This window comes from Crassostrea angulata, chromosome 7, assembly GCF_025612915.1.
Source record: "Crassostrea angulata isolate pt1a10 chromosome 7, ASM2561291v2, whole genome shotgun sequence".
Classification (NCBI taxonomy): domain Eukaryota; kingdom Metazoa; phylum Mollusca; class Bivalvia; order Ostreida; family Ostreidae; genus Magallana; species Magallana angulata.
The window spans coordinates 24,692,341-24,753,288 of NC_069117.1; the positions used below are offsets into that span (position 1 = coordinate 24,692,341).

At 34.5% G+C, this 60,948-nt stretch overlaps 4 protein-coding genes across 4 annotated transcripts in view; 2 read left to right on the plus strand and 2 right to left on the minus strand.

The window, feature by feature from the left end:
• LOC128191254 (uncharacterized) overlaps positions 1 to 8,183 on the plus strand; it is a 61,942-nt gene extending 53,759 nt beyond the window's left edge. Inside the window, exons 105-113 of the mRNA XM_052863343.1 lie at positions 83 to 295; positions 390 to 614; positions 4,127 to 4,153; positions 4,527 to 4,735; positions 5,002 to 5,163; positions 6,698 to 6,845; positions 7,179 to 7,451; positions 7,587 to 7,631; positions 7,848 to 8,183. Coding sequence (XP_052719303.1) covers positions 83 to 295; positions 390 to 614; positions 4,127 to 4,153; positions 4,527 to 4,735; positions 5,002 to 5,163; positions 6,698 to 6,845; positions 7,179 to 7,451; positions 7,587 to 7,631; positions 7,848 to 8,032 — 1,487 coding nt within the window. The 3' untranslated portion in view covers positions 8,033 to 8,183. The remainder of the gene's footprint in view (positions 1 to 82; positions 296 to 389; positions 615 to 4,126; positions 4,154 to 4,526; positions 4,736 to 5,001; positions 5,164 to 6,697; positions 6,846 to 7,178; positions 7,452 to 7,586; positions 7,632 to 7,847) is intronic.
• A 1,746-nt stretch (positions 8,184 to 9,929) lies between these two features.
• On the minus strand, positions 9,930 to 15,803 carry LOC128157214 (uncharacterized). Its single transcript, XM_052819665.1, has 5 exons — positions 15,683 to 15,803; positions 12,362 to 12,431; positions 11,984 to 12,182; positions 11,737 to 11,852; positions 9,930 to 11,217 (listed from the first exon to the last, which is right to left on the minus strand). Exons 1-5 carry the CDS (start codon positions 15,707 to 15,709, stop codon positions 11,078 to 11,080), a joined length of 552 nt encoding a protein of 183 aa, XP_052675625.1. The 5' UTR covers positions 15,710 to 15,803; the 3' UTR covers positions 9,930 to 11,077.
• A 13,177-nt stretch (positions 15,804 to 28,980) lies between these two features.
• Positions 28,981 to 45,611, plus strand: LOC128192051 (abnormal spindle-like microcephaly-associated protein homolog). Its single transcript, XM_052864461.1, has 24 exons — positions 28,981 to 29,615; positions 30,265 to 32,530; positions 32,706 to 32,789; positions 32,901 to 33,047; positions 33,186 to 33,419; positions 34,275 to 34,342; positions 34,580 to 34,721; positions 34,823 to 34,953; positions 35,442 to 35,617; positions 35,734 to 35,876; positions 35,971 to 36,056; positions 36,290 to 36,395; positions 36,659 to 36,771; positions 36,915 to 37,089; positions 37,477 to 37,550; positions 37,694 to 37,894; positions 38,065 to 38,247; positions 38,581 to 42,912; positions 43,023 to 43,172; positions 43,368 to 43,505; positions 43,613 to 43,805; positions 44,024 to 44,178; positions 44,274 to 44,420; positions 44,691 to 45,611. The coding sequence occupies exons 1-24, from the start codon at positions 29,049 to 29,051 to the stop codon at positions 44,964 to 44,966; spliced, it is 10,287 nt and encodes a 3,428-aa protein (XP_052720421.1). The 5' UTR covers positions 28,981 to 29,048; the 3' UTR covers positions 44,967 to 45,611.
• Positions 45,612 to 46,329: 718 nt separating this feature from the next.
• On the minus strand, positions 46,330 to 60,473 carry LOC128192052 (nonsense-mediated mRNA decay factor SMG7-like). The gene is made up of 25 exons (XM_052864462.1): positions 60,333 to 60,473; positions 59,113 to 59,144; positions 58,708 to 58,825; positions 58,367 to 58,427; positions 58,182 to 58,253; positions 54,761 to 54,839; positions 54,451 to 54,543; positions 53,719 to 53,790; positions 53,215 to 53,368; positions 53,020 to 53,102; positions 52,683 to 52,919; positions 52,419 to 52,566; positions 52,245 to 52,321; positions 52,057 to 52,123; positions 51,665 to 51,778; positions 51,491 to 51,564; positions 51,330 to 51,400; positions 51,132 to 51,209; positions 50,465 to 51,000; positions 49,608 to 50,373; positions 48,929 to 49,000; positions 48,600 to 48,640; positions 48,317 to 48,447; positions 47,970 to 48,184; positions 46,330 to 47,710 (listed from the first exon to the last, which is right to left on the minus strand). The coding sequence occupies exons 1-25, from the start codon at positions 60,356 to 60,358 to the stop codon at positions 47,627 to 47,629; spliced, it is 3,501 nt and encodes a 1,166-aa protein (XP_052720422.1). The 5' UTR covers positions 60,359 to 60,473; the 3' UTR covers positions 46,330 to 47,626.
• Between the last annotated feature and the right edge of the window lie 475 nt (positions 60,474 to 60,948).

Here is a 60,948-nt window from a genome sequence, read left to right on the forward strand (position 1 = left end):
ATTTGTTTAGCCAATCAAATGAAATTTAAAACTAAAAAACTTCTTACTAGTACCTATCAGCTGCCATTGTATACAATTGCAGGCTCTATAAATGACTACTGTGAGCGGAATCCCGGACTGGTTTTCCCAAGCTTTGCAAGCTGTGCACAGTTTTACGAGTGTGGCCGATACAATGACATAACGGGGACCTATCTGCACGAATGTGCTTATCCATTGCTGTATGACACCGCCTCAAAAACGTGTCAACACTTCACCAAAGTAAAATGTGACAACAGGAATGTCCCTTATGCACCATGTCAGTATACACAAAGTGTCTGATAAGAAATTTAAAATTTTCCATCAATGTTGACACTTAAAGATATTTAATTACACATTTTTCTTTTAATTAGGTGACTATATGCAAAATAGATGTCATGAAAGAAATACAACATGCAAACCTTGTGAGGAACGGTTCATTTCCTGTGTAAACAAACCCGATGGTAGAAATGAAGTGCCAGGAGACATATACTCGTATGTTTATTGTCTCCAGAATAGGACAATCAACAGAGTCATGTGTTCAAAGGGTGCATTCTTTCATCCGTTAGTCAAAGAATGCATACCACTCAGATTTTTTGGTAGGTTTGTTTCAAGGATTATATAAAAAGTAAAATTGGTTTGAATGAACCATCAATGATTTCTTTTAACCTTTATCAAATACAAATGACAGCTATTCCTTTATGAATAACAAGCTGAACAATACTCCTTTTATGTCATTTTTCTCAAGAACCATATTTGATGTTTTTTGTAATTCAAATAAATTATTACAATGTCTGCGATGATATGAATCGAACAGTATGGTCAAGAGGATTTTCGTTGTATTTCTTATAAACGTTTACCCAAATGAAGTCATGAAAGTTTTGATATCCAAACATATAAAATACAACGAATACAACATATATAAAGATATATTAAGAAGTAAGGGTAAAAATAAAATCAAATGTGATCGAAAATGAATTAAATTTCACTTCAATTAATTTTTTCAACCTAATTGAAATATGAAAATTTATTGTTCAGCGTCAATCGTTGCACTCTTTAATGGTTATCTCTGTCGTGCATTGTACAATTTCTCGGAAACTCCTTGACCAGTTTCGTGGAAATATGTAATGTCAAGATATCGATGAAACTTTTTGTATTCGCTTTATTACCGCTGAAATACAGATTTGTCACGACATAGTCAATATTTTTCATTCATTACGTATTTATACTTCAATACATGTATATGGTTTGATATTCAATGGGAAAAAACGTGGCGGAAGGTTAACCAAACATGAAAAAAGCTTTCAAATCATTATTTCCGCATAATTTGCAATGTGAAAAAAGGAATGCGGTCTAAAAGTGAACCAAAGTTTGAGTTTATTTTATTTTTAAACATTTGGGTTCTTTACCAAAGAATGTGGTTTATGCATAATTGCTTAACCATAACAATCTAGGTAGACCACCAAAACATGATATAATGTGTCGTGTTTTGTAAAAGACGTGTCGAATCACAAACACTTGACTTGGGAGCTATAAAAAGTTTACTTTAATGTAACTTTTTTCTCTAGCAAATAAAACCATCACATGGTCACACCATCAAAAAGACAATATGTGATAGTTGTATTCTAATGTTTTGTTTAAGCTATCTCAATAATCATATTTAAAGTCCATAGCACATATGATCATTACTTTATAACTAGATACAGATAAGATGGTATTGATTTATTTGCACTGAAAAATTAGTATTTTTTCATTATTGCAAAGCACTCATAATTATAGATTCTATCTAAAGTTAATGAACAAAATTGTTGGGTTTTTTTTTGGGGGGGGGGGGGGGGGGGGGTTTGGGTTTTTTTTACGGGGGTTGCAGTTTTTTCTTCTTTTTTTGTGCTGAAGGTTTCCAGAGGAAATCAATATAAATCATGCATCTTTTTTTACAATAATGTCAATACAATATACATTGTCTTTGATTATTTTATTCATGTACACTTTTAGCTTGCTTTATGTTTTTTTAACATATATTAATCGAAAGAAGAGAGTTTGATAGGATTCCACGTGAAATCAAGCAAATATATATATTGATATACAGAAAAGGTCTGATACTAGTATTCTTGCCATTCATAAATGTGCTATTTCCAAAAATCAAAAAGTAACGAAAAAGTTATGCAATTTTCACATATATTTTTTATTCTTTTCTGTATTCAAACTGATCATTGTGAGTAATTTAAAACGGATTTAGGTAACTATTCCGCTTACTGAAAAACACTTGCGAGAAATTTCAATTTCGCTAAAACTTGCCAGTTAAAATGTCATCATAATTCAGCGGGATGGACACTGACCCCTTTTTAAAGTACACTTTGTGTACAGATTTAAGTTATATGTTTCCCAAAAAATTCAGTAGAAGTGAGATACCTTAAAACAGGAGTTTTCATTTTCTTGGGGGTTATTTTTTTGTAAAATATGTTTTTAGACTTGCAGATTGAATGAAAAATGGAGAAAAAAAATTGGTTATAAATTCTCTGCTTAAATTTATCTTTGATTGCAAACTTTAGAGTTAATTAAGCTACAAAAACCAAATATTGCCCTTTTCTAATGTTGTTTTGGTACTACAAATAAAAAACACTTGCATTTTCTGGAAAGGTTGATTTTAAAAGACTTTTATGATAGGATGAAAACCGGGTAAATTAAGTCATAAAAAAGGAAATGGGTAGCGGCTAATGTTTACAAACACAATTAGTGATCCTTTTGAAAGTGGAGACATTATTTTGGTAGGTTTTTGTTGGTGTATTTCGGGCTAAAAAGATATAGATAGCATATAAGTTGTAGGCTATGTCAATACTGATGTCTCGAAGCCAGTGAGAATCCAAAGATGTTTCCATTAGACTCGTGAAGACTGAAAACTTTGGAATTTGTACTCGGTCGTTCTGTTGACAAATTGATATAAACTGCTTGAAATAACTTCTTAACTTCCCATATCATTAATAGTCCATTACTGGGTCCGATAGTGTGGGAAATGCATGCAATAGAATAACGGTAATGAGATTAAGTGAATTCATGTTTTAGTTTTTGTAGAATGTCAGAATTTGCAGAAATAGATATTCGACCAAATACTATCTAAAGTGTATTTATTCGACGAATACATTTTATTGAAGTGGATTGTTTATTCAGATGCAAAGTCGAGAAATGTATATAGTGGTTCCATTCCATTGCCTAGTGAAAAAGGGATTAATGTAGGAGCAAGATAAATGTTTGGAATGCTATGATTGGGTGGAAATTTTGTAGATGTGAATTTGACACCCATGTTGCTATGGGCTGGACGCAGTTGTCTTATCGACTGTAAAATTCTCATCTTTGAGTCACTTCACAGTTTGACTTAAGCCATTGCATAATGAAAGATTGATGTGTCCCTGCATCCTTTACTGACAGGATATCCACAAGTTTTTGTAGTGCAAATTATTTTAATTGCTATAGAAGACAACATCTACTTTATCCGTGGAAATGATATGTTTAACTTTGACTTTTGTCAGATAAGACAGGATAACAGACAGATTAAACAAGCCCCAGTCTGAGGCAAACATAACCACCCAAATCTTTATCAACCTCATCAAGAGTAAACACTTGATCGAGGAGATCTAAAAATGGTGCTAATCAAAAAGATATTTGTCCTTGACACTTTCCATGAAGAGGGAGTCATCTTTACATCGAAGTATGACAAAGCTACATTTGATATTTTTTCACCGGATGCAACGGGATTAGGTTTAGATACCCGTATATATAGCTGAATCTTCGTCGAGTGTCTTTACATAAACTTAACGTACTTTAGAAGTAGAAAATCTGATTATAATTCAAAATGGAATTTTTTCTGTATACTTTCGGCTTGATTCTTTTGTGTAAGTTTGATTTTTTGAAATCTTTTTTAAGTATCTGAAGTAGAGGATTTTTATTTTTCAAACTTGTGTTTTTCCTTCATCGATGGAGAAGTTATTTTTATTAATTATATTTTAAAGAAGATATTGATACATGCAAATCGAACTCTATTTCATATAGAAAATACGAATGAAATACGTTTTCAAAATGTGATTTGTGTAAATCAACTGTTTTGATTTTTCAGGGCACATACCACTTGCTATCGGAGATGGTAATCAAGATTTTATTAATTTCTTATAAAAATATCAATTTGGTGATTTTTCATTTGTTTTAAGGTTAGGACTGTTAAAAGTGTTAACTTTTATATCAAAGAATGGTTTTGTATTTAGTTGATATATTTGAATAGTCTTAAATATTTCATATTGATAAATATCGTTCCAAAAAAAACCTCTCGATTCTGTGTTTCCTTATTACGCGTTTGAAGCATTAAAACATCTGTAGTAAATTATCTAAATTTGTCAAAACTAGAAAATGGATTAATTGATAAATAGTAACTTTCAAAACCGATTTATCCTTTAAAATATTTTAATTTAAATAAGCCATTGCGACAATCATGAATAAGTCTGTCCCTTTCCGTTTGTTAGATATCTGTAATCAGCAGCTAGTGTCGGGAGTTAAGCCAGTCCCCGATTCAGCATTCTCCGCTTCCTCCTCCTACCACAAGGGCAGCAACGCCAAGGACTACACAGTAGCCCGGGCCCGCATCAACACCACAGAGACCAAGGACTCCAAGGGGGTTCTACATCTCGGGGCATGGTCAGCCCAGAATCTCAATGTGGACCAGTGGATTCAGGTGAGACCTTTTGGTGTGTCTACTCCCAAAAAGCTTTTTATGTATCAAAATGAACAATTCTATCTAGTTTACTTTTAATATTGTATTAATTAACATGAAGGATAAAAAGATTTTTTTCCTTGATATATTTGACATCGGTGATTTTCCAATAACTGCTGTTAGTGGCATTTTATTAATATTTTTTTATTTTCATATTATTATTGTCTTGAAAACAACAAATGTTGATAACGTTTATAATTTTTATTTTCCATTCAATGTAAATTTAGGTGAATCTATCTGAGCCAAGTCTTATTCGAGGCATAATGACCCAAGGACGAAATGGTTGCTGCCATCAGTGGGTGAAGAAGTACCGAGTTCAGTACAGTATGGACTGCAGCAACAATTCCAACAGCTGGCATCCTATAGGAGACCACACAGTCAATGATACAGTCAGTATATTACCAGATTAACGTCAGTGTTGAGCTTGGTTCTACGCTTTATATTGTGTTAACCATTTGGCTGTACACTGTTTATTTGTAACTTTACCGAATGAAAATGCGCCAACTAGGTGAAAAGTGATTCTGTGAATATTGAAAATGAGATATCGGTTATTTAAGCTATTTTTTATCCGAATTTATTTCCCCCTAATTGTTTTTAATATAAGATTAAAATGAATACCTCGGATAGTGGATAACCAACACATTTTTGAGTAACATTGGGAAAGTTAAGGTCTTTAAAAAAGCTAAGAAATTTTTTAAGCCGTTAAAAACTTAAAATATTGGTAAAGTAATTGTATGTTATATATCCGCGGAATTTTACTTTCAAAAATCTTCAAATTACAGGGAACAATTCATCAAATTCAAAATTTAATTAGCATTCAAGTAACAGCATTGCATGAAGCTATGGTTTTGTCATTCTGTAAGCAAAGAAGGTTTCATAAAATAAAACATGTCTTTCCTTCAGTAGGTGTAGTAACTTATATTCAATGTGTTGACTCTTTTTGGAAAATTGAAAGAAGAAAGTCGTCCATTATATTTAGTAAATTGAATCAATAAATCATAGCGAATTGAATCAAATTTGAGGGAAAATATGAACTCGTTCTATTATTGTAAATACAAGCAATTTTAAACAATATGCAATTTCATTTTTGTCATATTAACGTTTCACCCACCTGATCGTGCAGCAGTAAACTTTTAGCATTTCGGTAATTCTTCCGACTTGTGACCATTTTTAGACTTTATAAATCTCCACAAGAGGAAGAATTTTGTTTATGGATATAAGGAAACATTTTAATTTTAAACTTAAAACTAATAGAATTTTTCTTTATTAAATATTATAGTTTATAGCTAACGAATCATCTTTACAAATATAAGGTGGAGCTGTTGGTTAATATGCTGACCTCCCTGTCTCATTCAGTTTGATTTTTATTTAAAATTAAAAAACAAAATTCAAAAAACTCAGAAAAATATCGTCTTATTTTATCAATAATTCATCTTGTTACATGATACACAGAAATAAATATGATTGTTAATCGTGTTCACAAAAATGAGCAATCCTTTTCGGTTTCAAAACCCTAAATGATAATGTATATTACATGTATCTATGAAATGTGTAGGGAAAGTATTGTAATGTAACGTTATCGTGAATAAAAATGAAATAAAAAATATTCTAGGTTTATCTTAGATTTGAAAGCAATGCACCTTTTTATGTTCCAAAGGATTTTGTTGTTGGTAATTTCATCGTTTAATTCTAGGAGATAAATTTCATTTCTAATGGCATTTCGGATATTGAGAAAAAAATATTTTTTAAAAGTAAATTTTCTGTTTTAAATGAAAATGTTAAAATATTTTATGTACATCTACAATTTCTTTTACTTTTCGATTATATCATGTTCTTGTATCCCTTAATTTTAAAAGTGGCAATCACGTTAACGTTTAATGATTACCATTATCCAATACAATTTGAAGCATGTTTTCTTTTTAGATTTTTGTTGGAAATACAGATGAAAACTCCATAGTAACTAACAATTTTGACTGCCCAGTCATCGCCAAATGTATCCGAGTCAACCCCTTGGACTGGAATAACCACATCTCCATGAGGTTCGACCTTTTGGGCTGCGCTCTGGACACAGGTATGGGGGCGAGAGGGCAATTAACACAGTTACATTCACTTTATGCAAGATAAATGAACGGAATTTGTCTCTTTAACGAGTACGCTTTGTTTACCATTCTTGGTTACATAAAAGTAATTACCGGTAGATTGGGCCTATTTTGATAAAGGTTACGTCCAATATTATCACTAAATAAACGTTGCGCTTTAGGGGCCAAGATGAAATACTTTATTCATTTGAACTGTCTGGCTAACCTTATGTAGGACAAGGAATCTCCGTCTCTTTTTCTGATTAGCAGTACTTTTGAAAGTTTGTATTACTTAAATTTTTGTATACTTATTCGATTACAATCAGGAAACTCTACGAGCGCCCCACCAACAACTGCTGCCAGCAACACTACAGCACCAGCAAACGGAACGACAGCTTCCAGCAACAGTACTAGTGCAAACAGTAATGCAAGCTCGGTCGCAACAACAACACCTAGCTCCAATACAACCAGCAACAACAATGTTACAACCACAGCCAGTTCTAACACAACATCACCCGGTAACACAACATCATCGGGTAATACCACTCCATCTAGTAACATGACTTCTGCTGCCATGACAACTCAGTCTGCAACAAGTGGTAAAATTTTATACGATTTACATGAAACATTCAAAAACTAACATAGCAATTAATTATTAGTATTTTTAGTGTAAGAAAGAGATTGAGAATAAATTTTTAAATTTTTGAGCTGAATATTTTGATTTTATTTTTTAGCTGGGGCTACAACAGTGCCCAACAACTCAAAGACCGGTGCCGGAAGTAAGTTTTGATATTCGTATATAGTTCTCGTAATTTCTACGATTGTGTGAAAATGCGTTACTTTTTTCCAATGAAGCAAACTGTCATAAGTACATTTAGTATTTGAGTAAAAATTACATTCTTTGAAAATGCATAAATGTGTCAATTGTAGATTTCAAAAGTATATACCGGTATGTGAAGAGAGTACAATATAAATGCTTGATCTTTGATTCACAGATTGTGTGAAGGACTGTAAGGGTAAAGCCAGTGGCGAGTACCAGTCTTGCAAGACATGTGGGGGATATGTGACGTGTGTCTGGGGCATACTGTACGAGCGCCAGTGTCCAGCTGGACTGGAATGGAATGACAATCTCAAAGTGTGTGACTGGCCAAATGCGGCAGGGTGTGCGTTAGCGGGTTAGATCCGTCGTCTGTGACAGAACCCAATGCTTAGAGAGCTTTTATTTCCAACGCACAGCATTACGTTCATCGACTTTTTTTTTCGTCATTAATTCATATGTATTATTTTACGTTTTTAAATTATTGAACATTAATAAATTTCGTTGCAATTTGTGTCCGTCGTTCGAATTTATTAATTTTGTTAAAAAATGAAGATGTGTTTGATTCATTCAATTGTTCAAGATTGTAAAAAAGGAAACATATTTCAAATTATACATTAAACTATGTTCATCTAACAGGATGTTATTTATAAATACTTCGCTGCATATATTTGAGGGTGGCGTTTAAAACCATACAAATAAAAGATATTATCAGTCGACTCCACATGCCATAATCATAAACTTACATCACAATCATTTACTAGTAACCATTGCTTTTTATCCTTAGTACAGTGTAGAGTTGATATTGACGAGAGAGAGAGAGAGAGTTGATATTGACTATATATATATTGAAGTAGCACTGGGTGCCAGTTAAGAGCAGGGGTTTTGGGCCATCTTGAGGCCCCCAGTGGGTCCAGGGCAAAGCCCTGTTGGGTGCTCCTGGATTCTAGAGATTTTGTAGGGTAAAAATGAAGTCTTCAAAGTTAGACTTTTGTGATTTTTTTCTTCTCGTGGTTATACACAAAAAGTATTAGCAATTACATTACAATTTTTAAAGTTTTGTAGACTTAAGATTTTCCTTTGAAATGGATTTAAGGATGCCGATTTGGGGTTTTTTTGCGGAAAAACTACAATAGCATAACTCTTTATTTTTTAACCATATGTAATTTAAACCAACTCTAGATTATTTGCGAAGGTTCATGAAAATCGACCGTCTGGTTCTTTTTAGGGACCATCTCAAAATAGAGGTACATTTACTATAGGAATATATAGGAAACTGTCATTTTCCGCACATCAAAGCAGTATAAAAAAAATACTACAATAGCTTTTTTTTCTCAAATTGTTATATATGATTAGTAATATCATTTCCTACCTTATATGTAAAAAACACAAAATTCTACCGTCTGGTTTTTTAGTGGGGACCATCTCAAAATATTAAAATGCACCAAATTTTGCTATTTATTTGGATCATCACGAATGATGATTGGTGTAATGGATTCATTCCAAAAATGAGGAAAATGTCCTCGAGGATAGCATCATTCTGTATATAAAATTTCAACAGCGTACAATTTTTACTTTTTCTTTTTATGTTATTTCTTATAACGTACTCCTACAAAGCTTCATTTTATCATAACGTCATAAAAGCGCAATGGCAATGCTCCCCTACCGCACAACGTAAAAATCGTGTTAAAAATAAAAATATCCTTTAAAAATCTAAATATTTTTATCTGTATTTTGTTTAGTGTGTTCAATTTTATAAATGATATCGAAAAAAAATTCATAAGAAGTATAAATCAACTGTATTATATTAGAATGCGCAAAAACATGCGCAATGCAAACTAAAGTCGGCCTCCTTAAATCAATCCGTTTAAAAAAATCAATGAAATGGGATGATGTTAATGAAGTTTAAAAAAAAGATACATGTACATGTAATCATGCCAGCTTATATCATAATAAACCTGGAGGAGTCATTAAAAAACTAGCTAGCATAACCAATTACTCCAAGGTAGTTGATTGGTCACATTTTATCCAAGGAGGAGGGTGACTTAAATGGTTTTTTATACATTAATTACACCATTGAACACATAGGTTTTCTTCAAACCATACCATCAAATCAGTCTATTGTAAAGAAATCCCAGAAATAAAGACTCACAAATTGTTCATTTTCTTTGCCAGAGAGAGTAAGATTTAATTTTATTTGATAAAAAAAATATTGGGGGGGGGGGGGTCCATTTAATGAAAACAAACACACATACAAAAGTCATGTATAAATAAGTTCATTTACTTCAAACGTCTTATAAAAAATCATGAAGCAGTAACAATTAAGAGCACAAAACTAGTGCAGTAATGAACACGATTCTTTGACAAGTAGCCTGATTCAAAAACATAGGGAGAATAATTGGCCAATACATGTACATGTACATGTTTGTTATAGTGTAAACAAACTTTTACTCACAATACGTAGTACTTGTACTTGCAAATACAATGTCATGATATTTCAAATGACAGAAAAAGCCATCAAATAATTCAACTGTGCTACATGTACCTGGGGTTTTTTCGGTTTAAAAAGACTTTTTCCCAAAACCCTTTTCTACATTCAATACATCAAAATAATACAAAAACATTCATAGCACAAAAAATACATTAATTATAATGTATATATATCAAGCACCAATAATAATGGGGTATTTTTTTTTTTAAATGGAGTGTCAAACTGCAAACAACTCTCCAATTCCATTCGATGTTTGTTGTGCATAAGAAAAACGCTGACAACTTTGTTTTTCCAACAACCTATAGTTCTACATCCTATGTACAATACTGAGACACTTTGAAACAATGCTGCTAAACTTTGCATCAACTCAATTTATCACAAACATACCTATGCAAACTGCATAGGGGAAAAAATTAAATGTATCTCAATCAAATTCAATGAAAAAATACTACAAATATTTGTGCATGTAAAACAGAGTATTGTTGAAAAACAAATGTTTAATACATAACATTCGATAAAATAATCATAAGAGCATTAAATAATGGCCCATTCACCAGACTACAACAAATGAACCACTAGCACATATTAAATATTGTAAAATAAAATAATAATGAGTTAATTTTTAAAATTTTCATTTAGTAAAAGTGAACTTTAAGAAATAAATGCATTAACAAATTGTTCATCAACAAATAATTTAAAACAAAAATATTTCAAAAATCCATTAACAGCCATAAGGCAAGATCAATTAACAAAATCAATTTCTTTCTAATTGATCTGATTTCTTCACAAAAGGAATGTGTTTGAAGACTTGAAAGGGAAGAACCATGATTTTTCAAAAGTATTGTGGAAAGTTACCGGTAATTCATGAAAATCTAGTTCAGAGGAAAGAACCATGATTGATGTGGAAGACCATTCATTCAAGTTAACACTGGGGGCTCCTCTTCACAGGTTGAGTTGATGTGACTAGAATCAGTGTCTCTGAAAAGATTTAGGTTGGCATACTTCTCCCTGATAGAATATGATAATGCTCCGAAACAAAAGTAACCGCATCCGCTTCCTAGTAAAAATGAAAGGACATCTGTCAAGCTCTCCATATCAATTAAAGCAATTGTACATGTTGTACCTGATAAAATAACGGCAATTTGTAAATTTTGTAAAAAATATGTTAATTTTATGAACATAGTTTGTCTATAAAGATTTTGTGCAGGGATATTTGGGGTTTTTTTTATCATAAAAAGATATCACTTCAAAATATCCCCTGATGGTCATTCAAACATTATGTGGATATGTATTGTATACCTATGATATGGATATCTAATATATTTCACTGATTAGTTGGCATCCCTTTACCAATAAACCTCAATTCAATCATATAAGGTACCACTCTACAAGCACACCTAACAAGGCAGTAAAAATTTAACTAAGACTTGTCTAAAAGATATCAAAAAGTACACCTTTACCAAAATTTTTCCTTTTAATTATCTCACTTGCTTCACCGATATATCCTCTAAATGCATTAATTATACATCTATATATTTTTCTGCTTCTCTTCTAAGCAAACTCTCATAGTATTTACCTAATAAAACGGCAATAAAAATCCACCAGTTGTATTGCATCACTGCCAACATAATAATGTAGGCCAGAATGGCATTGAACACATGAGTCATCATTCCCCAGAAATGGTAATTTAGTCTGCAATCAAAGTAAAAAATTTTGTTTAAGCTTACATGTTTTAGGTTGCTGCATCTATTTAAAAAAAATACATGTACATATTATCTATTGGTGCTCAAATTGATAATTCATAATTTTACACAGACACTCACCTTCTTTTTTTAACATGTTCTAAATCTGATGGTATCATGAGAGATGCAAACAAGGGAGATAAATCCTGGTTTGTGCCACTTGTCTGTCCGTATGTTAGTGGGTTTTGTTGTATTCTTACAGTCCAATAAAACATTAGAATTTTTGTTCCTTCCAGAAAAAATGTTGCGAAGAAAAATGCAAATGATGCAGCTATGATTCCTGAAAAATAAAGACCATTAATATATTATTAGTCTAACATTGGTTATAATTTGGGGTTTTTTTATTCTAAACTTTTAAGATGAAAATATTGGACAGAAATGATAACAAGAGATTGCAATTTTTCAAAACCTTATCCTTCTGAACTTAATTAAAATCAGTCAAATTGATTGTGCACATACCTTCAGTGTTTGTAACATTTATTGGCTTCAAAAGTAGGTGCTTGATGGTGGTATTAAACCTAAAATAATGCTGAAATTCAAATCAAATAAAAAATCAATATTTAAAAATTTGTTATTTCACATGTAAATCAATACATATAACCTTTGAAATTCACAAAATTAAATGCATATATGTATACATGTACATAACTCGACCTACAGTCTGGCCAAGCTTTCGAAGATACATGCATTTTAACATTTAATTAACATGCACTACACAAGACTTGTAAGTGCTAATTTCCATTTCATATACATCATGGAAACCTACAGCCAGTCTTCCATAATAGTATGTGAGAGTGGCAGTTGGGTTTCCAAAGATGTTCTTATATAATTATCTTAAGCAGGGTTAAGTCTACAAGGTCCAAAGTCCGCATAGCTCTATCCTACCCCTGGCTGCTTGAACAAACGCATAAAGTATCATACAGCTGAATATTCATTTTTACATCGTCCGTTTTGTTTCTACTTGCACTGTGCTGTTATCGCTTCACAGCAGTAATAAATGGATGACCAAAGGTCACATCAAAGGTCAATCTGCGTTTATGCATTGCTCACATTGGTCAATTCTTTAGTGGACTATGAGATACTCTCATCTCGATCATGAAATCTCTCTTTTTTTATAAATTGGTTGTGTTTGTGACACTACACCAAATAAAGGCCAACTTTTAAAATCAAGTGCATGTGTCAGAGGGGTCTATGGTTTTAAAATACAGATCAATTAAGGTCCTTCACTACACCTAGACTTATACTTTTTAAGACACTACGTCACATGATGGCGATTTAAATGTTTTGTTAAACTATTTTATTTATATGGTTCGATTGGGTTGTATATCGTCGTGGCTTAGTGGTTAAAGTATTGGGCTTCTGAACCGCAGATCATGAGTTCGTATCCACCTGGAGCTTTTCGTCCAAAGTTGCTCATTTTTTGCCTATTTGACTAAATACTTCTTATTCATTATAGTATCTATCATAATCAAGTAATTTCCTGCTGATTTGAGAAAATATTTCAAGGTGTAGTGAGCCACCTTAAGTTGCAGAACATGTTACAATAAACATGCAGACATATGCTTCAATAGACTATCATTGATCAAATAAATAGAATTTATAATATTGTCAATTTTTATCAATGAGTATATGAGATGACCGTGCTCCGTCAATGAATGGTTTTTATGTTTAAAAAAAAAATTGGAATATATGTCCTTACTATTCGATTTTAAAACTATGTGTTCATTGCACGACTGTGTAATGAGTTTTACACCTTTGAGAAAATCACATCCTATTGTTTCTTAAGTGTCATGGACATTCTCTATTTTCTCTTAACAAGTAAAGTGTACATGTAGCTATCACTGATATCAGGAGAACAGTGAAGTAGCCAATACCAGGTCGTCTCCAATTCTGGGTCACTCGTGTGTATTTCATGTCATCTTGTTTAAATTGAAGCATAAAAAACTTAATAAATACATTGGCCTTTCTGTCTTTGATCATTAAATGATATTCGAAAATGAATGCTGGAGAAAACGTACCCAGGAGAAAACGTACCCAATTTATAGGGTACGTTTTCTCCAGGAGAAAACGTACCCGGGTACGATTTCTCCAAGAGAAAATGTACCCTATGGAAATAATAAATAATGGTTTTCATAGATATTCTTAAATGAAGTAGTTTTTATTGCAACCTCATTTGGAGAACTAAATGATGAGTATCTCAAGAAGTCGATATCGCGTTTTTTAAAACATTTTTTTGAAAATTATCTATAAAACATAAAAGTTGCTTAATAAAACCAAGCCCAAGTCTTTTAAATATTTGTTTGATTCATATATATGGAAACTACCACGAGATGTAACATTGAACAGTCAATTTGCTTCCGACGCCACTGACATGTATAATGTGTGGAAAGTGAATATTTCTACCTCCTGCGCGGGGAGGCAATACATAATATTACATAATAATAACTCTTCAGGTATTTAATTGATTATCACTATAATTAAAATCAGGGGATCTCGCATAGAGAAACTCAAATCGGTAAGGCTACCGATAAATGGATAATTAGAAGAAGTAGACTGATAACACTTTATGACAGGTCATTATTTTGTAAAATAAAAGTTGCTACAATTTTTATAAAGATATCATTCATAAAAATAATATATTTCTATACATCTATGCATTGAAATATGCATTAAAGTAGCATTTGAAAATTATTTAAAATGTCAAAATTATAAAGTATTAAATTCATTTATCTATGAAATTCTTACATTTCTGTATATTTTTTATGCAAAATAGTATTTAAAAGTATTAAAAAATAATAAAGTAGTATAATTATGATTTTCATAGGGTACGTTTTCTCCTGGAGAAAACGTACCCTAGAGATTGGGTAAGTTTTCTCCTGGGTACGTTATCTCCTGGGTACGTTTTCTCCTGATACCTCGAAAATTAACATTTAAAGACCCTCCGATAAACAAATTTAGAAATCAAGCGCTTTCGAGATGGAGATTTTCACACATCTTTGACAAGCTATTTTCATTATTTATGCTGCAGCGTGGTTGATGTGAAAGTTATGGGAGGGCGATAATGGATGAAAAATATTGCACATGCATTCAGTTATATGTCAACAATTATTCAGAATGATAACTGCTCAAATAAATTTACACCAATTTATAAATCAATCTGAAGGAATTTCCCCAATTGCGGGTCACTATACCTGAAATATATTTTTCTGCAGATTTACGAAAATGTGAAAGAGAGAAAAAATTAAGAGATTCAATTGAATAAAATGATCCATCCAGCTTAGGTGTCATTTTATTAATCTTGTTTGTTATTTTTCTTAAAGTTTATTTTTCTTTATGTCACAATGATGACATAATGACGATCATTTCATTCTAAATCAAGACTGTCATTTACATTTAGAAATTGCTCCCCGTTACTTGAGTATCAGTAGTTGTAATACTGGCACTCTGAAGTCACATGACCCGAAAATGGAGAAAATGATTTGAAAGTGGGGAAACCATGCCTTGTTGAATAGATGTGTTGAAATGCCTCTGTAATTATTGTTTCCGGGAATTTTTTTTAAAAGCAAATTGAATGCTTAATAACTCACAAAATGTAATTTCAATATACATATAGTATAAAATTGAAATAGAACAGCTTTACAAAATATCAAAGAAACAGTCTGACGTGACCCGGAATAGGCGACTTCACTGTATCTGATTTCACACCTAAAGTTCCATATTGACTCTCAAAATTAAGTTCATCTCATTAGGAATAAAAGAATATAACATAAAATTATGTACCGGTGGCATCATCATCATTCCGTCCATTTTCTTAAGTTAAAAAACAAGTAAAAAATAAGTTGTTAACTTAGTCTTGATTTTGACAGTTCCCGTCGTACGCCATTTTGACATCATGTGACGTGACATCGAGGGTTCAAGTTAATTCGCCCCGGTGGTAATTTGACCGTGTCACCATGGTCACCTAGCAAAATCGGCCGTTCTTTATTATCTTTTACGCATTGCAAATAAGTACAAGGTACAAATAAGTTTCATTGTTATTATATATGATAATATTTAAAATTTTCAATGTCTTTTTTATAACACTACGAATTTTGTATTGAAAAGTTACGGTCCAAAAAATTCAAATGATGTATATTGTTGAGGCGCAGGCGGGGTTTGCATAATTGAAAAAATGAAAATCACATAGCCTAAATATATCAGTACTATAATATTTAATGGAACAATTGCTGAAGGTTATTCAAAATAAGTAATAAGGGGTCATTTTTTTTTAATATGATGTCATAACAGAGACATAAATAACAAAATGTTAAGATCACAGTCAAATAATGTCAACATCTTATTTAACACGATGTCTTACACATTATGATTGATTCCCCACAGATCAGTTATTATTGAGAAAATGTATATGTAATATGTATAGGCCTACATTCAAATCGTTACCTTTGGTCAATGTTTCATATTTCGCTGCATAGCCCTTAATCTTTTTTGTTGTTTTTTTTTTTTTTTTTTGGGGGGGGGGGGGGGTAATGACTATTTTTGTGGGATATTATTGCAGCTAATCTGTTTTATATCCAGTCGTCAGAATTATGATTAACAGATTGACCTCTTATTCCCTAAGAATATTTTAACTCAAATTAAATTAGCGTATAGAAATGAAAACGCGTTTGAAGCAATTGATAACTTGATTGTTTATCAGCAAAATTTTCAAATTAATTATTTATAGTCACCATGGTCACTCCGCACTTTCTTTCTTATGCTCATATGGCATTTCATATTTATTTAAATCATTTGATATTAGTTAATATATTACGGATTTGTATTCATCGTATTAAAATCAGAATTGTAAAATCGCACCTCTCAGTTGCAATTTTACGGCTATTGGTACTTTGCGGAACGGAACGGAACGGAACGGAACCAGTTAAGAGGCCCCAAAAGGGGAAACAAGATTTTTTTTAAAACGTCATTATTTCAATGTAACTTATCGTAAATGGAAGATTGTTTTACAAATTTTGCTGTTTTAATGAACTGTGTATTACATAAAATATGCTACTCATTGCTCTATAAGTCAATACACGCTTCTTTCCCGAGAAAACCTAAAGTCACTAGTTGTTTTATGATGTTTGATTGACACTGTAAATATAAAGTTGAGGTTTAAACCAGACTCAATTAATCTGTGTGTGTAACGTCGATGAAAATTACTTAAGTAATCTTTCTTCTGAATATATTTCTTCTGATTCCGTTCCGTTCCGCAAAATACCATTACCCGTGTGGATATTGGTATTTAACGGAACGGAACGGAATCTTTCAAACTTTTTAAATAAAGGAAAACATCATAACAAATACTAGCTGTTTGTTTATTTCTATGTTCTTTTGAGATAAATGAAGCAAATCATTTCATCAATTCAAACATCTTGCATATGTGCATATCACTCCTGTGTTGTGTACAGCTATAACTTTTATTTCATCTATGATACTACATTACTTACACGGATGATATTACTAGTTTGTTCACCAAGCTAGCAATAACGCAATGTGTATCCCATATTACGTAGAATTCTAAAATATAACGAGCACATTCGCAAGGAAAAAGTTTAATATTCATCTCTTACCTTCCGTCTGAACAATTTTCTTCTGGTTCCGTTCCGTTCCGCAAAATACCATTACCCGTGTGGATATTGGTATTTAACGGAACGGAACGGAATCTTTCAAACTTCTTAAATAATGGAAAATATCATAACAACTATTCACCGTTCCTTGAATTTTTTATCAGATTCTTTAAAGATGAATGAGTCTATCAATCAAATCAATTCAGTCATTTTGTGTATTTGCTGATTATTAATTTTAGCGTTTGTCTGCGTGTGCTGCATACAACAACAACTCTGTTTTCATTTTTTTTTATCAATTTCATATCATTGTCACGGCATAACTAACTAGTTGGTTAATTAAGCTAGCAAAAACACAATGCTTATATCAAGTAGAATTCATATTATACCAAGATCATTCGCAGCGCAGGGATAATATCGATAAAAATAATTGATAGTCTTATTTGAAATAAATTTGAATGAATGATGATATAACAAATGTTGTTACCATACTTATAAATAATTTTCTTCTGGTTCCGTTCCGTTCCGCAAAATACCATTACCCGTGTGGATATTGGTATTTAACGGAACGGAACGGAACCATTTAAAAATTTTGAAATATAAAATATATCATAACAACTACTAGCTGTTTGTTTATTTCTATGTTATTTTGAGATAAATGAAGCGAACCAACAAATCATTTCATCAATTCAAACATCGTGCATATGTGCATATCACTCCTGTGTTGTGTACAGCTATAACTTTTATTTCATCTATGATACTACATTACTTACACGGATGATATTACTAGTTTGTTCACCAAGCTAGCAATAATGCAATGTGCATTCCATGTTACGTAGATTTCTAAAATATGACGAGCACATTCGCAAGGAAAAAGTTTAATATTCATCACTTACCTTCCGTCTGAACAATTTTCTTCTGGTTCCGTTCCGTTCCGCAAAATACCATTACCCGTGTGGATATTGGTATTTAACGGAACGGAACGGAATCTTTCAAACTTTTTAAATAAAGGAAAACATCATAACAAATACTAGCTGTTTGTTTATTTCTATGTTCTTTTGAGATAAATGAAGCAAATCATTTCATCAATTCAAACATCTTGCATATGTGCATATCACTCCTGTGTTGTGTACAGCTATAACTTTTATTTCATCTATGATACTACATTACTTACACGGATGATATTACTAGTTTGTTCACCAAGCTAGCAATAACGCAATGTGTATCCCATATTACGTAGAATTCTAAAATATAACGAGCACATTCGCAAGGAAAAAGTTTAATATTCATCTCTTACCTTCCGTCTGAACAATTTTCTTCTGGTTCCGTTCCGTTCCGCAAAATACCATTACCCGTGTGGATATTGGTATTTAACGGAACGGAACGGAATCTTTCAAACTTCTTAAATAATGGAAAATATCATAACAACTATTCACCGTTCCTTGAATTTTTTATCAGATTCTTTAAAGATGAATGAGTCTATCAATCAAATCAATTCAGTCATTTTGTGTATTTGCTGATTATTAATTTTAGCGTTTGTCTGCGTGTGCTGCATACAACAACAACTCTGTTTTCATTTTTTTTTATCAATTTCATATCATTGTCACGGCATAACTAACTAGTTGGTTAATTAAGCTAGCAAAAACACAATGCTTATATCAAGTAGAATTCATATTATACCAAGATCATTCGCAGCGCAGGGATAATATCGATAAAAATAATTGATAGTCTTATTTGAAATAAATTTGAATGAATGATGATATAACAAATGTTGTTACCATACTTATAAATAATTTTCTTCTGGTTCCGTTCCGTTCCGCAAAATACCATTACCCGTGTGGATATTGGTATTTAACGGAACGGAACGGAACCATTTAAAAATTTTGAAATATAAAATATATCATAACAACTACTAGCTGTTTGTTTATTTCTATGTTATTTTGAGATAAATGAAGCGAACCAACAAATCATTTCATCAATTCAAACATCGTGCATATGTGCATATCACTCCTGTGTTGTGTACAGCTATAACTTTTATTTCATCTATGATACTACATTACTTACACGGATGATATTACTAGTTTGTTCACCAAGCTAGCAATAATGCAATGTGCATTCCATGTTACGTAGATTTCTAAAATATGACGAGCACATTCGCAAGGAAAAAGTTTAATATTCATCACTTACCTTCCGTCTGAACAATTTTCTTCTGGTTCCGTTCCGTTCCGCAAAATACCATTACCCGTGTGGATATTGGTATTTAACGGAACGGAACGGAACCGTTTAAAAAAATTTAAATAAAGGAAAACATCATAACAACTACTAGCTGTTTGTTTATTTCTATGTTCTTTTGAGATAAATGAAGCAAATCATTTCATCAATTCAAACATCTTGCATATGTGCATATCACTCCTGTGTTGTGTACAGCTATAACTTTTATTTCATCTATGATACTACATTACTTACACGGATGATATTACTAGTTTGTTCACCAAGCTAGCAATAACGCTATGTGCATCCCATATTACGTAGAATTCTAAAATATAACGAGCACATTCGCAAGGAAAAAGTTTAATATTCATCACTTACCTTACGTCTGAACAATTTTCTTCTGGTTCCGTTCCGTTCCGCAAAATACCATTACCCGTGTGGATATTGGTATTTAACGGAACGGAACGGAATCTTTCAAACTTTTTAAATAATGGAAAATATCATAACAACTACTCACCGTTCCTTGAATTTTTTATCAGATTCTTTAAAGCTGCTTGGTCCGATTTTTTTGTAAAAACAGTATCAAAAATTTTTCCATACAAATCATTTATCTTAGAAAGTTATGGACTTTCTCCTATTTACACCAGCAGAATCAGTCTCCTTTCAAAGTTAGAAATATTCAAAGTAAATAAAAATAATTTCTCTTTGGGCAAACGAAAAAACAAACCAAAATGCATCACGGGAATGTTTAGAAAAGGAAACCGCTTGGTTTCGCCCCCCGAATGATTGGGGTTATTCAACCCACATGCTATGCATCGATTGTAAAGAATGCAGACTTTGGAAATATTAGCGAACAAAACGTACACATGTTTATTTGTAACTTGTCTGATCATTTCGACCTTTATATAATGCGATGTCAAAGTCGTAATTCAACCATACCCGTCTCGTCGTCAGGGGTGAAATTTAACATGAGGCGAAATAAGGCGGTACCTTTTAATGTCGTTTGTTTTGTTATCAAATTTTGTACGTATTTTTCTTCATTGAAATTGGCATAATTGACGGGTAAAACTACTGCAATGTCTTTTATTATACATATACTAAGCATAGCCATCGTTTAAAAGCGTGCATAGAATTTGATATAAAATCGGACCAAGCAGCTTTAAAGATGAATGAGTCTATCAATCAAATCAATTCAGTCATTTTATGTATTTGCTGATTATTAATTTCAGCGTTTGTGTGCGTGTGCTGCATACAACAACAACTTTGTTTTCATTTTTTGTTTATCAATTTTATATCATTGTCACGGCAGAACTAACTAGTTGGTTAATTAAGCTAGCAAAAACACAATGCTTATATCAAGTAGAATTCATATTATACCAAGATCATACGCAGCGCAGGGATAATATCGATAAAAATACTTGATAGTCTTATTTGAAATAAATTTGAATGAATGTTGATATAACAAATGTTGTTACCATACTTATAAATAATTTTCTTCTGGTTCCGTTCCGTTCCGCAAAATACCATTACCCGTGTGGATATTGGTATTTAACGGAACGGAACGGAACCGTTTAAAAATTTTGAAATATAAAATATATCATAACAACTACTAGCTGTTTGTTTATTTCTATGTTCTTTTGAGATAAATGAAGCAAACCAACAAATCATTTCATCAATTCAAACATCATGCATATGTGCATATCACTCCTGTGTTGTATACAGCTATAACTTTTATTTCATCTATGATACTACATTATGGAAAATATCATAACAAGCACGGCATTTATTCAATCTATAACGAACATGTATTTGTTACGGGAGTTTACGGGAGATTTAACGAGTTTGTTTATCAAATTAAAAATACACAATGTTTACATCCAGTAGAATTTTATATTATATCAAACATATTCTGAGGGATAACATTATTTCCAAAAATAATTGATGGCTTTATTTGTAATACATTAAAATAGATATTAATATAAGAATATGGATTCCATACTTATTAATAATTTTCTCATGATTCCGTTCCGTTCCACAAAATACCAATACCCGTGTGGATATTGGTATTTAATGGAACGGAACGGAATCTTTTCCTTTTTTTAAAGCCATCTCAGGGCTTTGTTCGTACGATCAGTTTTATAATAGAGATTAACTGCCACTGATCATGGCTAAATATACATTTACATGCTTTATATGTTAAAAATATAATGTGCACATTAAATGGATTGCATGTCACTGAATTTTCATATCCATGATACAGCAAGAGACAGATTATCATAATGTTGATTAAATGTGCTTAATCATGTGTCTCTGTATTCCGCTTGTAAGTTTGTGTTACTAATCAGTGTAGTCTAATTGCAACTTCTCGGGCCTTCCCGACAGGCTCGGAAAAAACATGAATGCATTAACATTACCGGATGTTAGAATTTTATACAAAATGGAGTTGCTTCCCATTTAAATAAGGATAGACTAAACAGCCTTGTGTGTCGTTTCTCGTGGTATAGTTTAGGATATATCGTTGGCTTTAATGAAGTCTATGTCAGATCTCAACAGATCATAGATTGTGTTGTATTTATAATATCAAGTTTTATAAAAATGGATGTTACCATGTACGCCTACCTAATACTTTCAATTGTGTCAATTTCAACTGTTACCCTCCAAAACAGGACTATTAATTTTTTTTATACTGAATGTTTTAATTTTAGAGAACATTTTACTGCTTCTACATAGAAATGACGAGAATTATACAGCAAACCGTACGCGTATGTAACAATTTGTGTGTTACCCGTTGCCAAGGGAGTTGCTAATGCTGAGGGTAATATAACGGATTATCAACTGCGTCTAAACCAATCAGATTTCAGTAAAAAAAAAATCTTATTCGAACTTTCATGTACAAGTTATTCACATCTTATATACTAGTATTTAGTTTTACAGTGCATACACATCATATATTCACTTCATTTGAGATTTAGAATATAAGTATAATATAGACACAGTCACATACCGAAGATAAAAAAGCACATGTACAGACAAGTGTATACACCGACAGACAGACGTATATATGCACAAAACAATCTCGAAAACTTGCTTTCAAAAATTAACATAGAATTATAATAAAACAAAATATTCGGAAATGTATTTATTGGCCAATAAATCTCTCATCGACGGTAGAAACTAAAATATACATATAAAGACAAATGAATTCAAAGCACAAATCACACACCAACGCTAGATCAACATACAGACTTGAATCACAACGACAACTGATTACCCTTATGGCACGTCATACTATTACTTATTAGGTTAGTTACTGACTCACTACGCCTCGCCATCTATGAGATTGATCAACCCAATATATTTCCGTAGTGAGTCAGTAACTAACCTATTAGTATTTGTTTTCCCAAGGACTATCAAGCGACATGTTTATTCACAAATAGCGATGATCTACGCAAAGCCATGTACAAGATGTCTAACATCTCGTGCAATTTAACTCATTTAAACTCTTCAAAATTTTCAATCTCAGCTTTCAAATACTCTTTAAAAATCTTTGCTTCACCCATGTTTACTTACAACATGCGCGGATCTAGAGGGGGGGGGGGGGGTCGGGGGGGTCCTGACCCCCCCTGGAAAATGAAAATTTATTAAATTTACATAGTAAAATTATCGCAAAAAATATGCCTCGGACCCCCCCCTGGCAAACACAATTATCCTTCGGACCCCCCCTGGAAAAATTTTCTGGATCCGCGCATGTACAATGTTTTGTTCCTATTCAATTTCAAATGTTTTCTCCCTTTCCTCTGCAGATCAAATATCGGCGCTGCCATTTTGTTCTCCTCCAGACAAAACAATGTGACGTCAATATTCTAAGGGCAACTACTCTAATTTTAATGAATTTCAAAGGGCAACTACTCCAAATACATTAAGAACTTACGGCATGCGGTTTAAGTATTGAATTCAATGAAATGTCGAAATGAGTAACGAAGCGTCGGCCAATGACGGCCATATTGCCTAATACTAGTATTATTTCTCACCGAACAAATATAGAGATTTATGCACGTGCTATGTTTAAACCAATGAAAGTGTAACATTTTAGTCCAAGGGAAAACAATTATATATTTTCTGCATAATAAACACATCGTTCCGAAATGTACTAGATACTCGCCAAACTTATCGAAAGCAACGGAAGTTGATGCAAACTCTCCATGTAATCACTGAGGAGATCCGAAAGCATTGGATAAACCAAGAGGAATATCTTTTCGCGGAATTTTTGCTCTCTCTGGATTTATCATACATTTTCGGAACATCTCAGTGATTATATGGAGAATTTACGTCACTCAAAAGTAAACTTCCGTTGCTTTCGATAAGTTTGGCAAGTATCTAGTACATTTCGGAAAGATGTGTTTATTATGCAGCTTACAGATGTAGTCAGACGATAGGAATAAGTAATTTTAACATTTTACAACCTATATATCGTCAGAAATCGTTGGAGAAACGGAAGAACTTGTTTAAAACATAGCTTGAAATGAGGACCCCCTATAAATCCAAAATGGCGAGTGTCGTCCCTTTACTTTTTTTAATGTACATTGAATAAACTTTTTTAACATGATTGAAACGGGGGGTTTCGGTGAATTTATTTATTGCAATACACAAAAATACACATAAGATTACCAATTTTAATCAATTTTTTCTTCGGGAACAAATAATTAGGAAATTCACTATCCAACAACCAAGCCCCTGTGATTAAAGTATTCTCGTGCAAAATGTGACATAAAGTAAGCATTAAAGATTTTAATTGACAGATAACTGCAATGCGATAAGAATCTGTAATAAACAAAATACAAATAAAAATGACAGGTATTGGTTTCCATAGAAAAACAATCCAATAAAGCTTTCACATAGAATTAAGTAATGCAACATATCTTAAATATATTCTATAAATAAATTCATTAATTGAATAGAAAATAATGAGTTAAAACCGTAATCATTTGACTTTATTAAACTGAAAGTACGTAATTATCAAGTTCAAAATGTAATGTTTGTCGACGAAATGGCGCACCATACTTGACGCACATGGTAAACTAAAATCCATCGGTAACAAGAATATGCAAATCTAAGCATAGTTGACAATAAAGACAGAGGTAAATTACATCACTAGAAGATTAATAATACCTAATTATAACAGTCAAAACACTTACACAGTGGAATTCAAGGCTTACAAAAAACTGTAGTAATCGAGCGTTTAGAAATATGGCGCAGTACTCCACCCATAAACAAACAAGTCGTACACAAAATCTTTCGTACAAAATACATGTAGTAATCAAAATAAGATATGCACAAGACATCACAGAAATAAAAGTTAACGTTGTACACAAGATAAGCACACAAGATATTTATAATTTTATATTAATGAAATGGTTTGTTAGCTTGCTTCTTATATCCCAAAATGATGTTTTGATATTTTCCATTATTTTTTTTTTTAAGATTCCGTTCCGTTCCGTTAAATACCAATATCCACACGGGTAATGGTATTTTGCGGAACGGAACGGAATCATAAGAAAATTATTCAAAAGTTTCGTAACAACATTTGTTATATCATTATTCATTTCAATGTATAACAAACAAGCTATAGGTTAGCTTTTTAAAAAGAAAGTTAAGAAAGTCAGCCAGCGGAATATTATTTTAGGTCAAACGTGAATACACAATCTATTAAAATACGGGTTATGTAGTTTTCAGAAGAATGATAATAGGCAAGTGTATTTTTAGTTTGCACTCTTATTTTCATGTCTGTTTGCATATGTGCGGAGAGAAGCTTATATATTATAGCAAAGTCCTTTCATTGTACGATTGCAAATCTACTTATTACTTAAAATTGTAATTTGCAAGATTGCACTCTGAATTTCATGGTCCTGTCGCAAACAACTGCCAATGCATTTTCTCTCCAATCTCACTAAGCTGATTCCGAAGACCCCGGCCCGTGAATGCAGACGATACTTATGGGCAGTCTTTCAAGATATATACAGTAAAACTCGTTTAGTACGAACACGGATATTGAGAATTCACGGATATAGCGAAGTCATCTTGGATCCCCAGCTATGTAAATCTAATGAATTTCTTATACGGTTATAACGAATTACGGATATAACGAAGTAATTTCTTAGGTCTCAGTGACTTCGTTATAACCGAGTTTTGCAGTATCCAGTTTGACCTAGAATCTTCGAGTTTCTCTAACAAGGACTGTCTAATTCCTTCCCAGAATTTTAATTTACGGAAGCGCAATTGAAGTTTAATCCCAACTTGATAAGTCAGCCCACTCATAAGGCTATCAAGTATTTATTTTTAAAAATGATTATAACCCTGCAAATGGATTTGATATAAACTTCGACTTGATGTAAACATTGTCTTTCGCTAGCTTGATTAACCAACTAGCTAATTCTTCCTTAAAAAAAAATCGAATGATTTATTATATAATGAATAAATGTTGCCTTTGTAAAAATATGTTTCACATTTTAAAAACTTTGAAAAATTCCGTTCCGTTCCGTTAAATACCAATATCCACACGGGTAATGGTATTTTGCGGAACGGAACGGAACCAGAAGAAAATTGTTCAGACGGAAGGTAAGTGATGAATATTAAACTTTTTCCTTGCGAATGTGCTCGTTATATTTTAGAAATCTACGTAATATGGGATACACATTGCGTTATTGCTAGCTTAATGAACAAACTTGTAATATCATCCGTGTAAGTAATGTAGCATCATAGATGAAATAAAAGTTATAGCTGTACACAACACAGGAGTGATATGCACATATGCACGATGTTTGAATTGATGAAATGATTTGTTGGTTTGCTTCATTTATCTCAAAATTCAAGGAACGGTGAGTAGTTGTTATGATATTTTCCATTATTTAAAAAGTTTGAAAGATTCCGTTCCGTTCCGTTAAATACCAATATCCACACGGGTAATGGTATTTTGCGGAACGGAACGGAACCAGAAGAAAATTGTTCAGACGGAAGGTAAGTGATGAATATTAAACTTTTTCCTTGCGAATGTGCTCGTTATATATTAGAAATCTACGTAATATGGGATACACATTGCGTTATTGCTAGCTTGATGAACAAACTAGTAATATCATCCGTGTAAGTAATGTAGTATCATAGATGAAATAAAAGTTATAGCTGTACACAACACAGGAGTGATATGCACATATGCAAGATGTTTGAATTGATGAAATGATTTGTTGGTTTGCTTCATTTATCTCAAAATAACATAGAAATAAACAAACAGCTAGTAGTTGTTATGATATATTTTATATTTCAAAATTTTTAAACGGTTCCGTTCCGTTCCGTTCCGTTAAATACCAATATCCACACGGGTAATGGTATTTTGCGGAACGGAACGGAACCAGAAGAAATTTTTTTATAAGTATGGTAACAACATTTGTTATATCATCAATTATTCAAATTTATTTCAAATAAGACTATCAAGTATTTTTATCGATATTATCCCTGCGCTGCGAATGATCTTGGTATAATATGAATTCTACTTGATATAAGCATTGTGTTTTTGCTAGCTTAATTAACCAACTAGTTAGTTCTGCCGTGACAATGATATAAAATTGATAAACAAAAAATGAAAACAAAGTTGTTGTTGTATGCAGCACACGCACACAAACGCTGAAATTAATAATCAGCAAATACATAAGATGACTGAATTGATTTGATTGATAGACTCATTCATCGTTAAAGAATCTGATAAAAAATTCAAGGAACTGTGAGTAGTTGTTATGATATTTTCCATTATTTAAAAAGTTTGAAAGATTCCGTTCCGTTCCGTTAAATACCAATATCCACACGGGTAATGGTATTTTGCGGAACGGAACGGAACCAGAAGAAAATTGTTCAGACGGAAGGTAAGTGATGAATATTAAACTTTTTCCTTGCGAATGTGCTCGTTATATTTTAGAATTCTACGTAATATGGGATGCACATTGCGTTATTGCTAGCTTGGTGAACAAACTAGTAATATCATCCGTGTAAGTAATGTAGTATCATAGATGAAATAAAAGTTATAGCTGTACACAACACAGGAGTGATATGCACATATGCAAGATGTTTGAATTGATGAAATGATTTGCTTCATTTATCTCAAAAGAACATAGAAATAAACAAACAGCTAGTAGTTGTTATGATGTTTTCCTTTATTTAAAATTTTTTAAATGGTTCCGTTCCGTTCCGTTAAATACCAATATCCACACGGGTAATGGTATTTTGCGGAACGGAACGGAATCAGAAGAAATATATTCAGGAGAAAGATTACTTAGGTAATTTTCATTGACGTTACACACACAGATTAATTGAGTCTGGTTTAAACCTCAACTTTATATTTACAGTGTCAATCAAACATCATAAAACAACTAGTGACTTTAGGTTTTTTCGGGAAAGAAGCGTGTATTGACTTATAGAGCAATGAGTAGCATATTTTATGTAATACACAATTCATTAAAACAGCATAATTTGTAAAACAATCTTCCATTTACGATAAGTTAAATTGAAATAATGACGTTTAAAATAAATCTTGTTTCCCCTTTTGGGGCCTCTTAACTGGTTCCGTTCCGTTCCGTTCCGTTCCGCAAAGTACCAATAGCCAATTTTACTGAAATGAATTGTAAAGCCCGGCGCACCTCTATAGTAGGATACGAACTATAAATATCATATATAATTCAAGTAAACATGTATGAAAGGTTTGGGCTTCAAAACTGTAAATTGAAATGAAATATGATAAAATAGAATAGAATTTACTCAGTTCCAAATGAGGGCCTCATTGGACATGACATGTAACAATTATGATTGCATAACCAACCTTAATACCACAGGGGCCAAGTCCGTTTTAACATTAATTTCAATGTAACCATAAATAAAGATTAAATAAAGATAAATAAATCTTTATTTATGGTTACATTGAAATTAATGTTAAAACGGGCTTGGTCCCTGTGCTTAATACACCAGCATTCAGTACATGTACAACAATCTATAAATGATAAATGTTTATGAAAAAAATATCGTGAAAGCCTAAACTGAATAAATCTTAAACCATACCAACTTCATTATTTAAAAAAAATCCGAATCAAACTAAATCAGATCCGAACATTATGTAGATCTACTGTTTTCGAGCTTGTCGGGTAGAAAAGTTCCGTACTTTGATTTGCCTTGTGTACGAATTGGTTAGGGTACGAGTTGACGTTGCACTGTTTATCTATTTTTTGATTGGTTAAAATTTGAACTGCCCCAAATTCGAAGCATGATTTTTCCAGCAGAATAACAATGTTCATCAAATGACAGAGGAAAATATTGGATCGACGCAATTAAAGATGAACGACAGCATTGATTTTAATCCAGAATGCCCCGGCTCTATAGTGACTTCGACGCCAAAGCCAACTGAAGGATCGCGTAGAAAGTCGAATCGACGTTCATGGTTTGAAAAACCTTCAGGGATAAAATACAGCATCGCTGTAGAAAACCACGAAAAACATGTGGCTAAAAGTAGAAAAAGTGACACGGAAATGGAAACATTGGTGCTTACTCATTTTACAAATCCTCCCAAAATTGGATTTGGAACTTGCAAAGTTGGCGATTCAAAGCACCGAACTTTGCTTGTGAAAAATCCCCATGAGTATGCCCAAAATGTAAAGATAGAACGGTATCCACACAAGAAAAACTTTTCCGTTGAGTCAAAAGAGTTTGATGTAGAAGGAGATAGCGTGTATTACCTTGACATTTCATGGAATCCCGAAAATGAAGGCAACTTTCGAGAGATGATACAGTTTTCTGTGGACAGCTCATACAGACTTCAAGCATTTGTGTTTGGAACTTGTCAAAATCCACAACAGAAAAAGAAGACGGTATTATATATATCATTGTGTCTATTCTTACAAGTCTTGATGTAAGGTTTCAATTTCGTATGTCTACAAGCCCCATACAGTATACAGGGGGGTTGGGGGCCTGCAGATCCCAAGGGCTTATACATGGGGCCTGTTCAACAGGGTGGGGGCTAGCAAACGCTTGCCTAAATTCCCTACTGGCGTGCGACCAGTTCTCGCTGAGTACCATTTCTCGCCAGTACATTGTGACGTCTTTTTATCAACACATAAAATTATGTACGAAAAATGATGTCACAATGTACTGGCAAGAAATGGTACTAGGCGAGAACTGGTTGCACGCCAGTATATCTTACTGACTTACTCACACAATTTTTGGCTTGTGCTCGCAAGTACTTGCTTTGCTAAACAGGCCTTAGGTGTGATTTAGTTTGAAGTTTATTTGATTATGGTAAATATACCATTGTCAGATCAGACAATAAGAGTTTGTAGGTAAAATTACCTGTAATTTCAAATTGATATACATTTATGTATTCCCCTTTTTTCAAAATAAGAATGTGGAAGTTAAGGGAGTAAGAGACAACTTAAATGCGTGAAAATCATACCTGTGCAAATTTTATCACCATAAGGCATTTAATACGTACATTGATTATGATTATTTCATTTTTTATAGGGAGGAAAAGGACTTTTGAGTAGAAGAGTAAAGAAACCATTGTCTGTAGTCTACACACAAAGTTTAGCAAACATTGCCAAATCTTACAGTCCAGAAAAATCAGGGATCAGCACTGATACTGTAAAGATTAAATGTGTGACAGAAAAGGAGAACAGGCCTGAATTATCAGAGGAGACCTTGGTCAGCAAAGATGTCAAGAAAAAAGAAAAATATCACCGCAGGTCAAATACCTACAGTGCATATTGTCAAAGTGATGTAAAACCTGATACACCTGAGCAGTTGCACCAAGAGGTTAACTTGTCTGAAGGAAACTCAATGGCAGAGACTAAGGAGAATCAGACGTCTGTTGAAAATGACAGCAATAACACACCACAAACTAGTCATGTCAGCGATGAATCCAGTGAACAACGCACCATCATTGAAAGATCACAAACAAAGGTCATCTCCCCTGATACATTTGTGCAGGAGTCTACCATGGAAAGAAGGACAAAAGAAGAGGGTGTATTGTCAGGAAATCTTAGTAAAACTCCCCTATCTGTGACAGATGCATATGCTAAGAACTATGTGAGTCCCAACTCATTTTTAAAAGATTTAAATGACACCATAGAGAATGTGCCAGTAGGTCTAGATCAGAGTAACTCAAACAGTCCTGAAAATGTGTTGAATGAATCAGTGCCTCATAACATCATGCTTTCTCAGCTTGAGTTTGTAAAGTCAAATTTGAAATGGAATGTGTCAAATAACGGTGAAAGTTTTACAGGCAAGCATACATCTGTCAAAGAGTTGACAAGTAACTGTATAGGAAGCATCTCAAGCAATCCATTTAGTGTTGTCCCCGAAGGCACTAGTCCTCGCAGAACTACCTACACAGTCAAGAGGCAACGTCCATCTGGTAAAGCAATTTCTAGAGCTGCCCCTAAGGTGGCAGGATGCAAGACTAGTGCTGATCGCAAGTCTGGGAGCAGTCAAGAAAGATCTGGGATTCAAAAGCTGGGCAACAGAAAGCCAATGAAACGAAGGGCTAGTGGAAGTATGACCCCAAGCTCTATCAGAAAAAGTATTGCTGATCAAAAAGGCCAAAACCGTGGGAAAAATAATGCATGGGCAAATACATTTATGACAGAACCAACACCTGAAAAAATGGCATTGGGAAAGCATTTGCATGAAATACCAAACAGTATTTGTTTAACACCAGAAATATTACAAGAGTCCAAAAATCAGGAATCTGCGTGGTCTGAGAAGGGACATCAGATGTTAGTACTTCCAACCCCTGAAAGAATGTTACTAGAGACATACCGGGGCGATAAAGCTCCAAGGACACCATTGTCTCATCATTATAGTGACCTTGTTTTGCCAACGCCCGAAAAAAATCTGCAGAAACCTCAGCAGCTCACCTCAGCAGGTGTAGGAAAAACCACTTCCAAACTGACTTTCTGTCATGCAAGTATGTCAAAAGTTGAATTTTCTCCCAAGCACATGCCAAATACATGTAGCCCTCTTCTAAACGATATTACCCATGTAGCAGCATCAACGACAGTCTCAAAAAATCCAACTGAATCTTCACAGGTTGTGTCATCCACAATCACAAAAGAAAAACCAACAATTTTAACACCATCAGCTGAGAGAAAACCCTTTACTTGCCTGTTCACTCCATCAAAAGACAGAGATGAGGGACAGTCTGACTCGAGCTGTTCAGAGAATAGTTTTCCATGTACTCCGCTTCCAACCAGTCCTAACCCTGACCTCTCTCGACGATCCACCCATGTTGTTGAGAATCCAAGGATAATTGATGGAAGTCTTCTGGAAAGGAAAAGACTCTTCCCTCCACTGGATGATGAAGAGCAGGAAAATAAGGAAAATATTCCATTGATTCAGAGCCCTTGTGTAAGTGCTTGGGACAAAACGGAGTCTGGAGAGAGGATAAAGAACATTGATGTAGGGTCAGAGGACAAGGTCATTCCAATAGGATATACGCCCTCTGAGAAACATTCCGAGAAAGACAGATCTTTAGAAGTCAAAGCTGAAACAAATGTGGAAGAGAAAGTAAGCCCATCCAGGAAGGTTGATTCCTTTGCATGTTTTGTGCCAACTGAAGATCAAACATCAAACCACAATAGAAAGGAGGAGACTAAACATTTGGTTGAAGTCCCCAAAACTAAGCCTGTAAGATTAAAGTCGAGCAACTTGTCTGAAAAATCTATTAAAGGGCTTGTGTCTCACAAACGTAAAGCAGATGAGGCTGGAATTCAACAGCAAAAATCTAAAGGTTTGTATGCAGGGATTAATTTAGATAACATAATATTGCTTTTACATTTATCATTCAGCATTCATGTATGTGTGAATAAAGCTATTTTAGATTTAACAGAATCAATCATAGAATGTTAGAGTGCTATTCATTTAGCTTTCCATTTTGAAATTATAGACATGTATATAATTTTTAGCTCCAGTTCAAAGGCAAATTTCAAAACCAAAAGCAGCAGGGATTGCAAAGTCCAAACTTATCTTGTTAAAAAAGTCCAAAACAGGTATGTGAAAATGAATAAACAACAGCAAATGAATGTATTTGCCCAACATAATAGCTTAATTACAGGCAGTCTTGTGAATTTGAAACATGGTCATTTCCATCTCTATTCTAGCACTGCCAAAACACCCCATGCCCTTTGCATCCAAGAACATTTACTATGATGAAAGATGGATGGAAAAACAAGAACGGGGATTTTCGCAGTGGTTAAATTTTATTTTGACTCCATCTGAGGACATGGGAAACAATATTAAATCTAAAGGTAATGTATTTGGATAGTAAAAATAATCATCCATTTAAAATAAGAGTGCATATAGTTCAAACATATTTAGGTTATTAAATTACAGTTAGAAATTGGAATTTTCTACAGGCATTTGTAATATCCTGAGGTGTTTTATAGTTGATGCTGCAAAGTTGTGTTCAAACAAAATGGGACCCCAGAAGCTGGCCCCAACAAAAGAGGCATTGTCTTTCAAAGAGTATTCAGCCGGTCGTAAACTGAACGGCCTGCGGCGGTCCGCCTGTAAACTGTTCCAGTCTACGCCAGTGGTGACCGTGGTGCAGAAGGTGGAAGTTGAGGTGGAGAGCCAGCGGCTCATGATCAGAAAGGACCGCAAAGTCCATGCCGATTTAGGTACATGTACACATACACAGAAGTGTGTTATTGGTTCTGTGGTTTTTTTTTTAAATATAGTGGATACTTTTGGTTGGGTTATTTGTAGGGCTGGGACGATACTGTGCTTAGCCAATTTGGTACGACGATACATGAGATGCGATACAATACATATCACGATACATTGCTACTAAATGAAAACACGAATAAGGGTTTAAAATTTATTCAATTTGTCGATGTATTACCGCATGTCCAAAGTTATTTTATAATACTTTAAATTCCTTTTATCACGCGAGTACTTAATTCCGCGATCCCGCTGTTTTGTATCAAATCACGAGAATATAAAATCGCGAACACGGAACATTTATCCCTATTCCCTATAGTTATCAACTCTCAGAAAATAATTGCAAGGTTTTAGAATCCGTGAGGGTGCTTCTCACGATTTTACACGGATATAAATTCCTCTCGTTTAATTAGGAATTTACAGTATTTAAAATGAGCGTTGCACAATTTACAAATTACTTAAGTCTTGTATACACTACTTTTTCATAAACAAGTAATCCAAAAGTTTTCCACACTCCAGATTTAGCTTCCTGTCAGTTTTGATAACTAACGAGGTTTTCCGCCATCTTTGTACTTTCATATTAGGCGTGGGGACTAAAAATAGCCGATTTATGAAGCTTAGATATTTTTGGAAAATAAAAAAAAAAGTTCGCTTAGGTATCGTTGTATTAATGGTAAACGTATCGATCCAAATATCGTCAAAATAAATACCGTGGTGCATCGATGGATCGTCCAATCCCTAGTTATTTGAGGGAAAATATACAGAAAATAAGTTGCATTACCCATTGACTAATGACAATTGTGTATTTACAGGTCTGAAGCAAGCTGTTTTGGATTTGCTGATGTCTTTTAATCCATTGTGGCTGAGAATAGGATTAGAGGTATGACATTTGTTCCACTGCTCCTGAAAATAACCTGAGTACTTTAAAAAATTTCAGTTACATGTTGTTATAAATGTTGGTCTTTTAGATTAGATATCTAATTAAACATCTTATCACTAGGATAATCCATAACTATCCAACTTTCTTATTTCAATTTTGTGCTCAGTTTTGTAATCACACAAAGAGTATTGAGTTAACAAAGTGTAGAATCTAAGAAACAAAGTTATCGTGTTTTAGACTGTGTTTGGAGAGATAATTGGAGTCCATAGCAACAGTGATGTAGTAGGCTTGTCCCACTTCATTGTGACCAGACTTCTGTCAAATCCTGACATAGCGGCTCAGTACGCCCACCCGTCAGTGCCACACCTCTACTCGGAGGGTAATACTTTTGAGCTTGTAGCTTTGTTTATATATGCAGTATGACATTATCTATAAAATGCAATATTTGTGACTTGTCCTGTATCTAATCACATCTTACAGGTTTCTCAGAGGCCATAGCACAACATCTTCTGAAGAAATTTTTGCTGCTCATCTATTTCCTGGATTATGCAAAATGTCAACACATGATTAAGCATGACCCCTGTCTGTTTTGTAAAGACTCAGAATACAAAGTAAGTGTTGTTTGAATTAAAAACATTCTTTAAAAAAAATTCCCATTTCATTCTCTACTTCTGGATCCACTGACAGTGTGTTAAAATACATATATTAATAACAATTTGGTTTAACATGAATATACTTTGCAAAACAAGAATTTAATATAATTGTCACCTTTGAAAAAATGGGCTGTGTCTCTTAACACTCTAACTTAAAAAATTTTCAAAGTTGTTCAAAATTAAATTAAACAGCTGAATTTCCAAGAAAAAAGAATAAGTTCAGGCAATTATAGGTACTTTTTGTCATCAGCCAAGAGAGGGCAAATAATTTATTATAAAAGGTTTGTAGACTTTATATTCATAGTTATGTTAAAAGTCATTGTCAAAGATAATTAAGTTGAAAATTATTTGAAGTAATAATATTGCTCAAGGTGGGTAGCTTGGTTGTCAGTGGGACAACAGTTAGGGTATTTCTTTATAGCAAATTCATGTTGTTTATTGTATAGTCCTGCAAAGCATTGGTGGCAGAGTTTTCACGTCAATTTCTGGCTGGAGAAGGAGACATCAACAGACATCTTGGTTACTTTGGATACATCACCAAACATTCCCAAACAGCACTCGATGAGTTTGATTATGCCGTAAAGAATTTGTCTACAGATTTGAAAGATGGATTAAGGCTTACGTAAGACTCTGATAAAATTTGAATGAAACGAAGATGATGAAATTCTGGTTCCATAATCCATATTTAATTAGCATTATCTGGTTCTTTGATATTTATATTTGCTTATTTGATTGCAGACGGATTTTGGACTTGTTGGAGGAGAATGTAGTTATGAAAAGAAACTTGAGAGTACCAGCCATCAGTCGTTTACAAAAGATCCACAATATGGATATAGCCTTTACCATTCTCAAAGATATAGGAATTGACATGGAGAAAGATGGTACTTTTTCTTATTTTCAGTCATGCAGACTTTGGCAGTAATTTTACAATTTGAAAAAATGTCTTCAACTCTACTTTATATGCTTTTATTTCAGCGAAAAAAGTGACATCAAGAGACATTGTGGATGGACACAGGGAGAAGACTCTGCACTTGTTGTGGACAATTATCCTCAAATATCAAGTAGGATACTGCTTTTTGTTAATTTTAAAATTGCTCATTCTTGTAGAATGTGAAGAAAAAAATGAAACATCATTGTTGAGTTAACATGTTTCCCTCTTGGGAAAAGAATAATCAAATATTGAACAATAAACATTTAAAGTTTAATGAGAATGTTCACTACATACAAAATGACACACACCCTTTCCATGTCGCTTTTCTTGTCAATCTTCATGAAATGCTTTTTACCATTTAAGATTGGACTTTTGCTAAGTGTCGATCAACTAAAAGATGAGATCTCCATTCTTGAAAGATCTCTTCAAGTGCGCAACCAACTCCAAGCTCTCAGGAATTATGAACAAGGTAAAAATTCTGTATGTTTTCATGTAACGGTACATTTTAAAAAGGCTGCTAGACTATTGAATTGTCATGTACATATGCATGTACATATTTTACACCCTAACAACTTTAGGAAATTCTACTAATCTGTGTATACTTTAAAACATAAAGTAACCTCTTTTTATTAAAAAAAATGATAATAAAGTGACATGTTCTGTATTAAAATTGTTACCTGATATTTCTGGTGGAGAACTCTTGGATGAGTACTGATACATTCTGTTTTGTAGGTTTACAACAGAATCGAAGAGATTCTCTGTATGATGACATCTACGCAAACAATGAGCTGGTTTCCCTACTGTTGAAATGGTGCAGAGTGGTGTGTCTCTTCTATGGAGTAAAGGTCTGAATTTTTTTTTCTTTAAAGCTGACAGTCTTTTGTTTTGTGAAAGTCAGGTTTCAAACTTTGGAAAGTAAAAAATGTTGCCATACTTTTTAAATATAGATCATTCTAGCCAATAGCAATTTACTTGCCTGTACTTGTAGGTGGAGAATTTCACAGTGTCGTTCAGTGATGGGCGTGCCCTGTGTTTCCTGGTCCACCACTATCACCCCACCCTGCTTCCGGAGAGCCTGATCCACACCAGGACAACGATGACGTACCAGGAGGAGATGGAGAGTCTGGACTGTAGTCTGTCCGACAGCCCCGCCCCCGTGTCAGGTTTGTAACCACACTCATTTCTACATGTACTATCTTACATGCCTGTCATCATACAAATTATTGAAAATAAAAAAGGCTTTGCTGGTATTTTGATCATGAATTAGCAAATTTTTACTTTCCATAGGTCTTGTTTGATATCCCTCTCTGATATTAGATTACCTTTTAAAAAACTTATTTGAATCTCAATACTTTATGTCTGATTTTTAATTAATGCATAATTATTTACCGTAATATAAGATACATTTTCAATTTTTCTCATACATTTATAAATGAAAATGCTTGTATTTTGTCAACATGTTACATTATCAGGAAGAAATATTGTTCGTTTATACAATATACTGCAATATACTTGTACTACACATATTTTCAACAAAATTTGTTCAACAGTTTCAGCCGATCAAGATGTTTACAATGACCTACTGAAAAATGAAAGGGAAAATTTCAAAGTTCTGTACCAGAGGGTAAAACATTTATTTATGGCTTAATTTTCTGGCCAAAGACCTTTGTAATATTTTGATGGATACATGGGAAACCCATGAAGATTCAGTAACAATTACTACCAATTCTTAGAATCAAACATTTAATTCTCAAACTTTAATTGCAGTTGACAGAACTTGGTGGTGTGCCCCTGATGATCCGCGCGGCTGACATGTGTAACACAATCCCCGACGAGAAGGTGGTTCTGACCTACACCAGCTATCTGTGTGCTCGCCTCCTCAATATCCGACAGGAGACTCGAGCCGCACGAACCATACAGCTAGCATGGCGCAAACACATCCTCCACAAAAACAGGGGGAAAATCAAGGTACAAGACTTTTTTTGTACATAACTTGCTGGAAAATAATTAATTTAGTTTTGACTATATTCTCATCATCAAATTTATTCTTTTGAAGATCATCTGTTCTTAAAACTGAATAAACATTCTTTCTGTTCAATGTTATGCCTCTGTCACAACTATTTATTCTTTTTTTTCAGCTAAAGATTAAAGCTGCAATTAAAATTCAGAGATTTGTGAGAAGCTGGCTTCAAAGACTGCATGTTAAAAAACAAGAGTCCAGTGCCATTATCATCCAGAAGTATGCCAGAGGATTCTTAGCAAGGGAGAGAACAATGCAATTGCAAAAGGAAAAAAAAATGAAAGCTGCAAAAGTAGTGTTGGTAAGTTTTGAGGCTTGATGGTTTAATAAAACAATTCTCTAAACAAACTGATTTTCGCGAGAGCCTCATTGTCACAAATATTTCTCGCCATGAGCCAGCCCTTTTCATATAGTTTTAACAATAACAGGGGTCTGGAATGATTAAGTTGCTAAAATTAGTTGTCGCAAACTAGTTTGTCCCAAATAAATAGCAGAATAAAGTCGATGCGAATAAAAGTTGGTTTACAGTACCTGCACTACAGGTTTTACAATACAATATCATGCTGACCTGTAGTGTGAACTATAATGTCCAGTGTTGTGAGAAAGAAAATAATAGTTTTATGTTTCTTTACAGCAATGCTTGATGGCCCACAGAGAGAGACAGCGATTTATTAGGATGAAAGGTTGTGCTATAAAGATTCAGAGTGTCGTTAGGGGATTCCTTGTAAGGAAACAGGTAGCAAAGGAGCAGACTGCAGCAAGGAGAATACAGAACTGGTATTTGTCATCAAAGGAGAGTATAAAGATCAGAAAAGAGTTCCTCATTACAAAACAATGTGCTATAACCATTCAAAAAGGAGTCAGAAACTTTATTCAGAAAAGGAGATCAGAGAAAGAAATGGCTGCTCTTGTTCTTCAGACGACTTGGAGAGCTTTCTGTACAAGGCGTTGGTACAAAGAGCTGCAGTCGAGTACTATTGTAATTCAAAGAGCAGTGCGTACATGGAAACAAAGGAGAGAATTCGTTAGAAAGAGAGAGGCAGTCATGATACTGCAACAAAATTATAGATGTTACCAGGTAACCAAGCAATGTAGATCTAACTTCCTACAAACCAGATCCTCATGTATTGTTATCCAGAATGCTTGGAGAAGACGCATGGAAATTCGCAATCAGGCTGCAGTCACTGTTCAGCGTAACTGGAGACAGTTTGTGGCTCTGAGAAAATACCAAGCTATAAAGAAGGCAACAGTCACAATACAATCTGCTTTCAGAGCTGTATCTGCCAGAAAACAGTTCTTAAAGAAGAAATTGGCAGTTTTGAAGATACAGAAAAGATATAGGGAGATTTTGGAAGGAAAAAAATTAAGGAAAGTATTCCTGGCACAGAAATCAGCAGCAACAACTGTACAGACCTCATATAGAGCACATAGAATAAGAAAACAGTTTCTCAAGACAAAGTTTGCTGTAATAATACTTCAGACAGCATTGCGCAAGCAAATAGCAAGGAAGGCATACATACAGAAAAGAGATAGTGCTATAAAAATTCAAAGAAAATTGCAAGCCACCCTGAAAATGAGGCAAGATTATAATCAGTACCAGTCCATGAGACAGGCAGCTCTCAGAATTCAAGCAAACTTCCGAGGACATGTGGTCAGGAAAGCTGTAAGAGCAGTGAAACAACAAGAGAAAGCAGCCAATGAGGCTGCAGTCACTCTTCAATGTCAATGGAGACAGATTTTGGCTCAGAGAAAATACAGAGCCATGAAGAAAGCAACTATCACAATACAAGCTGCTTTCAGGGCTGTATCTGCTAGAAAACAATTCTTAGAGAAGAAAATAGCAGTTCTGAAGATACAGAAAAGATGTAGAGAAATTTTGAAAGGAAGAAAAGTCAGGAAACAGTTCCTTACAAAAAAATCAGCAGCAACAACCATACAGGCTATATACAGGGCCCATAGAATGAGGGAACAGTTTCTCAAGACAAAGTCTGCTGTGATAGTTCTTCAGACAGCATTGCGTAAGCAAATAGCAAGGAAAGCATACACTCAGAAAAGAGATAGTGCTATAAAAATTCAAACAAAATTGAGAGCCACCCTGAGAATGAGGCAAGATTATAATAGGTACCAGTCTATGAAGCAGGCAGCTCTGAGAATTCAAGCAAACTTCAGAGGACATGTGGTCAGGAAAGCTGTAAGAGCAGTGAAGCAACAAGAGAAAGCAGCCAATGAGGCTGCAGTCACTCTTCAATGTCAATGGAGACAGATTTTGGCTCAGAGAAAATACAGAGTCATGAAGGAAGCAACCATTACAATACAAGCTGCTTTCAGGGCTGTATCTGCTAGAAAACAATTTTTAAAGAAGAAAACAGCAGTTTTTAAGATACAGAAAAGATATAGAGAGATTTTGGAAGGAAGAAAAGTCAGGAAACAGTTCCTTACACAGAAATCAGCAGCAACAACCATACAGGCTACATACAGGGCCCATAGAATGAGGGAACAGTTTCTCAAGACAAAGTCTGCTGTGATAGTTCTTCAGACAGCATTGCGTAAGCAAATAGCAAGGAAAGCATACACACAGAATAGAAAAAGTGCTTTAAAAATTCAAAGAAAGTTGCGAGCCACCTTGAAAATGAGGCAAGATTATGATCGGTACCAGTCTATGAAGCAGGCAGCTCTGAGAATTCAAGCAAACTTCAGAGGACATATGGTCAGAAAAGCTGTAAGAGCTGTGAAACAACAAGAGAAAGCAGCCAAAATGATTCAGAAGACATGGAGGTGTCATGTGATGAGGAGAAAATATCTAGTGCAGAAAAACAGTGCCAAGACAATACAAAAAGCTTACCGATCTTGGAAACAGAAAGAACAAGAAAAGCTAAGAAATCATGCAGCTGTAATCTTGCAAAGAAGATACAGAGCTTTAAAGTGCATGATGTTATCCAAGAAATCCTATCTCAGGATCAAGTCTGCTTGCTGTTTCATTCAGCAGACCTGGAGAAAACGAGTAGAAATGAGGAATAGTGCAGCATTAAGAATACAGTCATACTGGAGATCATATGCTGCTCAAAGAAAATATAAGGAAACTCAGAGGCAGGTCATTACGCTGCAGGCAGCTGTCAGAGGTTGGAGGACAAGGAAAAATTATTTAGAGAGGAAGAAATCAGCTTTGGTTATTCAACAGTGGTACAGAGCACACCAGAGAGGAATAGACCAGAGAAATAGCTTCCTTGTTACCAAAGGAGCAATATTGACCATTCAGGCAGTGTACAGAGGTTATAAACAAAGGATACATTTCAGAAAATTAAGACATTATGTCACAAAAATCCAAGCTTTATATAGAGGTCGCAAAGAGAGGAGGGAATATGTAAAGAAAAGAAGTGCAGCTATGACTATTCAGAATCGATTAAGAGAAAGTTTGAAATCAAGGCATCAACGAAGGCAATTTCTGATGCAAAAGATGGCTGCTATTAAAATTCAAGCACAATGCAGAGCATATCTGGTGCGGAATCAATTTAAAAAGGTTCAAAATGCCGTCATCAGAATTCAGTCTGCTACAAGAACTTATCTACAAAGAAAACAGTTTCAAGATATCAGAGGAAATGTCTGTAAAATTCAGAGAAAGTGGAGTGCAACTCTCTCCATGAGAAAGGCAAGAAGAGAATTTCTGATCATGAAAGGTGCTGCAATAACTGTACAGGCATGTTGTAGGAAATACCAGACACAAAGAAAATATCAACAACTGAGGGAATCAACAGTCAAACTCCAGTCAATGGTACGCAGTCATCTTGTTCGCAGAAAGTTTGTGAAATTAAAGCAATCTTCACTGATCATTCAGAAGCATTGGAGATCATTCATGGAAATGAAGAAAGTACATCAGAACTACCTAATTCAGAAAGGAGCAGCATTAACTATTCAAGCTTGCTTCAGGGGATACAAAGTTCGTAAAGAATACACAAAGAAAATGTCAGGAGTTGTCCGGTTGCAGTCAGCCATCAGAAGATTCCTTTGTCAGAAAAGATACACGGAACTGAGAAGTGCTGTCATTGGAGTTCAAAGACTTTTCCGAAGAAAAATGTTGGTCACACAAATCAGGGAAGAATTCCTAATTATGAAAGGAGCTGCAATAACTATTCAAGCCCATTACAGACGACACCTTCAGCAAAGAGACTACAAGCAGAAAAAGCTCGCAGTTGTAAAGTTACAGGCATGTCTTCGTATGAAAACACAGAGAAAATCATTCCAAGCCATGAAAATTGCTGCCATTAAAATACAGAAATGGTTTAGGAAAGAAGTATTGAGAATGAAAGTGAGAGAGGAGTATCTGAAGAAAAGAAGTTCAGTCATTACTCTTCAAAGAGCGGTAAGACTTCATATTGCTCGCAAAAAGGCTGATGTACTAAAAAGATCAGTTGTTTGTATCCAGGCTCAAGTCAGAAAAGTTATTGCAATGCAGAAGTTTCAAAAACTGAAGAAAAGTACTCTTCTGTTGCAAAGGCGTTATCGAGCAAAGATTCAGGGCAGATTAGCTCGTCAACAGTATCATTCTATGCGTAAAGCAGCTATAACAATCCAGGCATGCGTCAGACGAAAACAAGTTCAAAAATTGATGGCAGCTCAACAAGAATGTGCTAAAAGAATTCAGTGCTGGTATAGAAGCAGAAAACAACAAAGAGCCTATATGGCACTTAGGCAAGCTGTTGTTGTTTGCCAGAAAGCTTATAGAAATAAAAGGCTGGGTCAGACCGAGCGCAATAGATACATTGTTACGATAAGGTCTGTTAGAAGAATCCAGGCAATGTATCGAGGTCACAAGACACGCTGCATGTACCAAAGGATGAAACAGGCTATAGTGAAAATCCAGTCATCCTTCAGAGGTTTTCTAGAAAGAGTAAGGATAAGGAGACTTCATGAGGCAGCCATAGTCATACAGAGAAGTTACAGGGCTCACAGACACAATGTAATGGTCAAGGTGAGAGCATTTTTTTATTTAAGAAAATATTTTCAAATTTACAATAAGAAGCTAAATTATATACCAGTGTTTAGTTTGATATTTTAAAATCACTATTTTTTTCCATATAGCTTCAACAAGCAGAAAGATTAGCCTATCTGTCCAGATTTGCCCAAACAGTCAGGTTTCACATGTCAGCCATGGTGATACAGCAGTGCTACAGGAAATACTTGTCCCTGTGTCGAGCGGAGGAACAGCTACAGAAGATCCTAGTGCTACAGGTTAGTGTCTGTGTGCTGATTCAAATAATCTTCAATTTTGAATTACATGTAGTTCCTTGCAAAATGGAAATGCAGCTTTGTGAATAAATAAGACTGTTAGATGTCTATATTTATGAACATGTAGTTGAAAATGATTGTGCAATTGTTTAATATTCAGAAACCCATTAATGAACATTTTCCTTTTCTTTATTGTAGAATTGGTTTAGAGGTAGAATTTGTCGAATGAGGTTTCTAAAGCTGAAAAAATCAATCCTTACCATCCAGTCAGCAGCACTGCAATGGTTGAAATCCCAGGGTGAAAAAAAGAGACAACATGCGGCTGTAGTTATCCAGGTAAAACAACTTAATCGGTGATAACTGTATTCTGTATTATGACATTTAGTCATCTTTACAGCTTTTTGTTTTGACCTAGTGTGATGTTTTGACTTGTATATGTACAGGCTGTTTGGAGAGGTAGACAGGTTAGAATGAAGAACAAATCCAAGAAACTTGAGGCGGTGCGCAAGCGAGTAGTGGAGGCCCACCGGTCGGCCACTGAGGACAAGAAGCTGGGGAACCGCACAGAGTCTGCCCTAGACTATCTCCTCAAGTACAAACAGCTGTCCCAGATACTGGAGGCACTTGTTCACCTAGGTACATTTACGTTTGTTATCAAGTCAAAACTGTCTGCTCCAAATGCATCAACGGTTTGTTCTTCCACATTAACATTTCAGTACTTTGAAACTAGGATGTAAAAATTCTTGTATGGAAGCATTCTAATGAAGTTAGTTTGAAGAGTTTGTGAATGTTTATGAAACAGTGTACATAAATTTAAGTAGTTATTTACAACTGCATGTATCTGTTTTCCTCAGACGTTGCGACTCGCCTGTCCCCGGCCTGCTGTGAGAGGATGGTGGAGGTGAATGCAGTGGGAGTGATCTACACACTGATCAGCAGCTGTAACAGGAGCCAGCCGCACATGGAGATCATCAAACTGGCCGTCAGCATCCTGCTCAACCTGGCCAAGGTACAAACTAGCCTCCATTGTCTCTTTCATATGTACATTGTAACTGTATGTGTGACTTGAATGTGTGAAATATTGCATGGTTGTTTGTTTTTCAGTATGACAAGACCTTACCCTATGTGTTTGTTGAGGGATCGCTCGACATCTTACTGGACCTGATGCAGATATACAGGGAGAAGGGAGTCATCTTCAACAGAACATGTACACTAGTCGGAATTCTGGGAATAGATAACCATCGCAGAATGGTAAATTTCCTCCATTTTTATTTTAGCTATATTATAATTACCATATACATGTACATGTATACATGGTCTCTGATTTACACATAGATAAACTGAAAAACATTCTAAGTCTGCTCTTATTGTTTCCCCTTTGATTCTTTAACTTGGTTCACCAAAGTTTAATTTACTTTAAGAATCAAACATACTTTTGTCTATTATTACATAAATATAGAAAAATTACAGAATTTCCAGCCTTCTTACAAAATGTAATTTACATGTACAATATTTTTACAGGTAATGCTTTCCCAGCCACGAGTAAAGGAACGAATTCAGAGTCTTTATAACTTGTCAGCAAGAAAATATCAACTGCAAGAGAACCAGCAGATGCGACAAGCAAAACTGAACGCTTCCAAAATGTTTAACTCCACCCTGCCTATCCGGGGTACCCCCCACAAACCACGCAAAATCCGGCCGGCGTGGGTGCTGCATCGTGATTCATTACACAACATAGACAATCCCATGCAGGCCATCAACTTTGTAATGGACAATCTGCACATCAGGCCAAAATAAAGCATTTTCCAGCTACTTGCTGTACAGTGTACAAAACAGATACATTGTACCCTGCAGATATTTACAAAGTGGATTTAAGTGACAAAACACTCAGACATACAAGCATACCATGTACATGTTGATGTGTACATGTATGTCACAGTTTTTGAATGAATTGTGCATAGATTACATGAACAAGAATGTACCAGCACATGCACATTTTTTTTTTAAATTGACTTTTCTCACACTTCTAATCATGATTTTGTGTCTTACTTTGACATTAAACCGACATGGTCACAATTTGATTTGAGAATTTTCAAATCTAAACAAAAACGTAGCATGATCCTTGTTTGCGACAAATACATATACTGGTAATTATGAGCTCACTTAAAATTTGACAAACTACAACAAATTTTTATGATTTTGTTTTTATGATCATGCGCAAAAATTAAATCTTCTGCATTAAGTGTAGAATGCGTTTAAAACAACAGATATTATGGATGAAAAAAATTATTTTATTTATAAATTTTTATTTTAAATGGTTACATCAAATATTGTTGTTGAATTTTTAATCTTGTTAAGTCCAAGACTGTCAAAGTTCTCATAATTTAAAGAAAAATGCATCATTATTTTTTTTAATTAAAGCAATAAATTATTTTAATTTTCATGTTTTTTTAAGATTTTTAGATGAGAGTATTTTAAATATGGGATACCTGTGCTTAATAGAACTGCTTTTTGTTGGGACTGTTATTGCTGTGCATTTTTATTATCACTGTCCACTGGGATGTGGTACAGTATACAAACTACTAGGAGAAAGACTTATAGTATTGACACTGTTACAATGTTTGACTATTGCATTGTGTAACAAGCTATAAACATGAGTAAATAATAAAGAGATAACGAATAGCCATCTCTTTTTTTGTGTCTTTTCCTACAGCTATACATAATTCTAAACTTTTTGAACCATAAAGCACAACAACAAAATTGACACGTCAACAACAGTAAAAGTCGTCAAGTAATGAGGTACTTTATCACGAAAGTATGTTAACAACTGATGCATTAGTTTCTTTGCTATTTATGAACATGTAGTGCTCATATATGTACACAACTTAGAAACCAAGTTAGGATTACTGTAAATTCCTTATATTACGGGAGTACTTAATTCCACAATTCCTCTGTTTTGTATCAAATCGCAATAAAATAAAATCGTGATCAAAAATTCTTTGTTATCATTTCCTAACGTTCAAAACTGTCTGAAAAATAAAAGCGAGATTTTTAAATCCACATGGGTTTTTTCTAACGATTTTACGCATTTGATTAGGAATCTACAGTAGTTCCAATGATTAAAAGATACATGTAGTTGTTCAATCCAGAGAAAACGATATCGATTATCACAGTGCCTTTATTATTAATTAAAATAACAGTAAGGAAATACAATCATCTTTGTACTAATGTAGCACATGTGCATCATTCAATTCCAAGAAAAAGCAATACATTAGACAATTGGTAATTCATAAATATTAATTTATACATTTACAAAAATGTCATTCTTAAATATTAACTTCAACCACTAATTTTATTCCAAAACAACTGCATCTTTAGCACTAGAGAAAAAATTTGGCTAGGCTATCTTATCTCACTCGCTCTCCTTGAAGTACACACTGCAATATTTTCATAATCCATCTTTACATTCAAATTTCCCCATTACCAAATGTACGGAAATAAACCACATCATGAAAGGTTGAACTCAACAAGTAATGATTCTGTTAAGAAGTAGTGAATAAAGAGACACAACATACCAAAGGAACTACAATGCTTATCAGACAAGCTGTTCAACATGCTGCTACAGATAGTGAGTGTCAAAAAATCCCTTCATACAAGCATGATCATGTTTACAATCACAGTCAAAAATGTTTCTTTGTTTATATTAATGATTTTTATTTGCTCGTGTTGTACACACAGCTCTGGATTAGGGGTCTTGGTTTGAAATGTTATATACACAAGGTACATGTACATAGCAAAAGGTAAATGCATTTGAGAAGGCTATACAATTCCTGGAAGGTTTTTACAATTACTTCCATTGAAGATTTCAGTTTGGAGTATGAGTTATAAAACATGTCAAAACGAGAAAAATAAAGGCAAATTGAAAAAAAAAAATAAGACATACACTCTAGACAAAGACTTTCTGAATAACTCTGATCAAAGTACATGTACCTGAAAGTTTTATCCAGTCAAACATTTTAATATTCCACTTAATATTTCCCGTGCAAGCGTTTTCTCATTTCAATCTGTGTAAATAAAAAAGATTCATTTTTCTGCACGTCTGAACCAATAGATTTCTGTGATAAGCATATTTTCTTCCAACTAGCTCTGGCATTCAACACACTTTACAATGCATATTAGTTAGAAAACAACTTTTAACAGTACTACATGCAGCTTTTAAGTTGTCACAACTGCAAACTGCAACAATAAGCATATGCTCTGATGCTACAAGTATAGTGGAGGCAACAAAACAGGACAAATATGCTCTATGTGCATCATCGGCTATTCCTGCTGAATTTCCACTGCAAACTTTAGCAGCTTTTCATCCAAGATTCCATCCTCATGTAGAATAGTCTACATGGTGTGTGATGAAGTCTTCATTATAAATCTGAATTCCAACTGATATCCAACAGCTCGGCTCAGTGGGGATCTGTGGTTCTCTGTTGTTTCTGCATTTCCAAGAGCTTTTCCAATGGAGATGGACCAGGAGATGACCAGATTGACTGCAAAAATATGATACTGTATATCAAATATGTGTACATATACTACGGTATCATATCTAAACAGTGGAAACTACAGACATAGGATTTGGTAAATAATCATGTTTTATTTCGATTCAATATTCCTTTTATGAAAAGCACCAGTTATCTATTGTTATCTGGACATATATTAAAAGTACCAGTATACAAGCATTAAAATAAGCCTTCCGTACTTTTTGATTTGGTAAATAAAACTTTATGTCAAGTAATTTTTTTTTATAACCTGTAATGGTCCTGGGAAATAAGGCCCTGGTCCTGATGCAGGGTTGTGGTCTGCTGGTGGTGCACCCTTCTGTGATTTTTCAAGCCAAACTTCCTCATTATGACCAAACCTCAGCCCCATATCTATTCCTTGTGGCATCTTGGGCTCAGTAACTTCTGCTTTTGGTGAATGTCTTACCATGTTTGGCTCTTCAGAGAATGGGGATGGTCCATGGCCTAAAATTGAAAGTATCAGGGTTTTTTTTTTATACTTTCAATAACCACCATACCTTACTTTAAATATTCATGTCATGAAAAAAAGTAAATTTATACTAATGTTAGTTGATCATAACTTTATGTTGGTCTTACTTTTGTTGTCTGCAGTGGACAGAGGCACAGACCATGGAGAGCTGCTGAACAGTGAGTACGTTCCTTGTTGTGTGGTCTGTGGCCCCGGTCTGGTGGGACGAGAATCTAGGTCAGGAGGGCCAGGCATTGGGCTAAAACAGAAAGTACCAATGTCTGTCATTTTCTGAATGTAAGATGCAATTCCAAATCTTTTGGTCAAAACACAATTATTGAATTAAAAGATAGATTTGTAACAATAATGCATTAGAAATATGTTGAAAAATGTAACAATGCTACTTTTTACCTTCTGTTTGGAGAGTTCCCTGTGTCAGGCTTTGGTGTTCCCTGGATGGAATCAGCATTATTAGACACATACAACAGCAAATGTGTTGCCATAAAAATAAACTATTAAATGCTACTACACCAGTTTATGTTACTTTGAACAAATATTCCATGCAATAACTGTCCATATTTAAAATGTGTTTAATACTCTTATGATTATGCTAAAAGAAAAATATCAGTTCTTTTAGCTATGTACGTGTAGATGTTCATGTCCTTAATATAAAAATACTCGTATAATTCAATTACCAGTAAGCAGTAAACTTCAAAATCTTTTTTACAAGCAATTCTTACCTCAGCATGACCTTGAAAAGCAGCACCCATCCTGTTTTGCATCATCAAGCCTTCTTTGCTAATATTTGGTGGCTATAAATACAATCACAAGAAATCTTTGTAAAACTACTGCTTTTCAAAGTCTTGTTTAGATAATATACGAGAAGGATACAGCATTAAGTTGATGACCTTTTGACCTGAATCACTATAGGTTATTCACTTGTTATTGCAAAAATATTTATTAAAAGCAATAAGTTTGATGTCTTTTAAGCCATCATGGGCATAGCAATAAACCCAATGACCTTTAACCTAAAAAAGCCACAAGTACTCTCTACGACATTTGGAAAAAGGTCTACGGAATAACAGACCAACCAGCATGCCCTTAATTTTGATGGAGACATAATGTAATATGAGTGTTCTTAGTCAATAAAAAAATAAATAAAGTTTGAAAAGGTAAACAATTGATTAACTGGTTATATTCAATTTACAAATTATCCTTATCATATCAAAATATGCACTTAGTGGACCCTTTTGACAATTGCTTTTCAGAGTAAGATTCAATAAATCCCAATACATGTATCTATATGTACATGTATGTTCAAAAGTTGAGGCACAGAATTGTATTTCAGTTACTAGTACATTGTATCCATCTACTTGTACTATGTTTGTATTGAAAATGTATTTTTAAAACACTATTTACCTGAACAGCAAGCTGTGAAAGTGCTCCCAACAACTCTGGGGGAACAAAGGGGAAATCATCCTTTTTTCCTGGTTGATCCATTGGGGCTCTCAAGTTCATTCTTCCCATGCCAGCATTCATGCTTAGTAGCTGGTTCAACAGTTGGTACTGAGAGGCAGTATTCTGTAACTGTGATGGCACTGTTTGTGGTTTCAGTCCTCCAAAAGGTGACCTCTCATTGGCAGGACCTCCAAAGTGAGGTCTCTCATTCCCAGGAGCCATTTGCTGAAAGCCTTGTGGTGGGAGATTTTGAAATAAATTTCTAACTCCTCCCTGCATTTGATTACCAATATTTCCCGTAAGTGGGCTGCTTTGTGTGTGTTGCTGATTCGAGTTGCTTGGATAATTTGTCCCTTGAGGAGCCCTTTGAGGGTTAACAAGTGATTGATTCTGTTGGAAAGCATTTTCTGCCATAACATTCTGTTGATTCTTTTCAGGCTGATGTCGGCTGGACATTTGATGGGTAAAACCAGTTCTTGACTCTGTTTCTGCACCTGACATGTTCATAGGTTGTGGTAAAGGGGGTGGAGGAACATCAAAAGTCATAGAAGGAAACTGTTTGCTGTTTGGTGGCAGAGGTGGTGGAGGAAACCTAAACATTGCATTGCTTCCAGCAGTCCCCTGTAATGCTGTGTTTTGACTTGATCCAGGGTTCTTAGCATTGACTGGCATGTTCTGAGGTGCCATTGATGGTTGATTAGTTGTAACTGGAAATCTTGATGTCATCCTTAAAAAAAAAAAATTTATATTAATCCCAAAATTATATAAAATTGTCTTTATAAATTCATGAAATTGATTAGTCTTTGAATTAAGAATACCTGTAATCAGATGTAACAGTAGGCATGTTCATAAAATTGCTTGGCGATTGTTTTTCCAGCTGTAACCTTTGAACTTCTGACGTCTGCTGAGAGGGCTGCTGTGCTCCCACTTTACCAGGACTGGTGTCACTCTGTGCTGAATGTACTGAAGAATTGCTGTCCGATTTTGAAACGTTTTGCTCTGACTGCTGTTGAAGTGAATATGGCCACAGTAACTTTTGCTGTGAAGCTGATGGCTTGCTGAGAATCTGTGGTGTTGCGTTCTCTGACCACAGGGTTGGTTGAGAAGAGCCCTGTTGTTGCTGTTGCTGTGCCAGCAACTGTTTCTGCAGTCTCGGTGGTTGTTGTGCGATTGGAACTCTTGAGCTCTGAGTTCCTGACCTTGAGTTACCTACTACATTGGTGCTTCCTCCTTTCATGAACTGAGGCTCAGTGGTCGGTACACCTAGAAGATATTTTGGGGAGTTCGGACCAGAGGCTGTCGATGTGACAATTGTTTTCACTGGTTCTGCACTTACAGATGGTGGTGGTTTAACCTGTCAAATAACAAAAAATACCAAAATAAAAAAAAACCCAGAATAACTCATTGAATGTACTAAGTCTTTCTGATTTCAGATATGCTCTCATATGAAATGATAATAAACTGAACATTTATTTCAGTGCTTACTCTTTCTTGTATTTTAGTTGGAACAACTTTAGGAGTTTTATCTGCAGCTTGCTGTTGACCTTTCTTTTGAATAATTGCCTGAAATTTCCAAACAGAAGATTAAAATCATTCATAGGAAAACTTGAAAAAGAACTAAAAGTTAATATACCTGATAAGATATGAATAGCTCAATCATATTGTGATACAAGGAAAACACACCTGAATGGCAATATTTTGACGCACAGATTTCTTTTCTACAAATGGCACTTGACTATCTCCAGCTTCATACACTGAATAAGAAAATATTTGGTCAAAGATACCACACATAGGATAAATGTGTAACTGTACATGAGAAAAGGATGCTTATATAAGTTAGTTACCTGAAGTGATTGGTTTTTGAATAGTTGGAGCAGTAAACTGTAGTCTCCCAGACTTTCCTTGCTGAGCGCTTATACTGAAAAGAAAAAGTCATAAGTACTCTGCATCCAATGCCAAACTGTATATAAAAAGAAAAAATAGGCAGGCTTATTAATGAGATACTGAGGATAACAAACCTCTCTGTCTCCTCGGCTAACCAGGTTCCATGAGAGTAGATCCTCATGCACCTCAACATGGACTCCACTTCTGAGGGTAGGCCCTCAGTGGGCAAGCGACTGTAGCTGTACATGCTAGGACAGAGATTAAGGGGCATGAGAAGCATTGCAAATTTCTAGCTGTAACTACTACAGCTCAAAAGTAAAACTTTAAACTTAAATGGACTTAAATGGGCATTGTGAACTAATGCTAGACCTGAATTGCTAAAATAGTTGAACTGATAGCAGGGTTTTTATTCCAAACATGCTTGATTGTTTGATGTTTTATTAATACCGATTTTTTACAGATTCTGACATACTTTAACAAACTATTAATTAACATACGTGTACATGTCCATAAAGCCTTAATTTACCTGTGTGCTTTCTCCAGGTACTGAAAACACCTTAGTTCTGTATCTTCTGGTAAAGGTAGATCTTCATCTATAATGCAAGACAGAATAGTAAGTCAAAAACAAAGTAAACACATGTATCAGAGATACACTCAATAGTGTCTGATTGTAACAAACAAATGTCAACTGACAATATTACACTATTTACTTACATTTAGAAATATTTGGACCGCCTTCATTATCAGACAGTTTGATGTTGTTCAGAACTTTACACAAATTTGTCATTACACTGCAATAAATAAAAAGAAAATGATAATTCTATAGTTTAACTGTATCTCATCAGGACTCTAACTGAAAATTCTTGGAATAATAATTGAGTTACAAACCTAGATGATTTTAGGATAGGATTTTGCAGGTGTACAGGGTTTAACTTGAACCAATCAAGCAAAAGCTTCACGGCTGGTAGAGTGAAGAATTCTTTGAGTTTCTGTTCCTGTTTTGGGGTATTTTGCAAAAGCAAGTCCAAAATGCCAACTGTTACAAATATACACATATAAAATTTTTAAAAATAATACAGAATAAATGAATCGATATAAAGCTTTTTACTAAGAGGGATGAATCATCCTCATTAACACTCTTATGTTACTTACTGGTAAAACTGAACATCAGAGAGAATGACCGAAGCTCCTCACTGCCCAATTCCTCACTGAAGGAGTCTGCGCGTTCCTCACCATCCTGATACTGGGTCATACGCTGGGCATGGTGCATCGAGAAGATGTTGATGGCCACAATCTGAACAAGAATGTGGGACGGGAAACTCTGGGATGTTACATGAGCTGGTAAGGCAGCCAGAAGTTTGGAGCTCAGGGCAGCTGCTCTATCTAGTTCTGTCAAGAAAATAAAACAAGGTGAATTTAATAGTTCACAAGCATGATTTGCAAAAAAATATCAACCATATTTGATACTCTGAAACTGGTCAACACAAACCTGTGCACAGATGGATACAGGCATGGAGTTGTAGAAATGATGTGATCATTTCACTCACAGAGAGTTTTCCTTTCAATTCTGGACTAAAATTTAAAAAAAAACAACAACATTAAACCAGAGGTTACAAATAATGATGCATGTGCCCCACTCTTTGGAGTCTCTTATCTGCAGATTCAGGCTTATTATCTGACTTACATGTCCTTGGTGAGTTTAGTGTACAGTTTTTCCAGGTTGGTGGCTGCAGCTGGGAAAGGATGTCTGACAGCCAGACTTCTCACATAGTAAAACACTGTGGTCAGCTTGTTCCCTCGCGCAGCCTCCACAATGGCTAGCTGATTGTAGGGTTGACCTATGCAAACAACAAAACATTGTGACAGGGTAAGTGTGTGATAAAGTTGCTTGTGAAAAATGTTTAAATTGTAACACCTTTTTACTTTACATTTATTGTACAAGTATTGAATAAATGCCACAGTCACTGACCAAGATGATCCACTATAAGGCATAACAAGGATAAGTAAACACATGTAAGTGAAGGATGCAGATTTTTAGAAATAAGAAAATTCCTGCTTGTAACATCCACCAAAGATGACATGTATTGTGAAGAAATTATGTGCATGTACATATGATGAAGGTAAATAAGACCCAGATATGTGTAATCAAAAGAGGTGCCCTTTCCCCAATAAGTGTGTCTTTACTTACCATTAAATGGCACAAGGTTGGCAGCATGCCAATAAAATGTCTGAGCTTGTTCTATCTGTTGTCTGTATCGAGCTGGAAAAATGAAAAGCTTAAGGTTCAGTCAAAACAATAAAACAAATTTTACTAATTATTTCAAAGTTCAGATAATGTAAATGATATCATATTTATACATACATAACATAATACACAGATGGAAATTTGGCAAAATGATTTTTTTTTAAACAACAAATCCTATACATAACCATAGCAATTTCTAGAAAATAGTCAAAACAAGTTTATAATGCACAGGATGGAAAGGGGTATATTTTCGACAAGTACAAGTATACTTTTTAAAAGTTTTATATAAAATAATTCCACATCCACGTAACACCTGAAATTGGGCTATACATTTGTAAGCAGGCCAAACAAAAGCCATAAAGTGCTTTATCGATGCGACGCGGGTAGAATGTCAACAGAATGTGCTGGCTCATTGTTTCGATTACTGTACATGTAGATTCCTTATTTTCCGCGAGTACATAATTCCATGATTCTACCATTTTTCATCAAATAGCGAGAACATAAAATCGTGAATGTCAAGTTTTTATCATAGTTTCATGTAATTTACATCAGTCCGAAAAATAAAAGAGAGATTTTAAAATTTGCAAGATGTACTTCTCGCAATTTTATGCGGATATTTATTCCTTGTGTTTAATTAGGAATCTACAGTATCAATTTAAATCTTGGTGTCCATACCGATATCTCCAAGGTGAACCAAGCAGTACTGACAGACATACAGACAGGAGCTTTTCTTAGGTGGCACAATCTTCACTCTCAGTGTTGTTTTTTCTAAACGAAGATAAAACTTGTATGTTATGTGTACCTTATTGCAATGGGCAAATTAAAGCATTAAAATAAACATTTATTAACAAGTCACACAGGCTAAAATTACGTTAACAATTGAGAGGTGAGAGAGAAAGAAAAAGAAAAGAGAAAGAGAGAGAGAAAATATTATCATGAGTAGATACATTTGCTGTACATTACATTCTACTGGTACTAGCCCCACCTTTCATTATCCCAAAACATGATGACTTCCTTCTAAATGGCAAATCCAGTTTGAATGTAGTACAAATTAATTGTATCAACTGGAAAGAAAATATATCCATTTTAATTTATCAAACAAGAGGCCCATGGGCCACATCGCTCACCTGAGGAACAATATAAAATCCATTTTTCCCCCTGGATATTCTTATGTTTTTAATCATTAGTCCCTTTTCTAACAGGATGATTTTATAGTCATATCACATGTTGAGTATTGCAGTCCTCAAAAAGATCCTTTACAATTGTTAATATATGGGATATTAAGCTATATCAAACTCTGAACCTTCTTGTGAGGCCGAAGAATTGTCCTGGAGCCAAAGTCTTAACAATTATAAAGAATCATCTGGCTGATTAGTTTATGAGAAGAAGATTTTTAAAGATTTACTCTATATATTCCTTTGTAAAACTTTAACACCCCTCCCCCAATGTGGCCTCACCCTACCCACAGGGATCATGTTTTCACAACTTTGAATCTACACTACCTGAGGATACTTCCACACAAGTTTCAGCTTTCCTGGCTGATTAGTTTCTAAGAAGAAGATTTTTAAAGATTTACTCTATATATTTCTATGTAAAACTTTAACACCCCCCCCCCCAATGTGGCCTCACCCTACCACCAGAGATCATGATTTTCACAACTTTGAATCTACACTGCCTGAGGATGCTTCCACACAAGTTTCAGCTTTCCTGGCTGATTAGTTTCTAAGAAGAAGAATTTTAAAGATTTAATCTATATATTTCTATGTAAAACTTCGACCCTCCATTGTGCCCCACCCTACCCTCAGGGATCATGATTTTCACAACTTTGAATCTACGCTACCTGAGGATACTTCAACACAAGTTTCAGCTTTCCTAGCTGATTAGTTTCTAAGAAGAAGATTTTTAAATATTTACTCTATATATTCCTATATAAAACTTCGACGCCCCATTGTGCCCCACCCTACCCCCAGGGATCATGATTTTCACAACTTTGAATCTACACTACCTGAGAATGCTTCCACGCAAGTCTCAGCTTTCCTGGCTGATTAGTTTCTGAGAAGAAGATTTTTAAAGATTTACTCTATATATTCCTATGTAAAACTTTAACAGCCCCCCCCCCCCATTGTGCCCCACCCTACCCCCAGCGATCATGATTTTCACAACTTTGAATCTACACTACCTGAGGATATTTCAACACAAGTTTCAGCTTTCCTGGCTGATTAGTTTCTAAGAAGAAGATTTTTAAATATTTACTCTATATATTCCTATGTAAAACTTCGACCCCCCATTGTGCCCCACCCTACCCCCAGGGATCATGCATTTCATAACTTTGAATTTACACTGCCTGAGGATGCTTCCACATGAGTTTCAGCTTTCCTGGCTGATTAGTTTCTGAGAAGAAGATTTTAAAAGATTTACTCTATATATTTCTATGTAAAACTCTAACACCCCCCCCCCCCCCCCCCCCCCCGAATGTGGCCTCACCCTACCCCAGGGATCATGATTTTCACAACTTTGAATCTACACTGCCTGAGGATGCTTCCACACAAGTTTCAGCTTGCCTGGCTGATTAGTTTCTAAGAAGATGAATTTTAAAGATTTACTCTATATATTCCTATGTAAAACTTCGACCCTCCATTGTGCCCCACCCTACCCTCAGGGATCATGCTTTTCACAACTTTGAATCTGCACTACCTGAGGATGCTTCCACATAAGTTTCAGCTTTCCTGGCTGATTAGTTTCTGAGAAGAAGATTTTAAAGATTCACTCTATATATAAACTCCTATGTAAAACTTCGACCCGCCATTGTGGCCCCACCCTACCCCTGGGGGTCATGATTTTCACAACTTTGAATCTACACTACGTGAGGATGCTTCCACACAAATTTCAGCTTTACTGCCTGATTAGTTTCTGAGAAGAAGATTTTTAAAGATTTACTCTATATATTCCTATGTAAAACTTCGATTACCCCATTGTAGCCCAACCCTACCCCTGGGGGTCATGATTTTCACAACTTTGAATCTACACTACCTGAGGATACTTCCACACAAGTTTCAGCTTTCCTAGCTGATTAGTTTCTAAGAAGAAGATTTTTAAATATTTACTCTATATATTCCTATGTAAAACTTCGACCCCCATTGTGGCCCCACCCTACCCCCGGGGGTCATGATTTTCACAACTTTGAATCTACACTACCAGAGAATGCTTCCACGCAAGTCTCAGCTTTCCTGGCTGATTAGTTTCTGAGAAGAAGATTTTTAAATATTTACTCTATATATTCCTATGTAAAACTTTGACCCCCCATTGTGCCCCACCCTACCCCCAGGGATCATGAATTTCATAACTTTGAATTTACACTACCTGAGGATGCTTCCACACAAGTTTTAGCTTTCCTGGCTGATTAGTTTCTGAGAAGAAGATTTTTAAAGATTTACTCTATATATTCCTATGTAAAACTTCGACCCCCCATTGTGGCCCCGCCCTACCCCTGGGGGTCATGATTTTCACAACTTTGAATCTACACTACCTGAGGATGCTTCCACACAAGTTTCAGCTTTCCTGGCTGATTAGTTTCTGAGAAGAAGATTTTTAAAGATTTACTCTATATATTCCTATGTAAAACTTCGACCCCCCATTGTGGCCCCACCCTACCCCTGGGGGTCATGAATTTCACAACTTTGAATCTGCACTACCTGAGGATGCTTTCACACAAGTTTCAGCTTTCCTGGCTGATTAGTTTTTGAGAAGAAGATTTTTAAAGATTTACTCTATATATTTCTATGTAAAACTTTGACCCCCCATTGTGGCCCCACCCTATCCCCGGGGGTCATGAATTTCACAACTTTGAATCTACACTACCTGAGGATGCTTCCACACAAGTTTCAGCTTTCTTGGCTTTCTGGTTCTTGAGAAGAAGATTTTTGAAAATTTCTCGAAATTTTTCATTAATTTCTAATTATCTCCCCTTGAAAACGAGTGTGGCCCATAATTTTCACAACTTTGAATCCCCTTTGCCTAAGGATGATTTGTGCCAAGTTTGGTTGAAATTGGCCAAGTAGTTCTTGAGAAGATGTTGAAAATGTGAAAAGTTTACGGACAGACGGACAGACGGACAGACAGACAGACGGACAGACGGACAGACGGACGACAGACAAAATGTGATCAGAATAGCTCACTTGAGCTTTCAGCTCAGGTGAGCTAAAAAGTTAACAGTAACTCCAATACAGGTATAGTCTTTACATAAATACTCTTCACCTAGTACTTGATCTTATGTGTTTTTAAATAAGCATGTTTGAGGTTAAATGTTGGCTGTTTTACAAATGTGTCATAACAAGACAATAAAACTTGATGTATGTTATCTTTCATATAAACTGTTTACTTAGTCAAAATATTTGAACACCTCTTACCTGCAAGTAAAATCCACTAGCTGTCTCCAGAAAGAGGTTCAGTGTGGCATGTGTTTCACCCCTTTTTGCATTCTGTAAAGTTATATCAATATATGCCAGTTGATCACTTATAGTCAGAAATCAGTGCTATACAATTCCAAATATTGTTTTTCACATACATGTATATGTATTTACAAAGTATATACCTGTCTGTCCTTGGTCTGGGTCTGCAAGATATTGATGTGGTTTTTAAATGCATGGTTCCATCTGAAAGAGACAATTTTACATTTATATTCATTTCTATTGTTTAATCCCTTTTCTGGTACACAGGTAACATCAGAACAACAAAACTACATCTTGAGAAAAATTGCAGATGATTTTAGTTGCATGAACAATGATGCTTTTGGTGAGATTTCCTTCACAAAAGTATTGATATTCACATGGGTTAATTCATACATTAGGAGTCAAAACGTGAAGAGATAGAATAGGATAAAAATATATGTAGAGTTAAGGTATTAACCAAATGTCTACATCAACAAATACATACAAATCCTGTTCCACTTTCTTATCCAAGGCATACTCCAGGTCCATAAGGAGCAGTTTTTTGTACAGATCCTCCAATCTTTGTCTCACAACCCATGTTTCTGAAACGCCTTTTGAGGAATCTGCAATTACAATCAGTAAGTTTTAAAACAGTACATTTTAGCACTAATCACAAGAACAGATGGTATAATGATTGTTGAAGTACTGAATTTTAAGGCAAATTGAATTCAGAAAAGTATATGGGATCAAAGATAATTAAATCTTTCAGTTTCTGAGTCATATGTCTTGCAGTGTTACCCTCATGTGGAAGAAAGAAAAAAAAGAATCACTATAACTATTCAGTGACCATAAATCATACAACAAAATGAAAGAAATCATAATAATTATTGATAATAAAATCCTTTCTTACCTGTTATGCTAGCTTTTAATGCATCTGCTTGTCTGAAGAATAAAGATATATATAAACATATAACATATTTAAAACAATAACAGAAAAACATCCATCTATGACTGCTGTAAAATATTTTCTCTATTGCATTAGATAAAAAAAAATTGCACACAAAATGAAAGTACACTGATTATTATGTTAAATTTGTACCATGTGTTTGAAAACTTAAGAATGAATAAAAGGTGACAGATTTTGTTATTATGAGTATTTTGGGTTTTTTGGTTAATTTTTCAGAGTAAATTTTTTTGCAAAAAGTCAAAGAGGAAATCATGGACTTTTTTCCCCTCTATCAGTGTAAACTGTTCTTCACTGATAGGTATGTATAATATTAAATTCAACATTAAAGCCTTTTCCAAGACTTGGGGAGCATACTGATAGGGATGGTGCTTATATCTGGTTTTCATGATGCTATGCAGATGAGAGTCATTTATTGATGGTTCACCAGTCCTGTAGGTTAACCCCCAGTGTAAGCCAGTTTCCATTTACAGCTTGGTGGACTGAGACAATGTACATAAAGTTCTATGTCGAAGGACACAACATTACAACATCAAGTGACCACAATGGTGCTTTAACAAGCAATCTTTGGGTCACTGACCTAACACCTATGACCCCTGAGTCCTGTGCTCCATCATACTCCATTGTACTCATCATATTCATTTGGAAAACTGACAACACTTGAAGCGACAGTAACAAAAACCTAAAATGTATAGTGCATATGACTCATTGATATCAAATCATTTGTAAATGGACTCCAGTTTTCTGTCTTTCCTGATCTTTCAAACCCTTAAAATTTTTAGACTTATTGAGTTTTAGGCCCGGTGATTTTTTAAAATTCAAAACAATAAACATTTAATTAGATTTAGCATGTATCCAGCAAATTTTAGCTTAAATTCTATTATCTTGAAGTTCAATTCAAGTATGTTATGAAGTATTATGTTGTTATGGGTTATAGCCCACAGTCGGGTACCCGAGGCTTTAGCAGTGGTATAATACTCCTAACTCTGATTTTGTTCTCAGAAATATGTTCTTTATTAGTTACTTATTTACAGCCAACTTTTAAGTCTTCAGCATGCGGGTACCGTATGTTCTTCATAGTATCAAGAGAATCAATGGAAACTTCTCTCTCAGCTATCTTAAGTCACACTTAACAGAACTTATGACATGAATTACACTATACTTACCTCAATACTTGAGCTGCTGAACTCATCGTTTGATAACCATAACAACGTTAAATTTGGCGAAAACTTCGCCGAGAATCTATCTCGCCATTTCGTCTTTTTACGGTTTACTTTACCGGAACAAGATCCTGGTAAGTTTATTGCATCTCGATCCCGATCCTGATATCGTGATCCCATACGACTTATACGCGGATAGTGTAAAATTGACCAGTTATCATACTGGACATTTCGCAGTATACAATACACATTTTTTTTATTCAAGAAAATACTATGAAGAAAAAATGAAAGTTTTCGTTGATGACATCAACGTGACATTTCAGTGGCGTTACTACATTGAAGCACTGCTTGCAATATTTTTTAAAAACTGTTATTTTTCCAATGCAAATCCCAAATCGGGTTTGTGCCAAAACTTTTCATTACGCATAGCGAACTTGTTCCACAGATAGTCTATTTATAGTTCACTACAGTATAACTATACGACCCTGCTATAGGTTGCTTTCCATGGTATCTTACTTCGAATTTCAAATTCCGTTGAGTACCCACCCCCCACGTGCAATTATTTTTGCTTATTAGACGAAACGCGTACTTGCTACCATTCTCTTGTTTTCATTAAGAAATA

Bases quoted from the DNA above. Each gene is read 5' to 3' on its own strand.
- LOC128157214 (XM_052819665.1), bottom strand. From the start codon at position 15,709: ATGGACGGAATGATGATGATGCCACCG. The intron at 12,432-15,682 runs GTACATAATTTT...TTTGAATTTCAG, and splicing joins GAATGATGATGATGCCACCG to CATTATTTTAGGTTTAATAC. The intron at 12,183-12,361 runs GTATGTGCACAA...TTTATTTTTCAG, and splicing joins AAATGTTACAAACACTGAAG to GAATCATAGCTGCATCATTT.
- LOC128192051 (XM_052864461.1), top strand. From the start codon at position 29,049: ATGACAGAGGAAAATATTGGATCGACGCAATTAAAGATGAACGACAGC. The intron at 32,790-32,900 runs GTATGTGAAAAT...TCTCTATTCTAG, and splicing joins GTTAAAAAAGTCCAAAACAG to CACTGCCAAAACACCCCATG. The intron at 43,173-43,367 runs GTTAGTGTCTGT...TCTTTATTGTAG, and splicing joins AGAAGATCCTAGTGCTACAG to AATTGGTTTAGAGGTAGAAT.
- LOC128192052 (XM_052864462.1), bottom strand. From the start codon at position 60,358: ATGAGTTCAGCAGCTCAAGTATTGAG. The intron at 52,920-53,019 runs GTTTGTGTTGAC...TTTTCTTGACAG, and splicing joins CTGTATCCATCTGTGCACAG to AACTAGATAGAGCAGCTGCC. The intron at 47,711-47,969 runs GTTATAAAAAAA...ATATTTTTGCAG, and splicing joins ATTTCCCAGGACCATTACAG to TCAATCTGGTCATCTCCTGG.